The following is a 72,089-nucleotide window of genomic DNA, read 5'->3' as shown; positions in this document are numbered from 1 at the left end:
TCCCTTGGGAGTTGGCTAGGACTTGTGGAATCAAGTTGATTCATCCATTTGACTTTCCTCCATGATTAGAGGTTAACTAAGTGGTAGCAATGGATAATTGTGGTCACAATTGAGGAGGATAACTAGGATAAGACTTCTAATTCTCACAACCTTGCCAAGAGCTTTCTAGTTGTTAGTTTATTTTCATTGCCATTTACCTTTCATGTCTAATATCTCAAAAACCCCAAACATAGCTCCATAACCAATAACAAGGCACTTTATTGTAATTCCTAGGGAGAACGACCCGAGGTTCAATACTTCGGTTTATAGATTTTAGGGGTTTGTACTAGTGACAAACAAAATTTTTGTATGAAAGAACTATTGTTGGTTTAGAAACTATATTGCAACGAGAATTTATTGTGAATTCAAAACCACACAAAAGTTCTTCTCATCAAAATGTGGTTTGGCATGGTTGCTAATACCTTTAGCCCTTGTGCATATATGCTTCTTGGACATTGATTTATTTTGACCAAGCAATTGCATTCATGTAGATAGTTGCATATAGTTTAGGTTGCATTTAGTTAGATTTCATTGAATAAATGTTGATATCCTGTGCTTTCTCTTGGTTTAAGCATGAGGACATGCTTGGTTTAAGTGTAGGGAGGTTGATAAACCCCATATTTAGGGTTTATCTTGTGTTGAATTTAGAGGGTTTTGTCAACCTTTCTCCCATTTACCCAATGAAATAGCATGATTTTGTAAATTCTCCTTTAATTGTGCTTAAGAGTGAAAACATGCTTTTTAGGTCCTTAATTGTTTAATCTTGATTTACCTTTGATTCCATTAGATGCCTTGATATGTTTGTTAAGTGATTTCCGATTTAGGAGGCAAAGATTAGTTTAAGGGAATGAAGGAAAAGCATGTAAAAATAGAGAACTCATGAAGAAATGAAGGAATCGCAAAAGCTATCAAGCCGACCTCTTCGCACTTAATCGATCATAACTTGAGCTACAGAGGTCCAAATGATGCAGTTCCAGTTGTGTTGGAAAGATAACATTCGGGGCTTTGAAACGATATAAGATTTGATATGATTGCTACACGTATGGTGACGCTTACACGCACTGTACGTGCACACGTCGTTGCTGCCATATGATCCACTTAAAGCAATACATGGCCAGCGAATTCTAAATCCTTGTGGGCCCAATCCAACTCATTTCTGATGCTATTTGACCCAAAGATTGAAGAGAGATAAGACATCTAGTCATTAGTTTAGTTTTATTGGAGTTTTCACATGCTTTTAGTTAGTTTCTAGAGAGAGAAGCTCTCTCTTCTCTCTAGAATTAGGAGTAGGTTAGATCTAGCTTAGGGATTCTTAGATCTAGTTTAATTTCATGCTTTGATTTACTTTTCCTTTACAATTTCTATTTCCTCTTCTTCTCCTCTCTCTAATTTTATATTTCATTCTTGTGATTCTCTACTTTTATATTCATGCACTTTTATTTCTTCTATTTTCATTTCAATGCAATTTATGTTTTCATGTTCCTTTATTGTTCATTTGATTTGTTGTTGTTTAATTTCTTGCAATTGAGTAGTGTAGATTTACTTTCCTTGCACTCTTTACTATGCTTTTCTTTTGTGCCTTTCAAGTGTTTGATAAAATGCTTGGTTGGATTTTAGAGTAGAATTTTATGTTCTTGGCTTGGGAAGGTAACTTAGGAACTCTTGAGTTACTAATGTCCAAGTGATTGACGATTGGAAGCCATTAATGCTAGATCTCACTAATTGATTTGGTGGAGAACTAGGACTTATAGTCTTAGATTGACATAGCTCACTTGACTTTCTTTATTAGTTAGAGGATGACTTAGTGGGGTTGGTCCTTGCCGATTCTCATGTTGTGGTTAGTGATAAGGATAGAGATCCTTGACCACCAAACCTTGCCAAGACCTCTTTAGTTGTTAGTTTATTTTCATTGCCATTTACATTTCATGTCTCTTATCCCAAAAACCCCAAAATACAACCCATAACCAATAACAAGACACTTTGTTGCAATTCCTAGGGAGAACGACCCGAGGTTCAATATTTCGGTTTATAGATTTTAGGGGTTTGTTACTTGTGACAAACAATCTTTTGTATGAAAGGACTATTGTTGGTTTAGAAACTATACTTGCAACGAGATTTCATTATTTGTGAATTCTAAACCACACAAAAGTCCAATCATCAACAGCATCATCTACTTTCTTCCTCTTCTTCTATAAGACTTCGTCAAATCCATCTGAATGCCACCTGAAATAAACAAAATTGCACACAACTCAAAGTAACATTCATAGTGGCTAAAAAGTATTTAAATCTTGATTAAACTTAATAATTCAAATGCAAATTCACTAGGAAAAGATAGAAAAGATGCTTACGCATCACTTTGTTCCTCCTAGAGTTAAACTTTTTACATGGTTCGTCTTAGTTGGCAGGGTCAATACGAAAGAGAGGCTGAGTAGACTCAGGATTATTAATCATAATGATAATATCTATGTTTTATATAAAAAGGATATAGAATTTGTGCATCATTTGTTCTTTGGCTGTGAGTTTACGTGGCAGGTGTGGTGCGCTTGGTTGACGTGTGCTGATAGAGCTTAGACCATGCCTGGGTCTGTTAAAGAGTTTTTTCAGAGTTGGATTGGAGTGCCAGGTTGTACGTCTGAGCAAAAGAAGTGGATGATAGGATTCTTTGTGGTTATTTGGAATATCTGGTTGGAACGGAAGAGCAGAGTATTCCAGAGTTCAGAGACAGGTGTTGAAGATATTAAGACTAGGTCGTTTTTGAGTTACTGGGACTGGTGTGGGGTTGATCCATTTGGTTGTTGATGGCGATGCCAAAGATGACAACTAATTATACCTATTTTTATTTGTGTGTAGTGTCTTGTGTTTTATTGTGCTCTTTTCCTATATGCTCCACTTCAGTGTGTTGAGCTCCTTTTAAAAAAAAAACTCCCTTGCTATCATATCTTGGTTCACCACACTAACTACAAACCTATCATTACCTACATACTACACTTTTAGTTAGAGTGACAAACAGATTAGCCTTCTTCGTTCGTCAATACCTATCATAAATAAAAGTTAGATTGAGCCCAAGTGGCGGAACTTGAAACAAAATTTTGAGGGGCAAAAATTTAATAATAATATTTATATTAAAATAAAATTTATAAATATAATTATTCTTTAAGTTTGTTACTAATAAGATAATAAATAAATAATTCTACTGATAAAAAAATATAAAATAGTTTATAATGGTACTCTTCGAGTCTTTAATGACTTAAAATCTTTCATACTTAAATCAGAACTAAACTTTTCAGCAATTTATAATATTTATTAAATTTTTTTATCAATTTATATAATACAATAATATCAATACTTATTGAATATTCTAATATTTTTTATCATATAAAAAATTAAATTAAATAAACAGTAAAATATAAAATAATATTAAATTAAATTAAATAAAAATATCTAATTTTTTATATTTGAACTCAAAAGTAGAGGGAGTGTTAGTTGTTATAGAGAGTTACGAAATACGAATAGAGAAGCTATTTTTTTTATTTGATTTGATTGTTAGATGATCTTTGTAAGAACTGGCTTAAATGCTTTAATAAAAATAATAATTTTAAGTGCCTGAGATAGATTCAAAATTTAGAAGTTTTAATTTGAAAATATAAAGGTGAAATTTGAATTCAATAGATTTTTCTGAGTTGAAAAATGTATCTTTTTCGAAAAGTTTTGTAAAAATGCGTACTGGCGCTTAAGCCAGTAGTACCGGGTCTAGTCTGTCTAGTACCGTATATTTTGAAAAATAAGATTATGAAAATTGATTTATTGTTTTGAAAGGATAAAAATAATTTGAAAATCGACAACTGAGCACTAATCTTGAAGGTTTTGGCCCAAAGTGGGCCAAACGGACCAAAAACACTTAGCGGGTTGGACCAGGCCCAAGTAGGCCCAATTACAACATATATATGCCCTAACTAATGAGCTTTGAGCTCATTTTCCATCATAGAGAGAGAGAGAGAGAGAGAGAGAGAGAGAGAGAGAGAGAGAGAGAGAGAGAGAGAGAGACGCTGATGAGAAGAGAAAAGAGAAGGGTTGGGGTTTCACTATTCACCCCAAACTTGTTTTGATCATAACTTGAGCTACGGAACTCCGATTGATGAGCCGTTTGTGGCCACGCGAAGCTCTTGTCGAGCTCTTCATTTATATCTAAGAAAATTTGGTAAGATCTCTCAACTCATGCCCCAGTTTCCTGCCCTAACTTTCTGTGTTTTTGGGGTTTGGTTTTTGAGTAGATTTTGTGGTTTACTTGTTTAGGTAATCTCTAGTAGCGGGTAATTATTGGATCTTGCCCCAATCACTATTGGATAAGTTAAGGAACCTCTATATCCTTGTGCTTTAGTGTAGTGTGAGCTTTATTTGTTGATGCATGGTTATGTTGTATGTATGAAGCTTGTTTTTGGAGTTGGTTGTGGCTTTTGGTTTGGCTTTGGTGGTTTGGAGCTTGATGGAAGCTTGTTGGAGCTAAGCTTTCGGTGTTTGCGCATATTGGAAATCGACCAAGGTATGGTTTCGGTTTCCTTTATGTAATATGTAATGTTTCTGGACACTTAGGCTAGTTGACCCTAAGATAGGATTGAATGTTATTGGCATATGAATAATTATATGTGAATTGACATTAATTGTTGGTTGTATTAGATTATTGTGGTTGAAGATGATTGTTGGGAATTATTGGTGTTGATGAGTATTTATGGTCATTAGTTATTTTGATGAATAATGAGGATGGTGAGAATTTAAGGTAATGAGTTAATGTAAAATGTTTTTGGTGGTTTGGAATAAAGGATATTGATGATTATGATGTGTGATGATGTATGTTGATGATGATTTTGGATTTTAAGTCTTGTGGTTGATGTTGTGTTAAGGTTGGTGGATTATTGATGAGTTGTGTTGGTATGTGTTGAGATTTAAATATGGATATTGATGATGACTTTGATTATTGGTTATTGGTGTTGATGAGTTCTCTGATGGATTTGGTTAATGTTAGATATTGTTTGGTAATGATTACTGGAATTGATGAGGTTTTGTTTTGGTTGTTGAGGTTGTTGTTGGTTGATGATGATTATGAGTGTGGATTTATGATTGAATTGGGAATTATGGATTGGTAGTGATATATGGTGTAATGGTTGAGCAATTTAGGTGTGAAATTGAGGAGAATGATATGAAATAGTAAGATGTTGGGTGTGGTAGTGTTTTATGATGATTGAGCAGGTTTAATTTGGTTTTGAGTTGAGAGTTGGTTAAAATTGAGGTTTTTGGTAAAAATGGATTTTTGGTGAACTTTGACAGATCATAACTTGAGCCTCAGTTTTCAAAATTTGTTGGAAATTACTTTAAATTAAATTTCATGGAAAAATCTTTAAATTGATATAAAGTTTGCAAAATTTGGATTTTTGTAGAGGAAGTTACGATCATTCAAAGTTTGGTTCAAAAATCCAAATTCTGTGCATGCTACAGAATTTGTGATTTCTGGTTTGTGTGCGCACGCACAGGGGAAGGCTTACTGATGGGAGCGCTAGCATGCCCTATGTGCACACATAACCAAAAAAGTTCTGCAAGCTGTGTGCGCGCACAACCCTGTGCACACGCACACGTTGGAAGGTGCACTCTGTTGAGGGCGTTCGCACGCCTTGTGCGGATGAACAGAGTTGAAAATTTTACTACCTGTGCGTACGCACACCTCTATGCATAAGCATACATTGAAAACTTTCCTGGGCATGCGCATGCACACCCATGTGCATACGCACATGCTCTGTTTTTCAACTAAAATCTTGTTTTTAACTGTTTCACCTTCCCAACAAGCTTGTAAACTTCTGTGACACCTATTTAAGACTTTTTGGCTTGTTTTCGAGTGTTAACCATATAGAAGGTCTTGGGTGGAATTATTTGGGTATTACTTTGAAAAGTTAGAGAATGGAGGTTTAGGTTTCTTGTGTATTGAGGATGAGTTTGGTTGAGAGAGAAGGAAGAGTGTGAACTTAGTGATTACTAACAACGAATTGAAAAGCTGATGAACTAACGAGTTCGGAATGGAATTAAGAACTAATGATGGTTATTATGAGCCTGATGGATGTTGGATGTGGAAAGTGTGCCAGGCACTATATCCTTGGAATGTTGAGTAATGATAATTGCAAGTGGATTGAGATGAGAAATGGTGATGACCGGTGATGATTTGAGGTTGATGGACTTGTTGCATGTTGAGAGTGTGCCATGCACTATATCCTTGGGTTAAGTGTGGTGGTAACTCAAAGAGGAATGATGACCTTGATGAATGTTAAGAGTGTGCCAGGTACTATATCCTTGGGTTAAGTATGATAGTGTGCCAGGTACTATATCCTTGGAATGATTGATAATGAAAGAGATGTTGTTGTTGTTTTCCTTCTCTGCCGCAAGAGTGTGTCAGGCACTATATCCTTGGGTTAAGCATGCGAGCGTGCCCAGCACTATATCCGTGGGTGAATAGAGTGTGATCGACACTATATCCGTGGGCGTGGCAGAAAAGGCTACATCTGGAAGGGTGTGTCGGATTGGCATTTATAGACCGACAAGTGATATCACGAGCCAATAGGACAGGCATTCATCATATGCATCTGCTTGTTTGCTTTGATTACTTGAGTTTTCCTAATTGTATAATATGCCTACTTGCTTCTTGAATTACTTGTTATATATGATTATTATCTGTGTATTACTTGCTTGCATTATTTGTGATTGTCTTGTACTGAGGAGGTTAGGTAGGTGGTGGCGATGGGATCGCATGGAGGTTAGGTTGGCGAAGGCTGTGGGATACAGTGGTGTGATTAGTATTAGTTAGAATTCCCCTAAGTTTAGATAACCCGGTTTATGGTTTATGTTCTTTATTTATTTAATTTATTCTAAGCTTGAATATACGTATGCGATGTGAAGTTCTAAGATTGCCTTCGGCGTCCCAGAGCCTTACATCTTACATTATTGGGCACTGTTACCATACTGAGAACCTCCGGTTCTCATTTCATACTTCGTTATTATTTTTCAGATGCAGGTCGTAATTCACCTCGGTGAAATTGCGGACATGGTGGCAGAGCGGAGTATGGTTTCTTCCTGGCTTATTTCTGTTTTATTTTGTTGTAGTACTTTCTCTCACCCTTTTTGTTTTAGACTTTATAGCCTTAGAGGCTTACTTGAGAGATAAGTTGTATAAGTTTTTTTAATTCCAAAAACTCTGTATTTTCTGTTTATAACTAGTCGGCTTAAACTCCGCAAGTTGCGGCTAGTTCCCTATGATTATTATACTCTTATATCTATGTATGCTCTATTCTCTTGTATCTATACCTTGTATCTTGTGCGTTAGCTTCGTGTGAATGTTTCGCGCTTTTGTAATTCTGTTTTTGAGCTTAATTCTTCATCAGGCTTCTAGAATATATTATTTTCTTCTATATACATATGTATAAGCCTTAGAATTGTCGTAACCTTTGATTAACCTTTGCTTTACGGCTAGAGGTAAGGCTTAGGGTAATTGATGACATGCCATCATGTCATGTTTTTCTATACTTTTTCATACAAGAAATTTATAATTAGTGCTTAAATATTGCATTCTCTTGTGCTTAAATGTTATATTTCCTTGATCTTTTGATTTTATAAATTTTGTAGGAAATAAGTGGAAAAAGAAGCAAAAGAGCACAAAATAAGCCAAAAGGAAGAAAAGAGGAATTTTGAGCACGCTTTAAAGATTGAGCACACTTTGGAGTCCTAGGCCACGCTTTTAAAAGCGTGGCCCATGACCATGGAGCCGTGGCATTTAATGATGCCTCATGCATGCACTATTATTAATTAAAGCATGCATCCATGAAAGTTTCATTATTATTACCCATTTGGCAAATCAAGTTACGTTAATGCTCATGCATGCATTTAATTATTAATGATGAATGAATGAAATGCATGCATTATTAATTAAAGACAATGGCCGAATGAATGAAATGGATGTATTATTAATTAAAAGCCAATGGAAGAATGCATGAAGTACATTATTAAAGCAAATTGCTTTAACGTAATGCATTGGCATTAATTAATGAATGCATGCATGATTATTAAAGGCCAATGAAAAGCATGATTAGTAATGACCAATTGGAAAAACCATACCCTGGAGAAGCCCAAGTTGGCGCTAACGTTTGCCTCATACTTGGAGGCAAACGTTGGCACAATTTCTATACCCAGGGGAGGCCAACGTTTGCGCCAACGTTTGCCTCAAACTTGGAGGCAAACGTTGGCACAACTTCTATACCCAGGGGAGGCCAACGTTTGCGCCAATGTTTGCCTCAAACTTGGAGGCAAACGTTGGCACAATTTCTAATACCCAGGGGAGGCCAACGTTTGTGCCAAAGTTTGCCTCAAACTTGAGTGCAAACGCTGGCACCAAAATGTTCTTGGAAGGAAAACGTTTGAGTTCACGTTTGACCTCAAACGTGAGTGACAGATAATTACCGTTCTGCATAATTTTAACACTCCAACGTTTGGGTTAAAGTTTGCCTCAAACTTTGACTCAAACTTAAAGGCTCCAAAGTCCATTATGCAACCGTGTTTCTTCTCAAGACCAAGAACAATCAACAGAGGCCATCTTCAACCCAAATCCAAAGCAAGCAAAGCCCATTATCATCACTCAAAGGCACAAGAGATAGATAAAATAGGAATTTTATTTAATTGTAATTTGTCTTTAATTTCACTTTTATTTATCATTTTCATTTTGTAAAAAGCCTATATAAGGCATCATTTTATTTTAGAAAAGGGAGGCGGGCTCTAATAGAGAGCATTGAAGGCTGGCTTCACTAAGGAGCATTAGGATTTGAGAGCTCTCTCTTAGTTTTCATTTCTGTTTTGAATCTTAGGTTGAGAATTGAAAAAATTCTGTTTCAATCTCACCTTGAGAATTCTCTCTGTTTTCTTCTTCTTCAAACTTTCAAGTGAATTGTGATTTGAATCAAAGTTCTTTTCATTGCTTTTATCTTTAATTTTCCTGCATCTTGTTTGCTATTGGATCAAGGAAGGAATTGAGATATAGACTTGTTTTCTAGTCTCATTGATTTCCTGAGAACTTCAACCTTAAATTTTGATTTTAAAATTGAGTTGAATTTACTTTCTGTTTGCTTCTTCAAGCAATTTTGCTTTCTGTTTAAGATCTGTTGCAAGTTACTTCTCTGTTTGAGTGCTACTTATATTCTCTTGCTTAATTTCTGAATTTCCAGCACCCAATTCCTTTTACTTTTCATGCAATTTAATTCGTATGTAATTGTTCCAAGTTCTGCTTGCTGCTTTCTTTAAATTTCCAGCACCCACCCCATTTACATTTGATGCAATTTATATTTCTTGTCATTTAAGATTTTTCCAATTTACATTCCTTTCCCTTTACGTTTATTGTCATTTACTTTCTGCAATTTATATTTCACTGCAATTTACTTTCTGTTGATCAACGTCACACAATTCACTCAATGTTAGCTTGACTAAACTAATCACCCACTAAAGTTGCTTGATCCATCAATTTCTGTGGGATCGACCTCACTCTAAGTGAGTTTTACTACTTGATGCGACCTGGTACACTTGCCGGTGAGTTGTGTTGGATCGTTTTCCATCCATCAAGTTTTTGGCGCCGTTGCCGGGGATTGATTTAGATCAACAATGATTAAGTGGGTCAGAAGTCTAGATCAAGCATTTTCTTTATTTTTGTTTTCTGTTTCAAAGTGACACCAAGGTGTTTGAGTTATTGCCTTACTAAAAAATTCTTCTCTGAGACATGAATTTCAATTTTCTTTGGTGTTGTGTTTTACAAAATTCAAATGGAGTTCAACTCATATTATGATCAAACAAATTTTATGGGATATTACCCACCATCACCAATCTCTAATGGTGGTTAGGAATATCACCAGGAAATACAAATTCTGAGCACCCCAATTCATAGAGATTTGCTTCAGAGATACAAGATGAACAAGAGAATCATATGGGATACTTCCCACCACCACAAAATGATCTAAGTCATTATTCTAATGGTGGATGGAAGTATCACCAAGGAATGAAAGAGCATCCACCTCCACTTTCCAGTTTCTCAATTGAAAGTTCTTCATCACTTAATTATGCCTCAACACAAAGTTTCCTCCAAAATCCATACAAGTCATCCCATCAATCACACAACTCATTCCATACCCCTCAACACAACTTCACCACAACACATCCATGTCACCAAAATTACTCTCAACCTTCATCTCTTAAATCAGCAGATGAGAATTACCTTCAATGGTCCAACGAACCCTTAGAAAGCCAATGCCAAGCCATTGAGATACACAGAAAACTCGTGGAAAGATACACACAATCCCAATCCTGGAAAGAAATCATCCTCAAGAAGATGAATGGGCCCTTAGAGCAAATAAGGAGGAAATTAGAACCATCAAACAGTGAGGATGAAGACAAATTTGTGGGTGAGGAAGTGGAAAAATAAGAACAAAAGGCCCCTGTGTCAAGTGAAATTGCAATGAAGGATAAGGAACATGAGCCAAGGATTTTACATTCACAAAAGCTACTTGAGGTGACAATGAAACATAAAGATTTCCTCCCAAAGGAATTAGTGGAAAATCATGAAGAAGAAATGGAGGATGATACTCAAGAGAAGTCACACTCAATTGAAGTGGAGAAGTGCACAGATGAAGAGCTCACGGAACCACCATTGCAAGGGACTCTTGATGAAGATAAAACTCTAGTAATCACACAGCAACCAAGTCTTGAATTCAAAGAAGTTAAGGCAATTAACAAAAGCACCGAGAAGAGGATTGTGACCAAGCTACAAAGGACAATATTCATGAAGAAGAGAAGGTCAACTACAAACAATCCTCCCCCTGATCCAGCAAGCAAGCTCAATCAAGTCATTAACAAAAGAAAGCTTGCTAAGGAGAGACCAAGACAGGGGGCAATAGCTGAATCTTCTCCTCCTTTGAGGTCATTCCTTTTAACAAACTGGAAGAAGAGGAAGAAAGTGAAGAACAACATGCCAACAGTAGGTATAATTTCTCTTCTCTGCTTTGTTTTCTTTCTTTAAATTCAATAAATTAGCATATGGTTACATTCTAAGTTTGGTGTTGCCATGCAACACTTTGTTTTCAATCCCCCTGGATGATTGCATCAATTTTAAAGTGTCACACTAAGATTCTAAGTTTGGTGTGCCACTTAATTTTATATGCAAGTCATCCAGCAGCACCACTTGTTTGCATAATCACAATGCCTCTGCAGTTTTATTTTTCTCTTTTGATTTAACACTTTTTCATTATACTTGCTTTAGTTATTTTTCTGTTTTTAAATGCTTTCCTCTAGTTTGCTTATTAACTGTCTTTGTTAGTACATCACCAAGAGATCCTTATTTATGACAGATTCTTGGCTTGGTGATTGTACTTAACAAATAACAGTTTCATTTGCTTAGTTTTAATTCAAATAAATTGACATATGATTGCATTCTAAGTTTGGTGTTGCTATGCAACAAAATTTGGTTCCAATCATTACTAGATACTTGCATCAATTCCAAGTGAAAGTGTCACACTACGTTTGGTGTTTCTATTTCTCTGTGTCTTGATGGTTACTCTTAATTTCTCTTACTTAAAACACATGTGCCACTAATGTTTTATTGTGTAAGACCATCATGATCCATCTTAGCCCATAGCCATTGTTCTAAATTGTTGCTTGAGGATGAGCAAGCATTCTGAGTTTGACAAGGAAAAGAGGAAGAATAGAGGAAAAAGGACAACAATAGAGAAGATGAACTACAAGGTTGTAAAGTTCCTTTTCCTCTCATTTGTTTCCAGTACTCTAAATTGCATGACTGTCTTTATCTCTCTGTTTGCATGTGTGTATGAATAAGCATAGTTTGATTACTGATTTCTAACATGCTGCTGTGACATTATAACTACCAACTTGAGTTTTGTGAATTCAAAGCAGTAAAGTATCATGATCATAAACAAACAAGACATTAAAGAAGAACTTAGCATGTGCATATAAGTTTTGGAAAGCTAGTATGATTAATTGTTGCTCAATTACATTGGATTTTATTTAATTGAAGTCTTCATCTAGTACATTTTGTGAAATTTTTTGAAATCATGAAAACCTTGAAGGAAGCAAATACAAATTAAGGCAAGAAAAGAAAAAGGGAAAGAATGAGAAAGCTGAAGGCTCTGAGTACCAATGACAATTCAATTGTTAAGTACTTGTGGTGTTTATGTATCAAGCCAAATGCTTGAAAACAAAACACTTAGAGTCAAGGTTAGGCTCAAGTGCAAAAGCACTCCCTCAAAGCTCAAGGTTCTGAGCATCAATGATTAGAGAGTTAAGAAAAGAAACAAATGAGCTTAATGAAGTCCTCTAATTCAAATGCTTGTGGTGCTTATGTATCAAGTGGTAATACTTGAAAACAAAGCATTTAGGGTCGTAGCTTTGTTATTAACTCATGGGGCAAAGCACCCAAAAGGAGAAGCTAATAAGACAATCAAAAGCCTGTTTCAAGGAAGAAATATAAGAAAAAGATTTCATAAATTGAGCTAGATGGAAGCATCAATCATTTATATTTCTTTTGTGATTGTGGCATGCAAAGAAAACTAGCCTACCATGAACATTGAGTTGCTATTCTTCTTACCTTGGATTGTCAATCTTTATTGCATAATTCTTTTCTTGCTTGGGGACAAGCAAGGTTTAAGTTTGGTGTTGTGATGACATGCCATCATGTCATGTTTTTCTATGCTTTTTCATACAAGAAATTTATAATTAGTGCTTAAATATTGCATTCTCTTGTGCTTAAATATTATATTTCCTTGATCTTTTGATTTTATAAATTTTGTAGGAAATAAGTGGAAAAAGAAGCAAAAGAGCACAAAATAAGCCAAAAGAAAGAAAAGAGGAATTTTGAGCACGCTTTAAAGATTGAGCACACTTTGGAGCCTTAGGCCACGCTTTTAAAAGCGTGGCCTATGACCATGGAGCCGTGGCATTTAATGATGCCTCATGCATGCACTATTAATAATTAAAGCATGCATGCATGAAAGTTTCATTATTATTGCCCATTTGGCAAATCAAGTTACGTTAATGCTCATGCATGCATTATTAATTAAAGACAATGGCCGAATGAATGAAATGGATGTATTATTAATTAAAAGCCAATGGAAGAATGCATGAAGTACATTATTAAAGCAAATTGCTTTAACGTAATGCATTGGCATTAATTAATGAATGCATGCATGATTATTAAAGGCCAATGAAAAGCATGATTAGTAATGACCAATTGGCAAAACCATACCCTGGAGAAGCCCAAGTTTGCGCCAACGTTTGCCTCAAACTTGGAAGAAAACGTTGGCACAATTTCTATACCCAGGGGAGGCAAACGTTTGCGCCAACATTTGCCTCAAACTTGGAGGCAAACGTTGGCACAACTTCTATACCCAGGGGAGGCCTACGTTTGCCTCAAACTTGGAGGCAAACGTTGGCACAATTTCTAATACCCAGGGGAGGCCAACGTTTGCGCCAAAGTTTTCCTCAAACTTGAGCGCAAACATTGGCACCAAAATGTTCTTGGAGGGAGAACGCTTGAGTTCACGTTTGATCTCAAACGTGAACTCAAACGTGAGTGATAGATAATTACCGTTCTGCATAATTTTAACACTCAAACATTTGGGTTAAAGTTCGCCTCAAACTTTGACTCAAACTTAAAGGCTCCAAAGTCCATTATGCAAACGGGTTTCTTCTCAAGACCAAGAACAATCAACAGAGGCCATCTTCAACCCAAATCCAAAGCAAGCAAAGTCCATTATCATCACTCAAAGGCACAAGAGATAGATAAAATAGAAATTTCATTTAATTGTAATTTGTCTTTAATTTCACTTTTATTTTTCATTTTCATTTTGTAAAAAGCCTATATAAGGCATCATTTTATTTTAGAAAAGGGAGGCGGGCTCTAATAGAGAGCATTGAAGGCTGGCTTCACTAAGGAGCATTAGAATTTGAGAGCTCTCTCTTAGTTTTCATTTCTGTTTTGAATCTTGGGTTGAGAATTGAAGAAATTCTGTTTCAATCTCACCTTGAGAATTCCTCAGTTTTCTTCTTCTGCAAACTTTCAAGTGAATTGTGATTTGAATCAAAGTTCATTTCATTGCTTTTATCTTTAATTTTCCTGCATCTTGTTTGCTATTGGATCAAGGAAGGAATTGAGATCTAGACTTGTTTTCTAGTCTCATTGATTTCCTGAGATCTTCAACCTTAAATTTTGATTTTGAAATTGAGTTGAATTTACTTTCTGTTTGCTTCTCCAAGCAATTCTTCTTTCTGTTTAAGATCTGTTGCAAGTTACTTCTCTGTTTGAGTGTTACTTATATTCTCTTGCTTAATTTCTGAATTTCCAGCACCCAATTCCTTTTACTTTTCATGCAATTTAATTCGTATGCAATTGTTCCAAGTTCTGCTTGCTGCTTTCTTTAAATTTCCAGCACCCACCCCATTTACATTTGATGCAATTTACATTTCTTGTCATTTAAGATTTTGCCAATTTACATTCCTTGCCCTTTACGTTTATTGTCATTTACTTTCTGCCATTTATATTTCACTGCAATTTACTTTCTGTTGATCAACGTCACACAATTCACTCAATGTTAGCTTGACTAAACTAATCACCCACTAAAGTTGCTTGATCCATCAATTTCTGTGGGATCGACCTCACTCTAAGTGAATTTTACTACTTGATGTGACCCGGTACACTTGCCAGTGAGTTTTGTGTTGGATCGTTTTCCTCAAATAATAACCAAAATACATACAGAAAACCACAAAACACGTACCCCAACCCTAACCATCATCCATCCAATAAGCAAACCACCAACCAAAACACTTACCATCAACCCTCAACACCCCACAACCAACCAATCTCACAAGACTCTCAAAGGATCACCAATTTGGAGCTCTTAATGGAGAAAATGATGAAGCACCAAGAGATGACAACAAAAAACCAAGAAGCTTCAATCAAAAACCAAGAGGCTTCAATCAGAAATCTTGAGAGGAATATGGAACAAATGGCTAAATGAATCATAGAGATGGGTGAGAAGCAATCAAATGCATCCCCTATTGCCACTCAAGACCACCCAAGGGACAAAGAAAAAGCTACAAAGTGGGAGGAGTGCAAAGCAATCATAGTGGGAAGTGAGAAGGAAGCCATCAATCAGGAAGAATACAACAGACAAGTTCCACAAGAAGAGACAGAAGAGAGAAGTGAAGAGGAGAGAAGGACCAAGAATGCAAAAATCTCAAAGAGAGATAAGGACATCATTGAAACACAATTACAAGAGACGAAGGAAGGGGTGAAGCCATATATCTCCAAACTTCTATATCCTCAGAGGTTCAAAAAAGAAAACGAGGATAAGCAATACTCAAAGTTCCTGGACATATTCAAGACACTCAGCATCAATATTCCTTTCTTAGAAGCACTTGAACAGATGCCATTATATGCCAAATTTATGAAAGAAGTGCTAACAAAGAAAAGACCCTTGAAGGAAGGACAGATTGTTGAAATGACAATGGAGTGTAGTGCTATTCTCCAAAGAAGTCTACCAGAAAAGAAGGATGATCCTGGAAGGTTTTATATACCTTGTACCATAGGAAACATAACTATTGAGAAATCATTCTGTGACCTTGGTGCAAGCATAAACTTGATGCCTCTATCTCTTATGAGGAAGCTTCAAATTTTTGAGATGAAACCCACTCGAATAGCTCTTCAAATGGCTGACAAGTCCATTCAGCAAGCACTTGGAGTTGTAGAGAATGTGCTGGTAAAAGTGGGGAAATTCCTTCTCCCAGCTGATTTTGTCATCCTGGATATGGAGGAAGACCCTAACGCGCCCATCATCCTGGGGAGGCCTTTCCTGGCTACGGGCAGAGCATTGATAGATGTTGAAAAAGGGGAATTATTATTGAGAGTGCATGATGAGCACCTAGCATTCCATGTTTTTAAAACCCTGCATGAGCCCATTCAGAAAGAAGATTTTATGAAGGATAAGGCCAGAGATCAAAGCCTGAAGGAGGCAGTCAATGAGTTAATTCCAAGACTTCTAAATCTATGCTTTAAAGAAGTAGAAATGGTGCAACAGACCAAAGAAATCAAGGAGGAACTAGATCCAAAACCCCCAGATGAGAAACTCAACATCCCAGATAAAGAGCCACTAAGGCATGAATTATCTCCTGAGAAAGAAGAGAAGAAGAAGAGGCTAAAAGGGTGGAGAAACGAGAAAATCCCACTGAAGGCTTCTCACCAAGGGATAAAGTGGTGTTGAACACCCAACCAATGAAGGTGTCTCCACAATTATCTGAGTACTATACTGTGAACCGAATCCTCTCACTTGAACACCTAGAAATCATCAAAGAGGAGATCGGAAGAAAGTTCACAGTAAGAGGAGAAAAGTTAAGGCACTATGCTTTTCATCCTCCATGATCAAAGAACAAGATGTCAAGCTTGACAATAAAGAAGCGCTTGTTGGGAGGCAACTCAACTTGAGGTAATTTTCTCTTCATAGCTAATTTAATAAAAAGGTTGAGTGATTTATTTGTATTGCAAGAAGCTAAGTTTGGTGTTGCACACCAAAACAATTTAAGGGAGAATGAAGAATTCTAAGTTTGGTGTTCCTCCAAAATCTCAATTAAAAGCACATTCTCACTTTCTGCATAAAAAGTTGCTAGCTCCAAGCAATCAGAGAAGTTACTTAACCAGTGTCCATTTTCTAGTCTTTAGTTTTATTGTCTTTAACAAAGATAGGAGGATTTCACATATAGTTATTTTGATGCATGAGAAAGGTGGCAAGGAACTAAGTTCGGTGTTCACACACCAAAGTAAGTTCAAAAGCCTACAAGAAAATCCTGCACACTAACCAGTTACCTAAGGGCTTGAGAGACAAGCAACTTCCATGAACTTTGCAGGAATTCAATCATTCTCTTGGAATGGCTACATACCATCAGCTGAGAGTAAGAAGAAGGAGCCACCAAGAGGTTGTATTGTCACTTAATTCCATTAGCATTAAACTGTTTTAATTTGGAAGTTTGAATGTAACCATCGTAACAGTAACTGTTAGTTCAGTCATTTTGCATCTTGAGTGTTCTAGTAGAAATAAGTATGCTAGCTTAAGTGTGTGCTTGTGTGTTCACTTTCACTTGACTAAATGCATGCTTTGTCTCCTGTTTTCTTTAATTCAATAAAAGAGAAATGTTTGAACTAAGAAGTAAATATCCAATGTTGCAAAAGTAAGAATGAAAGTCAGTGGTGGTATTTTTTGAGTTAATGTATGGTTCATAAAATAAATGCTGCATAATGATATGTTCTTTGAAGTGTGAACTAGTTGGCTGTTATAAAGGCTTGTACCATTTAAGATCCCTTAAGAATGAAATAAACTAGAAGGAAAAAGAAATAGAAAAAGCCAAGAGTGGCAAAGAAAATAAACAATAAAGGCTAGGCACCAATAGCTTGGACCCTAGGACACATGCCTGTGGTGTTTTTGTACTAGGATATGCTTGGACAAGTAAGTTCTGAGGAGTATTTCAAAACTTGGCCACTTAGATCAACTGATTTGGGATGGCCAACTGAAAGTCCACAATAAAGAGCAACTTAGCTACAAAACACTTAGTTATCCAAAGAGATGCTTGGCATCAATGATCCTAGGAAGAAAAGGGTGAGCCATGTGTTTGTGGTGAAGAAATGTTGAGCAAAAATAAAGCCAAAGGCTGCTGCAACATTTGCCACCAAGCCTTCAAAGAACAATAAGCTCTCTGAGCAAAACAAAAAAGGAAAAGTTAGCAAGGGAACAAGCCAAAGTAAAGCCTTATAGCAGCAAGCCTAGCAAACCTTAGAGGAAACATCTCTTATGTAACAGCAAGCAATAAATGAACCACCATTGTATGCATACAAACTCCATGAACTCAGTTCAACTATATGCTCAATAAGGATATGCACACTTCTCTCTTTCATGTCATTTTCTCTTATGTTTGATGCTTGCTTGGGGACAAGCAAGATTTAAGTTTGGTGTTGTGATGCCAAGGCATCTTAGCCTAGTTTTACTAGTCTTTTTCTTTGTTTTTAATAGTTTTTATACACTTTCTTGAGTAACAAGTAAGCCATTTGGGTAGAAATTCATATGTATTTGAATTCAATCAACCATGAGTAAATTGATGCACTTTCATGAAGTTTTGGGCTATAATTGCTTATATGTCAAGGATGATAATAAATCTCATGATTTGAGCATAGCTTTGATGCATTTGTTGATTGATGACAGGTGACTAAAAGTGCTGGAGGAAGGTTGAAGAAAGGGGATGGCAGAAGACAGCAAAACCAACCTGGGAAGAGTTCAAAATTATACCCTGGAGAAGCCCAAGTTTGCGCCCAAGTTTGCTGCAAACTTGGAGGCAAATGTTGGTGAAACGTATGCATCCAATAATGAATTAGTACATCAATTTAAATAGAAAAGTAATAATCTCAATCCACAGAAATAAACAGAGCTCCTAACCTTAACCAAAGAGGTTTAGTGGCTCATGACTTACAGAGAAAACAAGGGTTCTGAAAAGTGTAAAAGTGCGGAAGTGAGAAGATTCCCTTAAAGGGTGAATCTTTTCCCTTTTATATCTAATCTAATTTGATTTGTAAATAAATTAAAAATAATAAATCCTAGAACTAAAATATATTGTTTGTAAATAAAGATTACAAAAATAAAAGATAAGATAACTAATAAAAGCTAAATCCACTTGAAGATACTCTCTTGATGGGCTTTTATTTCAAACTGCCTGGCACTAAACGCCAGTTGGGTGTTTAGCCCCCAAAGTGGACAGCAACGTTCCTGGTTAGTGAGCCTTGCTGGTGCTAAACGCCCAACTGGCATTTTGCGCCCATAGTGTCAACCTCAAATCTTCTCCTTTTAGCTCAAAACTCTGCTAGCTTGCTCCGAATTTCACCTGAAATCAATAAAAATACTAAAATACTCAAAGTAGCATCCAAAGAGGATTTTACACTAAAATAATATAAAACTTAATAAATTCTAAGTAAAAATGACTGAAAAGTAAAGGAAAAATAGGTACAAGATGTTCATGCATCATCAAGCTATATCAAGACTTTATCAAAAGAAAAGAGTATAAATAAAGAGGCTAATTTGACTATACAAAAGAAAAGGGTTTAGGCTAATTGAAAGCTAATATGAAATTTAATGATGATATCTTTGCACATCTTGACGTCATCATTGACCTTAGCAACTCATGTAAATCTAAAACATGTGATTTTGGTGGCCTAAGTGAAGCTCCTCATCTGGATGAAGCAAATTTTTTTAGAATAACATTAATTAAAATTTTATCTTTTTTTTCTTAGTTTGTTTCAAAATTTTTTTCTTTGGTTGTAATTTTCATTTTTCTTGAAACTTTTGAATTTTTTTCTTTAATAGTAATTTTTTATTTTCTTAACGAAGATAGATATTTTCTACATTTCACTCAAATTCAACAATGAAAAAGTATGTCTCGTTGACAGTGCTTCAATGCATACAATACTTAGACAAAAAAATATTTTGTCTCACTTGTTATAAAGAAAATAAATCTAAGTATGATTCTTGGTAGTGCAAAAATGATTGAAGGCTCTAGAAGAGCTACTATATTATTACTTAAAGGAACTAAGTTTTTCATAAATAATGCATTACTATTAAGTATGTCTCATATAAATTTGCTATGTTTTAAAGATATCTACCAAAAATAGATACCATGTAGAAATCACAAGAGAAGAAATTAATGAATATCTCTATATTGTAATTATATATCAGGTGAAAAATGTAGGTTAGAGAAACTATCTGCTCTTTCTTTTTGAGTTGTATATACCAATTAGCAATGTGGAATTACATGCCATAATAAACCAGAAGTTTACAAATACAAATATATTTATAATTTGGCATGACCCATTAGGACATTCAGATTCTATCATGATGAGAAGAATCATCGCGAATTCATCTGATCATCTTCTAAAGAAACATAAAATTATTTAATTTAATGAACTCTCATGTACTACTTGTTTTGAAGGAAAATTAATTATAAGACCATCACAAGAAAAAATTCGAATCGAATCACCATATTTTCTGGAATGTATTTAGGGTGATATATGTGGGACCATTTATCCACCATGTGAACGATTTAAATATTTCATGATTTTAATAGATGCATCTTCACGATGATCCCATGTTTATTTACTATCAACTCGTAACATAGTATTTGTGAGATTGATAGTTCAAATAATTAAATTAAAAACTCATTTTTTAGATTATGTTAGAAAGACAATACGTCTTGATAATGCCGACGAATTTTGGACCCAATTATTTAATGATTAATGTGTATTAACTGGAATTACGATAGAAAAACTTTTTGCTCATCATGTATACACTCAAAATGGCCTAGCAGAATCATTGATCAAATGCTTCCAATTAATAGCTATATCATTACTTATGAAAACAAAATTGCATATTTTAGCATGGGACATGCTATTTTGCATGCTGCAGCATTTATATGCATCAGACCGACAAGTTATGTTAAATCCTTTCCATTATAACTGGATTAAGGTTGAGAGTCAAGCATTTCTCATCTTAGGATATTTGGATGTGTCGTTTATGTCCCAATTGCTCCACCACAATGCACAAAGATGGGATCCCAAAGAAGATTGAGATATATGTTGGTTATAAATCTCCATCAATTATAAAATATCTTGAATCCATGACAGGTGATTTATTTAAGGAAAGATTTTTTTTATTGTCACTTTTATGAAACATTTTTTTCAAAATTAGGGAGAAAAAAATAATCAACGGAAATAAGAAATTACTTTTAATACATTATTATCGTTATCCCATTTAGATCCTTGCACTAGATAATGTGAGCTAGTAGTACAAAAGTTAATTTATATGCAAAATATTGCAAATCAATTACAAGACGCATTTTCTGACCTAAAGAAAGTAATAAAATCTCACATTTCAGTTGCAAATGCACCAATAAGAATAAATATCTCAAAAGAACAAGTTGTTAGTACAAATGAAAGTAATCCACCCCTAAAGTGTGAAAGGCCAATCGGTTTTAAGAATAAGCACTCTCGAAAAAAGAGAGAAATAATTAATCATGATGGTCACAATATGGAGGCAAGTACTCAAAAGAGATCTGAAGACATAAATATTGATAAAACTTCGAAAGAGGTTCAGGTACCTGAAAATAAAAACATCTTGATAAGTTTTGTCACTACCGAAAAAAGATCAAACTGAAAAAATACTATTGTCGATAATATTTTTGCTTATAATATTGCTGTTGAACTAGTAAATCAAAATGAGGATCACAAACTAAAATCTATCAAAGAATATAGACAGAGAAATGGTTGGCTAAAATAAAAAAAATACAATTCAAGCTAAATTAACTTTTCTTAGAAAAACGCAAAATTTTTTGTCCTATAGTCAAACATCTGAATGTATAAAACCAGTGGGATGCAAGTGAATTTTTGTGCGCAAGCAAAATACAAAAATGAAGTAGAAAGATACAAAGCACGGCTAATAGCACAAGGGTTCTCACAAAAATCTGGTTTTGACTATATGAAAACATATTCTTCTGAGGTGGATTCAATTACATTAAGATATCTTACTAGGTTGGTTGTGCATGAAAAGTATGACATGTGTCTAATGGATGTTGTTACAGCTTATTTATACAGCTTAATTGATAAAAAAACTTATATGAAAATCTCTGAGGGATTCAAAGTGACTGAGGCATACAATAATTCTTCAGAGATTTGTTTAGTAAGACTTCAAAAATTCTTGTATAGATTAAAATAATCTGAACTTATGTTATATAAATATCTCAGTGAATACTTATTGAAAAATGGATACAAAAATAATCGTGTATTTCCATGTGTATTCATAAAAAGGTTTGAATCTAAAATTGTTATTATTGCAGTATATATTGATGATATAAACATAATTGGATCACTCGAAGAGATTTCAAAAACTGTGGATTATTAAAAAGAGAATTTGAAATGAAAGATCTTCGTAAGACAAAATTTTATCTTGGTTTACAAATTGAACATTTGAAAGATGGTATATTCATCCATGAGTCAACTTATACTGAGAAGTTTTTAAAAAGATTTTACATGGACAAGGGACATTTATTGAGTACACCAATGGTAGTGAGATCACTAGATGTGGATAAAAATCCATTTCGATCTTGTGAAAGTCATGAGGAGCTCCTTGATCCTTAAGTACCTTGTCTTAGTGCTATTGGTATACTAATGTATTTCTCTAATGATATAAGACCATATATAGCATTTTTAGTGAATTTGTTATTGAGATTTAGCTTCTATCCAACTAGAAGACATTAAAATAGTATTAAACATATGTTAAGATATCTCTAAGGATCTATTGATAAGGATTTATTTTACTCTAATGAATTAACATTTTAATTAGTTGGATATGCAGATGCAGGTTTTCTTTCTAATTCTCATAAATGCAGGTCACAAACAGATTATCTATTCACAAGTGGAGGAACAACTCTATCTTAGCGCTCAAGAAAGAAAACTATAGCTGCAACATTCTCAAATTATGCAGAAATATTGACAATTTATGAAGCAACTCGAGAATGTGTTTAGCTTAGGTCAATCACCCAATATATTCAAGATATATGCGGCTTACCCATAAAAGAAATACCAATAGTCATATACAAAGATAACTCTCTTTGCATACGTCAACTAAAAGAGGGATATACATCAAAAGAGATAGAACAAAGCATATTTCACTAAAGCTTTTCTACTCTCATGATCTTAAACAAAATAGTGATATAAATATTCAACAAATTCGTTTCACTAATAATTTAGCAGATTTGTTCACCAAAATACTACCTATTTCAATATTTGAGAACACTACTAGAAAACTAGTTATTACAGACGGATATTTTTGACGAATTTTGTCCCACGGAAATACAGACGAAATTTCAAAGGGATTTTTTGTCAGAAAACAAAAAAAATGAATTAGCATAAATTACAGACGGAAAAGAGAATCCGTCGATAATTCTGTCGAAAAAATTAATTTTTTCCGTGGGAAATGGTTACAGACAAAAAATCCGTCTGTAATTAAATAGACAAAAATGCTGCGTTTTATTAAATTATTACAGACAGAAAATCCGTCTGTAATTTAAAATTTTCTGTTGGAAATAATAAACTAAACCTACCATTGCCCGAGCTACATTCATAGCACACAAATCAAACGAGATAAACCAGCATTCCTCACCCTTCTTCTCCGTCAACACTAATAAACCAGCTACCTCTTCTTCTCCTTTCCTCACCCACAGCGGCACCGCCGGCCACCCTAACCGCCGCAGCTACCTTCTCCTTCTTCTCCTCTTTTTTAAACACTAAACCAGTAGAACAAAGCAAGCTCAAGCTCCACCACTACCGCGCCTCTCTCTCTCTTCTTTTATCCCCCTCAGTTCTGGCTATAGCCATCATCTCTTCCAATGCTACAGCCATCATCTCTTCTAGTCAATGCCGCGGCTACCTTCGCGCAAGCCCTAGCTCTGTGGCGACCAAAATCGGTTACACCGTCAGCCGCGGTTCCACCTCTCTCTTTCCCCCTGTTCGAATCGTAGAGACCTGGGCATCCTTCTTTCCAGGTTTTGGTTGTCTCTGCTTCCAGGTTTTGGTTTCAAAATTCTTTTAATTTCTGCTGAGTTCAATTAATTTTGTTTAGTTAGTTTGATTTTAGTAATTATTTTAGTTAGATTTGTTTTCTGATTAGTGGATTTTTAGGTTGTTAAAATAGGATTAGATTAGGTTTTGATTCTGAATAGCTGAGAAATATTTAGATTGTTAATCTGGATTGCTGAACATTGTTAATATGAGCTTGATGAATGTTGTCTAGAACAGAAATTTAATTTAGTTAATGGCTTCTTCTCTGGTAATGCTTCTTCTCAGTAGTTTTGTATTTGGAGTATTAGCAGAATTGTTTTTCTGCTTATTTATTCAACCTATTTTGTTTAATTTATAGATAGATAGATATTATGAGTTCTCTGTTGTTCATGAGATATGTTAAGTTGAGCATTAAAAAAAATAAAATGGAATAATAGGTAAAATTCCTTTGCGTTATGATTTTAGTTTGTAGATTTGTTCCATAATTGATACTTTTGCTTGAACAACATTTTGTATTGTAGAAAATTCTCTATTGTTCATGCTATTTTTGCATCTGTTATATCTTTTTACCTCCTCATGAGATCAGATATTAAGTTACTCAACTTCGCTTCATCGGATGCTGCATTAGGTAAGAATATCTGTATTTTGATCTCGCCTTCATCATCTACTGGTTGTATTACCATTGTTGTAAAATCTGGAATTATGATTGATGATGCTGAGAACTGATGTTGAGGTATTGAAGAAGATCATTGAATTCTTGAAGTTGTAATTTCTATATCCATATGATGTAATTTTCGTTAATCTATAATTTCTATTGATCCTTCTTGGTGCTGTGGTGGTTGTGATTGAGATCTGGAATTTGATTCTTCTTCTTCTAATTCTTCTCTGCTAAGTTGTTCAATTTCTATTTTGTGCTTAATTTCTTCTTCTTCCTCTTTTCTTTCTTGAATTTTATAAAAAGTAGGAGGAGGTGAGCATTTACAAGCTTTGTTGTGTATGTGAAATCTGAGAATTTTCACATGACATTGATATGGATTTTTATGCTTCTGATTGGTTTCCATAATTGTGATTTGTTTTTTCATTCATGATTTTCATGATGTATGTCATTGATGCTATATGATTGTCAAATGATTCTGTAGCAAATAGCTTATGGCTTGTGAATTCGTGTATTCTATTTGACCTTGTTCGCTAGCTTCCTGTTCATTTTCGCTGAATATGTCCTTTTCAATTTTGTGTGATGGATGATTAAATATATTAACATAATTGTCACTTTGATTTTATTAGCACTAAATTCGATTGGCTTCGCAATGAAAGCTTCCTGTGATATCTAGTGATTGTGATTATGCCAATACTTGACTTTTTACTATGCTCTTCTTAAAAGGGAAACTAGGGTTCTTTCTTTCTGTTCTTTCATCAATTGCATGAATCTGGTCATTTATAGTAATGTTTTCTTGCTAATAAAAATAGTAATTTTTGCTAATTTTGGAATTTGATATTGCTGACCTTTGTTATTAGAAGGATTACCACTACTTGTCCTTTTCAGGAAAAAAATGAGTAGTCATGCGAATATTATTTGGAAATTTTGATGAAGTTGGGGCAAAATCCAAAAAAAGGCCCAAAACAGTTGAATTAAACCCACACATCATTCCTTCTTTAGAAAGTGAAACCTAAAAGGCAAAAATTGATAGTCACATCCTTAAATTTGACTTTACCTTAATCTTCAGCATTTGTCACCTTCATCTATCTCTCTTACTTTTTATGTTTGTTTTTTCCTCACGTATTCTATGCTTAGGGGCAGAATTCATAGTGTTCTAGATAGATATCAAGCATTCTTTCTCTCATCAGCTAACATAATGATAAGTTGTTGGTTTGTTTCTTGCAAGACAAGCAATTGTAGCTTCTTTACAAAATCATCTGGTATAATTTTTGTACTTATATGTTTAAATTCTTAGAAAAGTTGGTGAACTGCAACAATTATTGTTGTAATTTAAAGTTTGTTTCAACTTTTTTACTGTTACTTTTAACGCTATTCACTCACATTAGAAAAACCACTTGTAATATAAATTTTTGCGTTAATATGGAGTGATATTTATAGCAAAGCTATATCTTTCCATTTCTTTAATACATTAATAGTTGTGATGTACTTTTACCTTTTAAGAATATCATCCTTCTTAATTTGTCTATGACTCTATGCACATTATACATGTATAGGGCAATGTTGCAATGTTCTTATTATTATTATTATTATTATTCTTTTTTACATGCAGAACTTTTATATGATCGGAAGAGACAAAAGCATAACCTCATGAAGGGTCTTAAAGATTGACAGATTGGATCCAACGGAACTAAACATCACTGAAGATTTGACAATGTACTCAGAAATAGAGTGTTGTGACCTTCTAAGGCACATACACGAAGGAAACAAGTCAACAGGGGGACTGAAGTTTGTTACAACTTGTTATGGAATCATTGGTAATTGAATCTTCTATCATCTTCTTCATATGAACAAAATTGTTATAATGGTCTTGTTTTCCAAAATACTGGATGTAATAATTAAGGGTTCTGTCATCTTATTATATTTTTTTATCTAGGATTTGTCAAGTTTCTTAAGCCAAACTACATGCTTCTCATAACAAAGCGAAGGAAAATTGGCACAATATGTGGGCACACTATATATGGTATCGCAAAGAGCGAAATGGTTCCAATCCTATATCCTACTGTGTGATCCAAAATGGCATATTCTAAGGATGAAAACAGGTCTTTAGTCAATTTTGCATGTAATTGTAATACGTCTATAGCACATATAAAGAGACATCTGAGTGTAGCATTGAGAATTATACCCTGTGGTTTGTACATAGTTGAGAGTTACGTTATAAATTGTGGGTTTTCATTTGTGTTCATTATGTTGTGTAGTGAAAACATTTTGTTAGAACATCATATTTTAGCTTTGTTGAATTCTACAGTTTGGTTTCCTTTTTCTGTTCCTTAATTTTTGTTTTTGTTTTATTTTTTTATTGTACCATATATGTTGATTGTCTCTCTTTAGTGTGTATGCACAATGTGGGCTTCCTCAGGTCAACCCTATCATCTTTTTGTGGTACTCCCTAATTGTCTCTTTTGAAATAGAAATGATAATACTTCTTCAAGATTTCTAAGTCGTGTAGTATGTTTAGTGTATACCTCCATCATCCATTTCATGTTATACATTTATTGTTAGTTCATTTCCTGCAAATGTACAGGGGCAATCTTCATTGCTGTTATGATGTAAATGTAACTTTTTGAGTGAGACAAGGTATTGCCAGGGTTTCACTCAGGAGATGGCTTTCATTTTCTTTTGTATCTTTTTTCAATATTGTTGGTTATAGTTAATTGCTTAACAATTTTATTTTATAACTATTTGTTTTCATTTTTATTTAGTCATATAATAATCCATCTTATTAATGGGCTTTACTTTTCTTCTTTTGTGACTTAGATACAAGAAGCTTCTGTGCAGTGTGGATCTTACGAAGGACTTCTTTTTCATCTACTCATTCAATGTCATGTTTAGTCTTCAAAGGAACTTAACCAATCATAATACAACAGAACAATCACTTTACGAAACACTGTTTGTTTGGAATGAGTTTTTGACTCGTGGAGTCAGTAATAATCTCCAGAATGCTTCCTGGATAGTTTCCTTAGTTTATGGCTTTTTTAAACAGGTACATAACACACTCCCCTTTTGGCTAATGGATATCTTTAGTTTTTATCTTCTATATATTAATTTCGTTGTACTTTATCAGCAATATTAATTTCATTTGAAATGTCTAGTTTTTACCATATGTAACTTTGTATATGCTATTGCTGGCATTTTATGTGATAGAGTTAATGCTGCAATCATTAAACCATGGATTAGTAGTATTCACACAAAATGATAATTTAACGTAGGCAGTATTTTTTATCGCTGTATTGGTGTCATCAAGCCTCTCCTATAAGTGCTAGAAAGAAATGCTAGAAATATCTATTCCTCATAAAAGGTTATGCATTTTCTTGTTGACAGTTCATTTATGGCATGCTATGTGATGAGCGGATAATTTATACGCTTTTTGGCATTGTTTTTAGGTAGTTTTTAATATGTTTTAGTCACTTTTTATTATATTTTTATTAGTTTTTAAATAAAAATCATATTTATGGACTTTACTATGGGTTTGTGTGTTTTTCTGTGATTTCAGGTAATTTCTGGCTGAAATTGAGGGACCTGAGCAAAAATCTGATTCAAAGGCTGAAAAAGGACTGCAGATGCTGTTGGCTTCTGACCTCCCTACACTCGAAATGGATTTTCTGGAGCTACAGAAGCCCAATTGGTGGCTCTCAATTGCTTTGGAAAGTAGACATCCAGGGCTTTCCAGCAATATATAACAATCCATATTTTGCTCAAAGATAAACGACGTAAACGCCAGTTCCATGTTCCATTCTGGCGTTAAACGCCAGAAACAGGTTACAAGTTGGATTTAAACGCCCAAACCAAGTTACAACCTGGCGTTCAACTCCAGAAACAGCCTAGGCACGTGTAAAGCTCAAGTCTCAGCCCCAGCACACACCAAGTGGGCCATGAAAGTGGATTTCTGCACTATCTATCGTAGTTTACTCCTTTTCTGTAAACCTAGGTTACTAAGTTAGTATTTAAACAACTTTTAGAGATTTATTTTGTACCTCATGATATTTTCACGTTTTACATTGTATCTCTACGGCATGAGTCTCTAAACTCCATGATTGGGGGTGAGGAGCTCTGTTGTGTCTCAATGAATCAATGTAATTACTTCTGTTTTCTATTCAAACACGCTTGTCTCTGTTCTAAGATATTCACTCGCACTTAACCATGATGAATGTGATGATCCGTGACACTCATCACCATCCTCAACCCATGAACGCGTGCTTGACAACCACTTCCATTCTACCTTAGATTGAGTGTGTATCTCTTTGATTCCTGGTTCACGTATTTGATTGCATCTTCTGACAACAGAGCATTCGAATCCATGAGATCAGAGTCTTCGTGGTATAGGCTAGAATTATTGGCGGCCATTCCTGAGATCCGAAAAGTATAAACCTTGTCTGTGGTATTCCGAGTAGGATCTGGGATGGGATGACTGTGACGAGCTTCAAACTCATGAGTGTTGGGCGTAGTGACAGACGCAAAAGGATCAATGGATCCTATTCCAACATGAGTGAGAACCGACAGATGAGTAGTCGTGCGGTGACAGTGCATTTGGACCATTTTCACTGAGAGGACGGATGGTAGCCATTGACAACGGTGATCCACCAACATACAACTTACCATGGAAGGAGTCTTGCGTGCGTGAAGAAGAAGACAGTAGGAAAGCGGAGATTCAGAAGATAGAGCATCTCCAAAACCTCAATCTGTTCTCCATTACTGCACAACAAGTAACCTTTATTTCATGTTATTTAGTTTTCATAAACAAAAGTAATTTTTATCATTAATCTCCTGACTAAGATTTACAAGATAACTATAGATTGCTTCAAGCCAACAATTTCCGTGGGATCGACCCTTACTCACGTTAGGTATTACTTGGATGACCCAGTGCACTTGCTGGTTAGTTATGCGGAGTTGTGAAAAGTGTGAATCACAATTTCGTGCACCAATTTCGTGAATCACAATTTATCATTTTGTTTTAGAGTCTTTTATTTTCTCTTCAAAAATCTTTCAAAAAATTTTTTATTTTTCTTTATTAATTTTTAATTTTTCTTTGAGTCTTCTGTTTAAGTTTAGATTCATATTTTAAGTTTGGTGTCAATTGCATGTTTTTATTTTCCTTTAAATTTTCGAATTTGTGTTCATTGTTCTTTCTTGATCTTCAAGTTGTTCTTGCTATTTTTCTTGTTTGATCTGTAGTTTTTCCTGTTCTGTGTCTTTTCTTGTTTTTCTTGTGCGTTTTCAAATTATCAGTATTCAAAAAATTTTATATACATTAAATACCTTTTTTTTAAAAACACGTTAAATTTATAGCTCAGTTGGCTAGAGCGTTGTGCTTATGTTCTTGGTAATTGGGTATCTTCCTTTTAAAACTTTTTCAAAAATAATTTTTCTTTGATTAAATCTTGTGTCAAATTTTTAAGTTTGGTATTCTCTTGTTATTTTTCTTTAATTTTTGAAAATTTATTCTTAGTTTTCTAAAAGTTTTAAGTTTGGTGTTCTTTTTATGTTCTTGAGTCTTTGAATTTTATTCTTGTTGTTCTTGTGAGTCTTCAAGGTGTTCTTGAGTCTCCTTTGTATTTTGATCTTAAAATTTTTAAGTTTGGTGTTCCTTGGTGTTTCCCGTCCAAAATTTTCGAAAAACAAGGAGCATTAGATCTAAAAATTTTGAGTCTGGTGTCTTTTTATTGTTTTTCTCTTTCCTCATTAAATTCAAAAATATCTTTTCTCTTTATTTTAAAATTGAATTTTCGAAAATTACTTTTAAAAATTCAGATTTTTATTTTAAAAATCAAATCTTTTCAAAATTCAAAATCTTTTTCAAAAATTATATCCAAAGTTTTTCAAATCTTCTTAATTAAGCAATTATTTTCATTTTCAAATTTATTCTTTCTCTTGGTTTTTGAATTTTACATTTTAATTCCTAAATATTTTATTTTATTTTATCTTATTATTTTAATTATCTTAATAATTTGGTTTGTCATACTTAAATAAAATAAAAACAAAAATATATTTTCTCTGTAATTCATATCAATTCCAATTTTATCCATCATGGATCTAAGTGGAAATAAACAGTCCAGAAGGACTCTGGGGTCATATGCGAATCCCACTACTGCTGCATATGGGAGTAGTATCTGTATACCTCCCATCAAAGTAGGCAGTTTTGAGCTAAATCCTCAGCTCATTGTCATGGTGCAGCAAAACTGTCAGTATTCCGGTCTTCCACAGGAAGAACCTACTGAGTTTCTGGCACAATTCTTGCAAATTTCTGACACAGTACGTGACAACGAGGTAGATCAGGATATATACAAGCTGTTACTATTTCCGTTTGCTGTAAAAGGTCAAGCTAAAAGGTGGTTAAATAACCAACCCACAACAAGCATAAGAACATGGAAATAGTTATCAGACAAATTCCTGAATCAATATTTCCCTCCAAAAAGGATGACACAACTAAGGCTGGACATCCAAGGCTTTCAACAAGAGGATGATGAATCCCTTTATAATGCCTGGGAGAGGTACAGAGGGATGATAAGGAAATGCCCCTCTGAAATGTTTTTAGAGTGGGTGCAATTAGACATCTTCTACTACGGGCTTACAGAAAGAGCTCAGATATCTCTAGACCACTCAGCTGGTGGATCTATACATATGAGAAAAACTACTGAAGAGGCTCAAGAGCTTATTGATATAGTTGCTAGAAATCAGCATCTGTACATAAGTAGTGGGTCCTCCATAAAAGAAGAAGCCAAAGCAATGTCTACTGAACTTGGTCCTCCAGAACAAGTTGCTGAACTCAATCAACAATTGTGTTTTCTAACAAAACAGCTAGCAGAATTCAAGGAGATGCTACAAGACACTAAAAATTCTAATAAAAATATGGAGACACAATTGAATCAGACAAAACAGCAGTTATCAAAGCAGATAATAGAAGAGTGCCAAGCAGTTCAATTAAAAAGTGGGAAAACATTAAATACCTCACTTCAGAGTAGCAAAAAGCCAAGGAAAGAACAACTGATAGAGGATGAGCAAAATATTATCCAAAATCCCTCTGAGGACAGTAAGAGCCCAGAGAGGAGTAACTGTAGCGTTCAAACGCCAGAAAAGGATGCAAAGCTGGCGTTAAATGCCCAACCCACGCGCAGTTCTAGCGTTCAAACGCCAGAAACAGGCAAGGAGCTGGCGTCAAACGCCCAATGGAGGCTCAGTTCTGGCGTTCAAACGCCAGTGAGGGATCAGACACACACAAGTGCTGATGGCAACCCCTCTAAAAAGGCTTTTCCAACCACCCCTGTAGGAAATAAACCTACAGCAACTAAGGTTGAGGAATACAAAGCCAAGATGCCTTATCCTAAAAAACTCCACCAAGAGGAGCAGGATAAGCAATTTGCCCGCTTTGCAGACTATCTCAGGACTCTTGAAATAAAGATTCCGTTTGCAGAGGCACTTGAGCAAATACCCTCTTATGCCAAGTTCATGAAAGAGATCTTGAGTCATAAGAAGGATTGGAGAGAAACTGAAAGAGTTCTCCTCACTGAATAATGCAGTGCAGTCATTCTAAAAAGCTTCCCAAAAAAGCTTAAAGATCCCGGGAGCTTTATGATACCATGCATATCAGAGGGTAATTGCACCAAGACAGCTTTATGTGATCTTGGGGCAAGCATCAACCTAATACCTGCATCCACTATTAGAAAACTTGGTTTAACTGAAGAAGTCAAACCAACCCGGATATGTCTCCAACTTGCTGATGGCTCCATTAAATACCCATCAGGCGTGATTGAAGACATGATTGTCAGAGTTGGGCCATTCGCTTTTCCCACTGACTTTGTGGTGCTGGAATGGAGGAGCACAAGAGTGCTACTCTCATTCTAGGAAGACCTTTCCTAGCAACTGGACGAACTCTCATTGATGTCCAAAAGGGGGAAGTAACCTTGAGAGTCAATGAGGATGAGTTTAAGTTAAATGCTGTCAAAGCCATGCAGCATCCAGACACACCAAAAGAGTGCATGAAAGTTGATCTTGTTGACTCTTTGGTAGAGGAGATCAACATGGCTGAGAGTCTCGAATCAGAGCTAGAAAACATCTTTAAAGATGTCCAGCCTGATCTGGAGGATTTAGAGGACATAAAAGAGCCCTTGAAAATTCCTCAGGAAGAGGAAAAACCTCCTAAACCCGAGCTCAAACCACTACCACCATCCCTGAAGTATGTATTTCTGGGAGAAGGTGACACTTTTCCGGTGATCATAAGCGCTGCTTTAAATCCAGAGGAAGAGGAAGCACTACTTCAAGTGCTAAGGACACACAAGACAGCTCTTGGGTGGTCCATAAGTGATCTTAAGGGCATTAGCCCAGCCAGATGCATGCACAAGATCCTATTGGAGGATGATGCTAAGCCAGTGGTTCAACCACAGAGGCGGCTAAATCCAGCCATGAAGGAAGTGGTGCAGAAAGAGGTCACTAAGTTACTGGAGGCTGGGATTATTTATTCTATTTCTGATAGCCCTTGGGTGAGCCCTGTCCAAGTTGTCCCCAAGAAGGGAGGCATGACAGTGGTTCATAATGAAAAAATGAATTGGTTCCTACAAGAATAGTTACAGGGTGGCTGATGAGCAGATAATTTATACGCTTTTTGGCATTGTTTTTAGTATGTTTTTAGTAGGATCTAGTTACTTTTAGGGATATTTTTATTAGTTTTTATGTTAAATTCACATTTCTGGACTTTACTATGAGTTTGTATGTTTTTCTATGATTTCAGGTATTTTTTGGCTGAAATTGAGGGACTTGAGTAAAAATCAGATTCAGAGGTTGAAGAAGGACTGCTGATGCTGTTGGATTTTGACCTCTCTGCACTCAAAGTGGATTTTCTGGAGCTACAGAAATCAAAATGGCGCGCTTCTAATTGCGTTGGAAAGTAGATATCCAGGGCTTTCCATCAATATATAATAGTCCATACTTTGGCCGAGTTTAGATGACGCAAAAGGGCGTTGAACGCCAGTTCTACGCTGCAGTCTGGAGTTAAACGCCAGAAACACGTCACGAACCAGAGTTGAACGCCAAAAACACGTTACAACTTGGCGTTCAACTCCAAAAGAAGCCTTTGCACGTGTAAACTTCAAGCTCACCCTAAGCACACACCAAGTGGGCCCCGGAAGTGGATTTATGCATCAATTACTTACTTCTGTAAACCCTAGTAACTAGTTTAGTATAAATAGGACTTTTTACTATTGTATTTGACATATAGGGACATCTAGTTCTTAGATCATGGGGGCTGGCCATTCGGCCATGCCTGAACCTTTCACTTATGTATTTTTCAACGGTAGAGTTTCTGCACTCCATATATTAAGGTGTGGAGCTCTGCTGTTCCTCATGATTTAATGCAAAGTACTACTGTTTTATATTCAATTCAACTTATTCCACTTCTAAGATATCCATTCGCACCTAAGAACATGATGAATGTGATGATTATGTGACGCTCATCATCATTCTCACTTATGAAGGCGTGCCTAACAAACACTTCCATTCTACATGCAAATAAGCTAGAATGAGTATCTCCTAGATATCTAATACAGAGGACCGAGTCCAAGATATTAGAATCTTCGTGGTATAAGTTAGAACCCATGGATGGCCATTCCTGAGATTCGGAAAGTCTAAACCTTGTCTGTGGTATTCCGAGTAGGATCTGGGAAGGGATGGCTGTGACGAACTTCAAACTCGCGAGTGCTGGGCGTAGTGACAGACGCAAAAGGAGGGTGAACCCTATTCCAGTATGATCGAGAACCTCCAGATGATTAGCCGTGCCGTGACAGAGCATTTGGACCTTTTTCACAGAGAGGATGGGATGTAGCCATTGACAATGGTGATGCCCTATATAAAGCTTGCCATGGAAAGGAGTAGGAAGGATTGGATGAAGACAGCAGGAAAGCAGAGGTTCAGAGGAACGAAAGCATCTCTATACACTTATCTGAAATTCTCACCAATGAATTACATAAGTATTTCTATCTTTATTTTCTGTTTATTTATTATTATTATTCGAAAACTCGATAACCATTTGATATCCGCCTGACTGAGATTTACAAGGTGACCATAGCTTGCTTCAAGCCGACAATCTCCGTGGGATCGACCCTTACTCACGTAAGGTTTTATTACTTGGACGACTCAGTGCACTTGCTGGTTAGTTGTATCGAAGTTGTGACAAATCATGAATTAAGATTAGAGCACCAAGTTTTTGGCGCCGTTGCCGGGGAATGGAATGATCACAATTTTGCACACCAAGTTTTTGGCGCCGTTGCTGGCGATTGTTTGAGTTTGGACAACTGACGGTTCATCTTGTTGCTCAGATTTGGTACTTTTCTTTTTGTTTTATTTTCAAAAATATTTCTTCAAAAATCTTTCAAAAAAATTTTTCCTTTTGTTTTCGAAAATTATTCAAAATTTTTAAGAATGAATTCTAGAGTTTCATGGTAACATGTAGAAGCCTGGCTGGCTGTAGAGCCACGTCTAAATTCATTTGGACTAAGGCTCCCAAGTCATCATTACAAGAGCAAGCTAGTTGTTGCAAATCAAATTTGTTATTGTATGACTGATTTGTATCTTCTAAAGCTTGGCTAGCTATTAAGCCATGTCTAACCCTCAGATTGGAGCTTTAGACTAAGAGTGCAAGATTCCTGAAATTCATATTAAAAATTTTGGAATCTTTATTTTTCTTTTTCACATTAATTTTCGAAAAAATAAAAAAAATTAATAAAATCATAAAATCAAAAATATTTTGTGTTTCCTGTTTGAGTCTTGAGTCAATTTTTAAGTTTGGTGTCAATTGAATTTGTTCTAAAAATTCTTTATGCATTTTTTTCGAAAATTCATGCATTCATAGTGTTCTTCATGATCTTCAAGTTGTTCTTGGCCAGTCTTCTTATTTGATCTTCATATTTTCTTGTTGTGTCTTTTCTTGTTTTTCATATGCATTCTTGCATTCATAGTGTCTATACATGAAAAATTTCTAAGTTTGGTGTCTTGCATGTTTTCTTTTCTTGAAAATTTTTCAAAAAAAAAAAAAAAGTTCTTGATGTTCATCTTCACATTCATGGCGTTCTTGCATGCATCACATGTTTAGATCCAAAATTTTCATGCATTGCATCATTTTCATGTTTTTTCCTTCTTCATAAAAAATTCAAAATTCAAAAAATATCTTTCCCTTTTTCACTCATAAATTTAGAAAATTTGGATTGACTTTCTCAAAAATTTTTAAAATCTAGTTGTTTTTATGAGTCAAATCAAATTTTCAATTTAAAAATCTTATCTTTTTCAAAATCTTTATCAAAAATCAAATCTTTTTCATTTCTCTTATTTATTTTCAAAAATTTTAAAAATATTTTTCAAAAATCTTTTTCTTAATTTTATTTCATAATTTTCGAAAATATCATCAAAAATTAATGTTTTGATTCAAAAATTTCAAGTTTGTTACTTGCTTGTTAAGAAAGATTCAAACTTTAAGTTCTAGAATCATATTTTGTGATTACTTGTGAGTCAATTCATTAATTTTGATTTTTAAAATCAAATCTTTTTCAAAACTAATTTCAATCATATCTTTCTATCATATCTTTTTAAATCATATCTTTTTCAAAAAAAATTTGATTCTAAAATATCTTTTCTAACTTCTTATCTTCTTATATTTTCAAAATTGATTTTCAAATCTTTTTCAACTAACTAATTGACTTTTTGTTTGTTTCTTATCTTTTTCAAAACCACCTGACTACTCTTCCCTCTCTAATTTTCGAAAATACCTCCCTCTTTTTCAAAAAAAATTCTTTTTAACTAATTAATTATTTCAATCTTTAATTTTAATTTTAATTTTATCTTAATTTTCGAAAATCATTAACTCTTTTTCAAAAATTATTTTCAAAAAACTATTTTCGAAATTTAACTTTAAATTTTAATTTTTAATTTTCGAAAATCCTCTTCCTCTCATCTCCTTCTATTTATTTAATTACTTATTAACACTTCTCTTCATCACATATCTCTGCTCTCCTCACCCTTGTGTTTGGATTCTCCTCCCTTCTCTTTCCTTACATTACATTCTTTTCTTCTTCTACTCACACAAAGGAATCTCTATACTGTGACATAGATGATTCCATATTTTCTTTGTTATTCCCTTCTTTGTCATATGAGCAGGAGCAAGGATAAGAACATTCTTGTTGAAGCAGATCCTGAACCTGAAAGGACTCTAAAAAGGAAACTAAGAGAAGCTAAAATACAACAATCCAGAGACAACCTTACAGGAATTTTCGAACAAGAAGAGGATATGGCAGCCGAAAATAATAATAATGCAAGGAGGATGCTTGGTGACTTTACTACACCTAATTCCAATTTACATGGAAGAAGCATCTCCATTCCTGCTATTGGAGCAAACAATTTTGAGCTGAAACCTCAATTAGTTTCTTTGATGCAACAAAACTGCAAGTTTCATGGACTTCCATCTGAAAATCCTTTTCAGTTCTTAACTGAATTCTTGTAGATCTGTGATACTATTAAGACTAATGGAGTAGATCCTGAAGTCGACAGGCTCATGCTTTTCCCTTTTGCTATAAGAGACAGAGCTAGAATATGGTTGGACTCTCAACCTAAGGATAGCCTGAACTCTTGGGATAAGCTGGTCAAGGCTTTCTTAGCCAAGTTCTTTCCTCCTCAAAAGCTGAGTAAGCTTAGAGTGGATGTTCAAACCTTCAGACAGAAAGAAGGTGAATCCCTCTATGAAGCTTGGGAGAGATACAAGGAACTGACCAAAAAGTGTCCTTCTGACATGCTTTTAGAATGGACCATCGTGGATATATTCTATGATGGTCTGTCTGAATTAGCTAAGATGTCCTTGGATACTTCTGCAGGTGGATCCATTCACCTAAAGAAAACACCTGCAGAAGCTCAATAACTCATTGACATGGTTGCTAATAACCAGTTCATGTACACTTCTGAAAGGAATCCTGTGAGTAATGGGACGCCTCAGAAGAAGGAAGTTCTTGAAATTGATACTCTGAATGCCATATTGGCTCAGAATAAAATATTGACTCAGCAAGTCAATATGATTTCTCATAGTCTGAATGGAATGCAAGCTGCATCCAACAGTACTCAAGAGGCATCTTCTGAAGAAGAAGCTTATGATCCTGAGAATCCTGCAATAGCAGAGGTGAATTACATGGGTGAACCATATGGAAACACTTATAATCCCTCATGGAGAAATCACCCAAATCTCTCATGGAAGGATCAACAAAAGCCTCAACAAGGCTTTAATAATGGTGGAAGAAACAGGTTTAGCAATAGCAAGCCTTTTCCATCATCCACTCAGCAACAGACAGAGAACTCTGAACAAAATACCTCTAATTTAGCAAACTTAGTTTCTGATCTATCTAAGGCCACTCTGAGTTTCATGAATGAAACAAGGTCCTCCATTAGAAATTTGGAGGCACAAGTGGGCCAGTGACAAACCCCAATTTGACGGTTTATCTTGTATTGAATTTAGGGGATTTTATCACCTTTTACCCACATTTATTCAAGAAATAGCATGGTTTTGTATATTCTCCTTTAATTGTGCTTAAGAGTGAAAACATGCTTTTTAGGACTCAAAATAGCTAAATTTAATTCACCTTGATTCTATTAGATGCCTTGATATGTTTGTTAAGTGATTTAAGGTTTAGGAGGCAAATGATTGGATCAAGGGAATGAAGAAAGAAAGCATGAAAAGTTGGAGAACTCATGAAGAAATGGAAGAACCGGAAAGCTGTCAAGCCGACCTCTTCACACTTAATCAACCATAACTTGAGCTACAGAGGTCCAAATGATGCGGTTCTAGTTGAGTTGGAAAGCTAACATCCGGGGCTTCGAAACGATATAAGATTTGCCATAGTTGCTACACGTATGGTGGCGCGCACGCGCAAAGTACGCGCACGCGCCGTTGCTGCCACCTGGTTCACTTAAAACAAAACGTGGCCAGCGATTTTAGAAGCCTTGTGGGCCCAATCCAACTCATTTCTGATGCTATTTAAGCCAAGGATTGAAAGGGAATCAACATACTTTTACATACTTTTCATACTTTAGATGTTAGTTACCAATTAGTTTAGTTTTAGCTTAGTTTAGTAGTGAGAGTTAGTTTCTAGAGAGAGAAGCTCTCACTTCTCTCTAGAATTAGGATTAGGTTTAGTTCTTAGATCTAGATTTTAATTCATCTTCTTCTACTTCTATCTTCTCAATTCCTTGTTGTTACATTCATTCTTCTTCCATCCTTTTGTTGTAATTTCCTTTATGTTGTTCTTGCATTTTGTTGTAGATCTACTTTTGTTCCTTCCTTTCTCTTTCAATTCAATTCAAGGTAAATCATAATAATTGTGTTCATTTGATTTGTTGTTGTTTAATTCCTTACAAATTGAGTAGTGTAGATTTACTCTTCTTGCAATTTTACCATGCTTTCCTTTCATGCCTTCCAAGTGTTTGATGAAATGCTTGGTTGGATTTTAGAGTAGAGTTTTATGTTCTTGGCTTGGAAAGGTAACTTAGGAACTCTTGAGTTACTAATGTCCAAGTAATTGATGATTGGGATTCATTGACTCTAGTTCTCACTAATTGAATTAGTGGAGAGTTAGGACTTATGGACTAGGATTGATATAGCTCATTTGACTTTCCTTTACTACTAGTTAGAGGATGATTTAATGAGATTAATCCTTGCCAATTCTCGTATTGTGGTTAGTGATTAGGATAGAGATCTTTGACCACCAACCCTTGCCAAGACCTTTTTAGCCATTAGTTTACTTTCTTACCATTTATCTTTCATGCTTCATATCAAAACCCCAAATATAACTCACAACCGATAACAAGACACTCCATTACAATTCCTAGGGAGAACGACCCGAGGTCCAATACTTCGGTTTATAAATTTTAGGGGTTTGTACTAGTGACAAACAACTTTTTGTATGAAAGGATTAGTGATTGGTTTAGAAACTATACTTACAACGAGAATTCATTTGTGAAATTCTATACCATCAAAAATCCATTCATCAAAATGGCGCCATTGCCGGGGAATTGCAATGGTGTTATGTTATTGGTTATTGTACATATGTGAATAGTGTGAATATCTTGCTTTTTGCTTTATTTGCTAGTTGTAGAATTTTGTTTCTTTTGTTTTCTATTAGCTTTTGTTTTTATTTTATCTTTTCACCATGAATTCTCATTTTGGCTATGAGTGTGATTACAACTATGTTGTAGGTGATGGGAGCTACAATGAAGATGTGTGTCAAGGATGGGATAACCAAAGGTGGGAGGAGCCATATGCTTATGATCAATCCTCTTGGCAACAACCTCCACCAATGCACTATGAAGAAGAGCCATTCTATGATGCATATCAATCCAATGGCTATGGTGAATCTCCTTGTGACTTTCAAGAACCACCACCATATGCCTATGAGTCATATCCTCAACATGAACCTCAACCACACTCACAAGCCTATTTTCAACAAACACCTCCATATGACCATGATCCTTACCTACCATACCAACCTCCTTTTGAACCATATGAGCCATACATGGAACCACAATTCCAAGATTACTACTCCCAAGAACCACTCCAATACACACCACCACCTCACCAAGAAGAACCACCTTCCTATAATGAACCCTTTCTCCAAGACAATGAACCTTCTTATCCACTCCAACCTCTAATGGATGGAACCCTTGGTGTTCTTCTTCAAGGACATGAGGAGATGACAAGGGATGTGCAACAATTCATGACCACCTTGGATGCGGTGGTAAACCGGTTAGCATCCCAACTTTTGGACACTCAAGGAACTCCCATGGCTCAAGAAGAGCATAGCATGAAGGAGAGATTGGAAACTCCGGTGGAAAGGGAGGAAGGCTACTTTGTGTTAGAACAATTGGAGGAACCTATGACCATTGAAGGAGAGGAAGAAGTGGTTGAAGACTTAGGAGATGCGGAACTTCCATAGGAAGCTAAAATCAAAGAAAATCCCTCCAAGAAGAGTAAATTTGATGTTGAGGAGGAATGTGCACAACCTCCAAGGCATATTCTATATGAAGACTTGGAGAGAATGAAGCAAGAATTGAGTTCCCTTGGTGATGAAGATCATGCATCCAACTATCTTGGTGGTGAATCCTTTGAATTTGAAGAACCTTCTCCCAATGAGATAGAAAGCAATGTGGAGGTAGATTTCTCTCAACCTCCCATTTATGATTTGAGTGATGAGGAAGAGTTAGATGAAATTGATGAACAAAGGATTGGAGGTGAAGAAGCTTATGAAGAGGTGGAGATTAATAAGGAAGAACACAAGGGAGTAAAGCTTGCTAGCACGTTGGAGATACCTCTCCCCAAGCCAACACCATCCATTCTTTCATTCAAGTGGGTAAATTCCTTATACTCAAGCTTTATTATTCCCCTTGAATATGGTTTGCTTGAGACGGATGGTCAACTTAGACATATTTGTGGCTTTAAAAGCAAAAAGGAAATGGCTAGTGGTTGGAAACATTATTCTAGGCTCATTATGGTTGCATGTTCAAAGCTTAATTGCACGGTTTGGTATAGAGCTAGATTGTTTGGGTCTAGGAGAATGTTTGGTCACTTTATTGAGAATTCTAAGGTCATGCCACCCAAATGGAATAATGATAATCAACTTGAAGATGGGTGTGGAAATAAGATATGGGATCCGGGAATATATGAGGATCAATTTTGGGAGCCCATGGTTTGTGAAGAACTCCATCAAGGCTTGAAGATATTAAAATTGAAGAATGGAGCTTATTGGAGATTCAAGCATTGGTGGATGTTCAAGGATAGCTTCAAGCACAAGCCACCTTGAGAGGAGCTCCCCATAAGTCCAACTTAAGGACAATAAACAAAAGTGCTAGGTGGGAGACAACCCACCATGGTAAAATCCTTTCATTTTCTCTTTTGTATATATTGGTAGAATTAGTTTAATCTCATATTTTGTTTAGTTAGTTAAGTATGTTTGGTAGTTTAAATATGTTAAATAAGGTTTTATGGTGTTTTGGTAGCTGTTTGGAGGTTTGGAATGCTTGGATTGGTGCAAAAACATAGAAAAATTTTTGAAAAACAGAGCACCATCCACGCGTACGCGTACATGGCGCGTACGCGCACTTCCAGCATTTTCGACCATTCACGCGCGCGCGCCATGCGTGCGTACGCGCGGATTGAGAAGTTCCAACCTCCATACATTTTCCAGAGAGTTGTGCCTGCGCCGCGCCAACGTTGTGCCTCTGGCACAAACCTACTTGCGCACACGCGCACATGACGCGTACGCGCCACTCTCGAAATAAGCCATCCGCGCGCGCGCGGCATGCGCGCGTACGCGCGGCATGCGCGCGTACGCGCGGATTTCCTTTCTTCACCACATTTCTTTTCTTCTCCTCTTTCTATTTCTTTCCTTCTCCTTTCTCCTACCCCTCATCCAACACTTCCAAACACCATGGATAACCATTTATTTTAGTTAGTTAATTAGTTAGTTAGTTAGTTGATTAGTTAGTTTTAGTTTAGTTTTCATTTTATTTTCTCTCTTTTCATCATAAGTGTTGGAGTATTGACTTTGTTTACTATACATTGCTATATCCCTTATTGCCTAAATGCTATTTTAGCATGACTTTTTTTAGATAATCTTTGTTGGATTCTATGATTGAGGTTATATTTTGTTACTTGGTTTTGAGTTCTTCATGCTTACCTTTTGAAAAAATACCAAGTGATGAGAATTGTCTTCGAGCTTATAACTCTTTTGAATTGCATGTTGTAGCTAGCCACCATGTGATTTGAACCGTATTCTTTGATTAGGCAATCTCTTGATGGATAATGTTGAGCATTTACCTTAATGCATTGTATTTCATGATTATATCCATCCATATGTTTGACTTGAATGCTTTCATGCTTCTCTAATGCTTGTCTTACCTTACAAGCTTACTTAAAGCATCTCAAGCACACTAGGATAAGTGAAGTGCATGCTTCTTTTGTGACATAGCTTTTATGCTAATGTGTATTCTAAACCGCGCAATTTAGAATTCACACACCTAATATTTCTTAATGTCACACTAATTCACTCACCTCATTCTAGTGATTTACCTCATTCCAACAATGTATGCTTCCTTGCTTTTATATCTTCTCATCTTATGGTGTTATATTTTTGTTTTTCATAACGAATGCACCACAAGCAACCATGGAGGCGGAAGAAAGAACACATAGCAATCCGGAGAGTCGCCGTACCCCCTTGCTCAACTTTGAGTGCACCGAGGACGGTGCAAACTTTTAAGTGTGGGGAGGTCGTCCGACCGGTCGGCGATTTTGGGTGACAAATTTCTAATCCCAACACTTTTGCATTTCATTTTAGGTTTTTTGGATTTTTGTTGCATTTTCTTATTTTTGCATATATATACACAATAAGCTTAGTCAAAATAATGAAATTTTCCAAGGATTTATATCTATAGGGCACCAATTGATTTGAGTGGAAAACTTTTCATAGAACTTGCTTGAATTATATATTTTGTGGAACATGATTTATGAGCTAAGAACACAAGCTTGTGAGATTTGAGCCTAATGGTGTGGTTACATCTTATAACCACTTATTTTTCCTTCTTGTGTGCATTATTCTCTTCCTATGATTGTGATCTTTGATTTGTTTGATTCTTTATGTCCATTATTTGGTGTATTCATGCATTTATATGATTGAGGCCATCATTTCATTAGCTCACTCACCCAAATGGCCTTACCTTCTATCTTCCTTTGTTAGCCAAATTTGAGCCTACGCTTAACCCACTTATTCTTATTTTAGCACATTACAAGCCTTAAAGCGAAAAACAATAATTGTCCCTTAATTTGGATCTTTGATTAGCTTAGGCTAGTGTGTGTGAGTATCATTCAAGTGTGGGAACCTTGGGACATTGGGTGAATAAAAGGGTATTTTGTATTGTTATTGAAAATATTGGGAATTGGGTACATACTCATGTATTGATCAAATGTAAAACCTTATGCATTGAGGTTCTTGTATATAAAAAGAAAAAAAATAAGAAAAACAAATAAAAGTGAAAAAGAAAAACAATATGGAAAAAAAGAAAAAAAAATATAGAAAAAGAAAGAAAAAAAGAATAAAAATAATAAAAAGGGGACAAAATGCCCCAAAGTGAAGCTCAATAAGATCAATGCATAAGTGCTGTGAAATGAAAAGAAAATGCATGAGTATGTGAAAAAGTGAGAAAATGGGTAGTTAGGTTAGAACTTAATTGTATAGGATGTCATAGGTTAGGTGGGAAGTTTAAGCTTATCAAAGATTCAAATTTCAAGCTCACTTGACCAAATATGCATCCTACCTTGACCCTAGCCCCATTACAACCAATGAAAAGACCTCATGATACTTGTATGCATGCATGAAATAAATGTTGATTGTTAGAAGAAAAACAAATCTTGGAAAGCATGAAATAGAGGAGAATTGAGTGAATCAACCCTAAACACTTGAGCGAATAGAGTGTAAACACTACCGGTGAGGGTTTGATGCTCAATTACATGTTTTCACCTATGATCATCATTCTTCATGCAAGTTTGTAAAAATACTTAATAACTCAATTCAATTGTGGATTAGACTTGCTAGTCCTTAGCCCTTGTGCATATATGTTTCTTGGGGATTGATTTATTTTGACCAAGCACTTGCATTCATTTAGATAGTTGCATATAGGTAGATTGCATTTAGTTAGTTTCCATTGAATAAATGCCATACCCTTACTTCATTCTTGGTTTAAGCATGAGGACATGCTTGGTTTAAGTGTGGGGAGGTTGACAAACCCCAATTTGACGGTTTATCTTGTATTGAATTTAGGGGATTTTATCACCTTTTACCCACATTTATTCAAGATATAGCATGGTTTTGTATATTCTCCTTTAATTGTGCTTAAGAGTGAAAACATGCTTTTTAGGACTCAAAATAGCTAAATTTAATTCACCTTGATTCTATTAGATGCCTTGATATGTTTGTTAAGTGATTTAAGGTTTAGGAGGCAAATGATTGGATCAAGGGAATGAAGAAAGAAAGCATGAAAAGTTGGAGAACTCATGAAGAAATGGAAGAACCGGAAAGCTGTCAAGCCGACCTCTTCGCACTTAATCAACCATAACTTGAGCTACAGAGGTCCAAATGATGCGGTTCTAGTTGAGTTGGAAAGCTAACATCCGGGGCTTCGAAACGATATAAGATTTGCCATAGTTGCTACACGTATGGTGGCGCGCACGCGCAAAGTACGCACACGCGCCGTTGCTGCCACCTGGTTCACTTAAAACAAAACGTGGCCAGCGATTTTAGAAGCCTTGTGGGCCCAATCCAACTCATTTCTGATGCTATTTAAGCCAAGGATTGAAAGGGAATCAACATACTTTTACATACTTTTCATACTTTAGATGTTAGTTACCAATTAGTTTAGTTTTAGCTTAGTTTAGTAGTGAGAGTTAGTTTCTAGAGAGAGAAGCTCTCACTTCTCTCTAGAATTAGGATTAGGTTTAGTTCTTAGATCTAGATTTTAATTCATCTTCTTCTACTTCTATCTTCTCAATTCCTTGTTGTTACATTCATTCTTCTTCCATCCTTTTGTTGTAATTTCCTTTATGTTGTTCTTGCATTTTGTTGTAGATCTACTTTTGTTCCTTCCTTTCTCTTTCAATTCAATTCAAGGTAAATCATAATAATTGTGTTCATTTGATTTGTTGTTGTTTAATTCCTTACAAATTGAGTAGTGTAGATTTACTCTTCTTGCAATTTTACTATGCTTTCCTTTCATGCCTTCCAAGTGTTTGATGAAATGCTTGGTTGGATTTTAGAGTAGAGTTTTATGTTCTTGGCTTGGAAAGGTAACTTAGGAACTCTTGAGTTACTAATGTCCAAGTAATTGATGATTGGGATTCATTGACTCTAGTTCTCACTAATTGAATTAGTGGAGAGTTAGGACTTATGGACTAGGATTGATATAGCTCATTTGACTTTCCTTTACTACTAGTTAGAGGATGATTTAATGAGATTAATCCTTGCCAATTCTCGTATTGTGGTTAGTGATTAGGATAGAGATCTTTGACCACCAACCCTTGCCAAGACCTTTTTAGCCATTAGTTTACTTTCTTACCATTTATCTTTCATGCTTCATATCAAAACCCCAAATATAACTCACAACCGATAACAAGACACTCCATTACAATTCCTAGGGAGAACGACCCGAGGTCCAATACTTCGGTTTATAAATTTTAGGGGTTTGTACTAGTGACAAACAACTTTTTGTATGAAAGGATTAGTGATTGGTTTAGAAACTATACTTACAACGAGAATTCATTTGTGAAATTCTATACCATCAAAAATCCATTCATCAGCCAGCTGAGTAAGAAGATCACTGAAATCCCTCCTAATGCTCTCCCAAGCAATACAGAAGAAAATCCAAAAGGAGAGTGCAAGGCCATTGATATAACCATCATGGCCGAATCCAAGAAGGAAGGGGAGGACGTGAATCCCAAGGAGGAAGACCTCCTGGGACGTCCAGTGATCAACAAGGAGTTTCCCTTTGAGGAACCAAAGGACTCTGAGGCTCATCTAGAGACCATAGAGATTCCATTAAACCTCCTTACGCCCTTCATGAGCTCTGATGAGTATTCTTCTTCTGAAGAGAATGAGGATGTTACTGAAGAGCAAGTTGCCAAGTTCCTTGGTGCAATCATGAAGTTGAATGCCAGCTTAATTGGTAAAGAGACTTGGGGAGATGAACCTCCCCTGTTCACCAATGAACTAAATGCATTGGATCAACTGAGATTGCCTCAGAAGAAACAGGATCCTGGAAAGTTCCTAATACCTTGTACCATAGGCACCATGACCTTTGAGAAGACTCTATGTGACTTTGGGTCAGGAATAAACCTCATGCCACTCTCTGTAATGGAGAAACTGGGAATCTTTGAGGTGCAAGCTGCTAGAATCTCATTAGAGATGGCAGACAATTCAAGAAAAGAGGCTTATGGACAGGTAGAGGACGTGTTAGTAAAGGTTGAAGGCCTTTACATCCCTGCTGATTTCATAATCCTAGATACTGGGAAGGATGAGGATGAATCCATCATCCTTGGAAGACCCTTCCTAGCCACAGCAAGAGCTGTGATTAATGTTGACAGAGGTGAACTAGTCCTTCAATTGAATGAGGACTCCCTTGTGTTTAAAACTCAAGGACATCCTTCTGTAAACATAGAAAAGAGGCACAGTAAGCTTCTCTCAGTACAGAGTCAACTAAAGCCCCCACAGTCAAACTCTAAGTTTGGTGTTGGGAGGCCTCAGCCAAACTCTAAGTTTGGTGTTGAACTCCCATATCCAAACTCTAAGTTTGGTGTTGGGAGTCTATAAAATTGACCTGATCACCTGTGTGGCTCCATGAGAGCCCACTGTCAAGCTATTGACATTAAAGAAGCGCTTGTTGGGAGGCAACCCAATTTTTATTTATCTAATTTTTTTTTATTTTATTGTTCTTTCATTATTTATTAGGTTCATGATCATGTGGAGTCACAAAATAAATAGAAAAATCAAAAACAGAATCAAAAACAGCAGAAGAAAAATCACACCCTGGAGGAAGGGCTTACTGGCGTTTAAACGCCAGTAAGGAGCATCTGGCTGGCGTTCAACACCAGAACAGAGCATGGATCTGGCGTTGAACGCCCAAAACAAGTAGCATCCTGGCGTTCAGACGCCAGGAATGCACACTGAGGAAAGCTGGCGTTGAACGCCAGTTCATGCTGCATCTGGGCGCTGAACGCCCAGAACAAGCATCAATTCGGCGTTTAAACGCCAGAATTGCATGCAAAGGCATTTTACATGCCTAATTGGTGCAGGGATGTAAATCCTTGACACCTCAGGATCTGTGGATCCCCCAAAATCATCTCAGTATCTGTGGACCCCACAGGATTCCTACCTACCTCCACTCATACTCTTCCCTCTTCTCAATGTTCATCTTCTCTTCCCAATAAACACCTTTCCCCAAAACCCTTCACCACTCACATCCATCCACTCTTCCCCATAAACCTACCTCATAAACCCTACCTACCTTCAAAATTCAAAATCACTTTCCCACCCAAACCCACCCTAAATGGCCGAACCTAACCCCTCTCCCTTCACTATATAAACCACTCCATTCTTCTTCATTTTTCACATAACAAAACCCTCTCATCCTCTTCTTGGCCGAGACACAACCCTCTCTCCCTCTCTTCTATTTTTTCTTCTTCTTCTTCTTTTCTTTCTTCTCTTGCTCAAGGTGAGCAATATTCTAAGTTTGGTGTCGTAAAAGCATAAAGCTTTTTATTTTTCCATTACCATTGATGGCACCTAAGACCGGAGAAACCTCTAGAAAAGGGAAAGGGAAGACAAAAGCTTCCACCTCCGAGTCATGGGAGATGGAAAGATTCATCTTCAAAGCCCATCAAGACTACTTCTATGATGTTGTGGCCAAGAAGAAGGTGATCCCCGAGGTCCCTTTCAAACTCAAGAAAAATGAGTATCTGGAGATCCAACATGAGATCCATAGAAGAGGTTGGGAAGTTCTAACAAACCCCATCCAACAAGTCGGAATTCTAATGGTTCAAGAGTTCTATGTTAATGCATAGATCACTAGGAACCATGATCAAAGTAAGAATCCGAACCCAAAGAATTATCTCACTATGGTTCGGGGGAATTACTTAGATTTTAGTCCGGAAAATGTGAGGTTGGCGTTTAACTTGCCAATGATGGAAGAGAACGCACGCCCCTACACAAGGAGGGTCAACTTTGATCAAAGGTTGGACCAAGTCCTCATGGACATATGTGTGGAAGGAGCTCAATGGAAGATTGACTCAAAAGGCAAACCGGTTCAACTAAGAAGATTGGACCTTAAGCCTGTAGCTAGAGGATGGTTGGAGTTTATTCAACGCTCAATCATTCCTACTAGCAACCGGTCTGAAGTTACTATAGACTGGGCCATCATGATCCATAGCATCATGATTGGAGAAGAGGTGGAGGTTCATGAGATTATACCTCAAGAACTCTACAAAGTGGCTGACAAGTCCTCCACTATGGCAAGGTTAGCTTTTCCCCACCTCATTTGCCATCTATGCAATTCAGCTGGGATTGACATAGAGGGAGATATCCTCATTGATGAGGACAAGCCCATCACTAAGAAAAGGATGGAGCAAACAAGAGAGCCTATTCATGGATCTCAAGAGACGCATGAAGAAGCTCATCACCAAGAAATCCCTGAGATGCCTCAAGGGATGCACTTTCCTCCACAGAATTTTTGGGAGCAAATCAACACCTCCCTAGGAGAATTAAGTTCCAACATGGGACAATTAAGGGTGGAACATCAAGAGCACTCCATCATCCTTCACGAAATTAGAGAAGATCAAAAAGCTATGAGGGAGGAGCAACAGAGACAAGGAAAAGACATAGAAGAGCTCAAAGACATCATTGGTTCCTCAAGAAGGAAACGCCACCATCACTAAGGTGGACTCATTCCTTGTTCTCAAATTTTCTGTTTTTCATTTTCTTTATGTTAAATGCTTATCTATGTTAGTGTCTTATTACATGATCATTAGTATTTAGTAGCTTTGTCTTAAAGTTATGAATATCCTATGAATCCATCACCTCTCTTAAAGGAAAAATATTTTTAATTCAAAAGAACAAGAAGTACATGAGTTTCGAATTTATCCTTGAACTTAGTTTAATTATATTGATGTGGAGACAATACTTTTTGTTTTCTGAATGAATGCTTGAACAGTGCATATGTCTTTTGAAGTTGTTGTTTATGAATGTTAAATATGTTGGCTCTTGAAAGAATGATGACAAGGAGACATGTTATTTGATAATATAAAAAATCATAAAAATGATTCTTGAAGCAAGAAAAAGTAGTGAATACAAAAGCTTGCAGAAAAAAAAAGAAAAAAAAATAGAAAAAGAAAAAGCAAGCAGAAAAAGCCAAAAGCTCTTAAAACCAAAAGACAAGAGCAAAAAGCCAATAACCCTTAAAACCAAAAGGCAAGGGTAAATAAAAAGGATCCCAAGGCTTTGAGCATTAGTGGATAGGAGGGCCTAAAGGAATAAAATCCTGGCCTAAGCGGCTAAACCAAGCTGTCCCTAACCATGTGCTTGTGGCGTGAAGGTGTCAAGTGAAAACTTGAGACTGAGCGGTTAAAGTCAAGGTCCAAAGCAAAAGAAGAGTGTGCTTAAGAACCTTGGACACCTCTAATTGGGGACTTTAGCAAAGCTGAGTCACAATCTGAAAAGGTTCACCCAATTATGTGTCTGTGGCATTTATGTATCCGGTGGTAATACTAGAAAACAAAGTGCTTAGGGCCACGGCCAAGACTCATAAACTAGCTGTGTTCAAGAATCAACATACTGAACTAGGAGAATCACTAACACTATCTGAACTCTGAGTTCCTATAGATGCCAATCATTCTGAACGTCAATGGATAAAGTGAGATGCCAAAACTATTCAAGAGGCAAAAAGCTACAAGTCCCGCTCATCTGATTGGAGCTATGTTTCATTGATAGTTTGGAATTTATAGTATATTCTCTTCTTTTTATCCTATTTGATTTTCAGTTGCTTGGGGACAAGCAACAATTTAAGTTTGGTGTTGTGATGAGCGGATAATTTATACGCTTTTTGGCATTATTTTTAGTAGGATCTAGTTACTTTTAGGGATGTTTTTATTAGTTTTTATGTTAAATTCACATTTCTGGACTTTACTATGAGTTTGTGTATTTTTCTGTGATTTTAGGTATTTTCTGGCTGAAATTGAGGGACTTGAGCAAAAATCAGATTCAGAGGTTGAAAAAGGACTGCTGATGCTGTTGGATTCTGACCTCCCTGCACTCAAAGTGGATTTTCTGGAGCTACAGAAATCAAAATGGCGCGCTTCCAATTGTGTTGGAAAGTAGACATCCAGGGATTTCGAGCAATATATAATAGTCCATACTTTGGCCGAGTTTAGACGACGCAAAAGGGCGTTGAACGCCAGTTCTACGCTGCAGTCTGGAGTTAAACGCCAGAAACACGTCACGAACCAGAGTTGAACGCCAAAAACACGTTACAACTTGGCGTTCAACTCCAAAAGAAGCCTCTGCACGTGTAAACTTCAAGCTCAGCCCAAGCACACACCATGTGGGCCCCGAAAGTGGATTTATGCATCAATTACTTACTTCTGTAAACCCTAGTAACTAGTTTAGTATAAATAGGACTTTTTACTATTGTATTTGACATCTGGGGACGTCTAGTTCTTAGATCATGGGGGCTGGCCATTCGGCCATGCCTAAACCTTTCACTTATGTTTTTTTCAACGGTAGAGTTTCTGCACTCCATAGATTAAGGTATGGAGCTCTGCTGTTCCTCATGATTTAATGCAAAGTACTACTGTTTTATATTCAATTCAACTTATTCCGCTTCTAAGATATACATTTGCACCCAAGAACATGATGAATGTGATGATTATGTGACACTCATCATCATTCTCACTTATGAACGCGTGCCTGACAAACACTTCCGTTCTACATGCAAATAAGCTATAATGAGTTTCTCTTAGATATCTAATACAGAGGACCGAGTCTGAGATATTAGAATCTTCGTGGTATAAGTTAGAACCCATGGATGGCCATTCCTACGATCTGGAAAGTCTAAACCTTGTCTGTGGTATTTCGAGTAGGATCTGGGAAGGGATGGCTGTGACGAACTTCAAACTCGCGAGTGCTGGGCATAGTGACAGACGCAAAAGGAGGGTGAACCCTATTCCAGTATGATCGAGAACCTCCAGATGATTAGCCGTGCCGTGACAGAGCATTTGGACCTTTTTCACAGAGAGGATGGGATGTAGCCATTGACAATGGTGATGCCCTATATAAAGCTTTCCATGGAAAGGAGTAGGAAGGATTGGATGAAGACAACAGGAAAGCAGAGGTTCAGAGGAACGAAAGCATCTCTATACACTTATCTGAAATTCTCACCAATGAATTACATAAGTATTTCTATCTTTATTTTCTGTTTATTTATTATTATTATTATTCGAAAACTCCATAACCATTTGATATCCGCCTGACTGAGATTTACGAGGTGACCATAGCTTGCTTCAAGCCGACAATCTCCGTGGGATCGACCCTTACTCACGTAAGGTTTTATTACTTGGACGACCCAGTGCACTTGCTGGTTAGTTGTATCTAAGTTATGACAAATCATGAATTAAGATTAGAGCACCATGTTTTTGGAGCCGTTACCAGGGATCACAATTTCGTGCACCAGTGGCGTATGTGTATTGATTACAGAAGGCTCAATACAGCCACCAGGAAGGATCATTTTCCTTTACCATTCATAGACCATATGCTAGAAAGACTAGCAGGTCATGAATACTACTGTTTTTTGGATGGCTATTCAGGTTACAACCAAATTGCAGTAGATCCTCAGGTCCAAGAGAAAATAGCATTCACATGTCCTTCAGGAGTGTTTGCCTACAGAAGGATGCCTTTTGGTCTGTGCAATGCACCTGCAACCTTTCAGAGGTGCATGCTCTCTATCTTCTCTGATATGGTAGAGAAATTCTTGGAAGTCTTCATGGATGACTTTTCAGTATTTGGAGACTCATTCAGCTCCTGCCTTGACCATTTAGCACTTGTTTTGAAAAGATGCCAAGAGACCAACCTGGTTTTAAAATGGGAAAAATGTCACTTTATGGTGACTGAAGGAATTGTCCTTGGGCATAAAATTTCAAACAAGGGAATAGAAGTGGATCAAGCTAAAGTGGAAGTGATTGAAAAACTACCACCACCTGGCAATGTTAAGGCAATTAGAAGCTTTCTGGGGCATGCAGGATTCTATAGGAGGTTTATAAAGGATTTTTCGAAAATTGCAAAACCTCTGAGTAACCTGCTAGCTGCTGACACGCCATTTGTGTTTGACACAGAGTGTCTGCAGGCGTTTGAAACTCTGAAAGCTAAGCTGGTCACAACACCAGTTATTTCTGCACCAGACTGGACATTACCATTCGAACTAATGTGTGATGCCAGTGACCATGCCATTGGTGCAGTATTGGGGCAGAAGCATGACAAGCTTTTGCATGTCATTTATTATGCTAGCCGTGTTTTAAATGATGCCCAAAAGAATTACACAACCACAGAAAAATAATTACTTGCAGTGGTTTATGCCATTGACAAGTTTAGTTCATACTTAGTAGGATCAAAAGTGATTGTGTACACTGACCATGCTGCTCTTAAATATCTACTCACAAAGCAGGATTCAAAACCCAGGCTCATAAGATGGGTGTTGCTTCTGCAAGAGTTTGATATAGAAATAAGAGACAGAAAAGGGACAGAGAACCAAGTGACTGATCATCTGTCCCGGATAGAACCAGTAGAAGGGGCGTTTCCCCCCTCTATTGAGATCTCTGAAACCTTTCCAGATGAGCAATTATTCGCCATTCAGGAAACACCTTGGTTTGCAGACATTGCAAACTATAAAAGCTGCAAGATTTATACCCAAGGAGTACAGCAAGTAGCAAAAGAAAAAATTAATTAGTGATGCAAAGTACTACTTGTGGGATGAACCCTATCTCTTTAAGAGATGTGCAGACGGAATAATCCGTAGGTGTGTGCCTGGAGGAGAAGCACAGAAGATCTTATGGCATTGTCATGGATCACAATATGGAGGCCATTTCGGAGGTGAGCGAACAGCTACCAAGGTCCTCCAATGTGGCTTCTACTGGCCTACCCTCTATAGAGATTCCCGAGAGTTTGTACGTAACTGTGACAGTTGCTAGAGAGCTGGTAATCTGCCTCATGGTTATGCCATGCCTCAACAAGGAATCTTGAAGATTGAGTTGTTTGATGTATGGGGTATTGACTTCATGGGGCCTTTCCCACCATCATACTCAAACACTTATATTCTGGTGGCAGTCGACTATGTATCCAAATGGGTAGAGGCCGTTGCCACACCCACTAATGATACTAAGACAGTGCTGAAGTTCCTCCAGAAACATATCTTCAGCAGGTTTGGTGTCCCTAGAGCACTAATCAGTGATGGGGAACTCACTTCTGCAACAAACAGCTTTACTCTGCTATGGTCCGGTATGGAATTAGCCACAAGGTGGAAACTCCATATCATCCACAGACAAACGGGCAAGCTGAAGTCTCTAATAGAGAACTAAAAAGAATCCTGGAATGGACTGTAAGTACCCGTAGAAAGGACTGGGCGAGAAGCTTGGATGATGCTCTGTGGGCTTACAGAACAGCATTCAAGACTCCTATAGGGACCTCTCCATACCAGCTTGTGTATGGTAAGGCCTGTCATCTACCCGTGGAACTGGAGCATAAGGCCTACTGGGCAACCAGATTCCTAAACTTTGATGCCAAATTAGCTGGAGAAAAAAGATTGCTCCAACTGAATGAGCTAGAGGAATTCAGACTCACTGCTTTCGAAAATGCCAAGCTTTACAAAGAGAAAGCAAAAAGGTGGCATGACAGAAAGCTATCATCTAGAGTCTTTGAACCAGGACAGAAGGTTCTGCTATTTTACTCTAGGTTCAGGCTATTCCCCAGGAAATTGAAATCCCAGTAGAGGGGACCATATGTGATTACAAGTGTGTCACCATATGGCTATGTGGAGCTTCAAGACATTGATTCTAATAAGAAGTTCATTGTTAATGGACAGAGAATCAAGCATTATCTTGAAGGCAATGTTGAGCAAGAGTGCTCAAGGCTGAGGCTAGATTAAAAGCTCAGCAAGGTCCAGCTAAAGACAATAAAGAAGCGCTTGCTGGGAGGTAACCCAGCCATTAGCAAAACTTTTTTTTTCTTTTCTTCTATTTATTTTTAATTATACAAGTTTAATATAAATAATCTTCAAGGTAAAGAATCCATTGCATAAGTTCACAAGGTTACAGAAGGATTCAGAGTACAAAACAGGGAAAAGGAGCTCACTGGCAAGAAAACGCCAGTAAGAGGTACAACTCTATTGGGCGTTAAACGCCATACTTGCAGCATCCTGGGCGTTCAAAAAAATGCCCAGTGACGAAAGATTTCTGGTGTTTAACGCCAGCCATAAGCAACAGCTGGGCGTTAAACGCCCAAAAGAGGCTACAAATGGGCGTTAAACGCCCAAAACATGCAGCAGTTGGGCGTTTAACGCCAGGATTGTGGAGGGGAGGAAGTTTTTGTTCCAACTTGATTTTTTTCAAATTTTCATAGTTCCATCCATACTTTCTTGCATAAACATGTTTTCATACTTTCATTTTTCAAACTCTTTTCCAAAAATATTGAACATATCTTAATCCTAAAATTAAATCTTTCTCAATTCTTCTTCAACCTCTTTTCAAATCTTTTTCAAAACAAATCTATCTTTTTCAAATCTTTTTAACTCATGAATATCTTTTTCAAATCTTCACAATAACCTTAAAAAAAAAACAAATCTATTTTTTTTCAAATATCTTTCATATCTTTTCAATTTTAAATTACATCTTTTTCCTATCATACTTATCTTTTACAAATCACATGTTCTATCATATCTTTTTCAAAAAAATTTTCGAAAACCCACCCCCCTTCCCTTTAAATCCTCGTTCGGCCTCCCTCCTCTCCTCCAAAATTCGAACATGGGTCTCCCTATATCCCTCTTCTTTCCTTTCTTTTCCTTGAGGATAAGCAACCCTCTAAGTTTGGTGTGTTTATTCGTGATCACTAAGCCAATACCCACCAAGATCATGGTTCCTAAGGGAAAACAAACCACCTCAAGAGGCAAGAAAGAGAATATTCCAAAACCACTTTGGAATCAAGGGAAGTTCTTAACCAAAGAACATTCAGACCATTACTACAAAATAATGGGTCTAAGGTCAGTGATCCCGGAAGTTAAATTTGATTTGAAAGAAGACAAATATCCGGAGATCCAAGAGCAAATTCGAAACAGGAGCTGGGAAATCCTAGCTAATCCTGAGACAAAGGTGGGAAGAAACATGGTTCAGGAATTCTACTCTAATCTGTGGCAGACAGACAGGCAGAGAATAGCTGGAACCGCATTTTATGACTATCAAACTCTGGTCAGAGGGAAGATTGTTCACCTTCACCCTGACAAAATAAGAGAGATCTTCAACCTGCCTCAACTGCAAGATGACCCAGACTCCTTTAATAGGAGAATGATGAGACCAAATCAGAGCTTGGACAAAATTCTAGAGGACATATGCCTCCCTAGAGCCAAATGGACAACCAACACAAAGGGTGTCCCAAACCAACTCAAGAGAAGAGATCTCAAACCAGTCGCCAGAGACTGGCTGGACTTCATTGGGCGCTCTATACTGCCCACTAGCAACCGCTCTGAAGTCACCATTAGAAGAGCAGTGATGATTCATTGCATTATGCTGGAAAAAGAAGTTGAAGTTCATCAGTTGATTTCTTGTGAGCTTTACAAAATTGTAAACAAGAACTCCAAAGATGCCAAATTGGCCTATCCAAGCTTAATCTCTCTGTTATGTAAGGATGCTGGGGTAAAAATAGGAGTAGATGAGTATATCTCAGTTGAGCAACCAATCACCAAAAAGTCAATGGAAGGACAAGTGCAGGACGACCCCATCAAGAGGAGAGGACAGGAGTTTCTCCCGGAAATTCCTCAATTTGAATACTGGGGGCGCCTAGTAGCATCTATCACCAAGTTACAAGAAGCTATGGATCAACTGAAGGAAGAACAGCAAAATCAAAACAACATGCTCTACAAACTGCTTAGGGAACAAGAAGAGCAAGGGCGTGAACTGAAGGAACTAAAGCGCCAGAAGCTATCTCTTGAAGGACCAAGCACCCCACAGACTAAAGAGGCATCTACCTCCCAAAATAAAGGTTGTTGAGTCCTAACTCTATGATAACCTTTTATCTATTTTAAAAGTACATGAGTATTAGAATTAGAGTCATTTGTCTTTATGTCTTTAATTTCCTTTCTTTTATTATTAATTGTTTGCTTTTTATGCCTATTTTAGATTATTTCTATTAAATAATAAATAAAGATTAGAGTCTATGCCTTAGAGTTATGAATGTCCTATGAATCCATCACCTTTTTTAAATGAAAAATGTTTTCTAAAAAAGAAAAAGAAGTACATGAATTTCAAATTTTAAAATAGTTTAATTATTTTGATGTGGTGGCAATACTTTTTGTTTTCTGAATGAATGCTTGAACAGTGCATATTTTTGAATTTGTTGTTTATGAATGTTAAAATTGTTGGCTCTTGAAAGAATAATGGAAAAGGAGAAATGTTATTGATAATCTGAAAAATAAAAAAAAATGATTCTTGAAGCAAGAAAAAGCAATGAATAGAAAGCTTGAAAAAAAAAAAGAAAGAAAAAGAAAAAAAGCAAGAAGAAAAAGCCAATAGCCCTTTAAACCAAAAGGCAAGGTTAAAATAAAAAGGATCCAAGGCTTTGAGCATCAGTGGATAGGAGGGCCCACAGGAATAAAATCCTGGCTTAAGCGGCTACACCAAGCTATCCCTAACCATGTGCTTGTGGCGTGAAGGTGTCAAGCGAGAAGCTTGAGACTGAGCGGTTAAAGTCATGGTCCAAAGCAAAAAGAGTGTGCTTAAGAGCTCTAGACACCTCTAACTGGGGACTTTAGCAAAGCTGAGTCACAATCTGAAAAGTTTCACCCAGTTATGTGTCTGTGGCATTTATGTATCTAGTGGTAATACTGGAAAACAAAATGCTTAGGGTCACGGCCAAGACTCATAAAGTAACTGTGTTCAAGAATCAACATACTGAACTAGGAGAATCAATAACACTATCTGAATTCTGAGTTCCTATAGATGCCAATCATTCTGAACTTCAAAGGATAAAGTGAGATGCCAAAACTGTTCAGAAGCAAAAAGCTAATAGCCCCGCTCATCTAATTAAGACTGATCTTCATAGATGTTTTTGGAATTCATTGTATATTCTCTTCTTTTTATCCTACTTTGTTTTTAGTTGCTTGGGGACAAGCAACAATTTAAGTTTGGTGTTGTGATGAGCGGATAATTTATACGCTTTTTGGCATTATTTTTAGGTAGTTTTTAATATATTTTAGTCACTTTTTATTATATTTTTATTAGTTTTTAAATAAAAATCACATTTCTGGACTTTACTATGAGTTTGTGTGTTTTTCTGGGATTTCAGGTAATTTCTGGCTGAAATTGAGGGACCTGAGCAAAAGTCTGATTCAGAGGCTGAAAAAGGACTGCAGATGCTGTTGGATTCTGACCTCCCTACACTCGAAATGGATTTTCTAGAGCTACAGAAGCCCAATTGGTGGCTCTCAATTGTTTTGGAAAGTAGACATCCAGGGCTTTCCAGTAATATATAATAGTCCATACTTTGCTCAAAGATAAACGACGTAAACTGGCGTTATCCATTATGGCGTTAAACGCCAGAAACAGGTTACAAGTTGGAGTTAAATGCCCAAACCAAGTTACAACCTAGCGTTCAACTCTAGAAACAGCCTAGGCACGTGTAAAGCTCAAGTCTCAGTCCCAACACACACCAAGTGGGCCCTGGAAGTGGATTTCTGCACTATCTATCGTAGTTTACTCATTTTCTATAAACCTAGGTTACTAAGTTAGTATTTAAACAACTTTTAGAGATTTATTTTGTATCTCATGACATTTTCACGTTTTACATTGTATCTCAACGGCATGAGTCTCTAAACTCCATGATTGGGGGTGAGGAGCTCTGCTGTGTCTCGATGAATTAATGCAATTACTTCTGTTTTCTATTCAAACACACTTGTCTCTATTCTAAGATATTCACTCACACTTAACCATGATGAATGTGATGATCCGTGACACTCATCACCATCCTCAACCCATGAACGCGTGCCTGACAACCACTTCCGTTCTACCTTAGATTGAGTGTGTATCTCTTTGATTCCTGGTTCACGTATTTGATTGCATCTCCTGACAACAGAGCATTCGAATTCGTGAGATCAGAGTCTTCGTGGTATAGGCTAGAATTATTGGCGGCCATTCCTGAGATCTGAAAATTCTAAACCTTATCTGTGATATTCCGAGTAGGATCTGGGATGGGATGACTGTGACGAGCTTCAAACTCACGAGTTTTGGGCGTAGTGACAGACGCAAAAGGATCAATGGATCCTATTCCAACATGAGTGAGAACCGACAGATGAGTAGCCGTGCGGTGACAGTGCATTTGGACCATTTTCACTGAGAGGACGGATGGTAGCCATTGACACCGGTGATCCACCAACATACAGCTTGCCATGGAATGGAAGGAGTCTTGCGTGCGTGAAGAAGAAGACAGTAGGAAAGCGGAGATTCAGAAGACAGAGCATCTCCAAAACCTCAATCTGTTCTCCATTACTGCACAACAAGTAACCTTTATTTCATGTTATTTAGTTTTCATAAACAAAAGTAATTTTTATCATTAATCTCCTGACTAAGATTTACAAGATAACCATAGATTGCTTCAAGCCGACATTCTTCGTGGGATCGACCCTTACTCACGTAAGGTATTACTTGGATGACCCAGTGCACTTGCTAGTTAGTTGTGCGGAGTTGTGAAAAGTGTGAATCACAATTTCGTGCACCACTATGTAGATCAAACTTTCTATTTCTAGCAGGGATTTTCACTTGACTATCATTGTTAGGCACTCGTGGCACTATGCCGGGACAAGGTTTGTACTTTTCCAATCCTTTATATGAGTTTGTCACATGATAAAGCTACATTCTGTTTCAATTCTTTACACTTGCAGTCATTGAAGATATACATCTGCTTCTGTTTACATTTTAATTTTTCTAATTGAGGTTTTTTTTACTGGTTTCTACCAAGTACTTCAATCCATGAAATGCATGTAAACGGGTGATTTATCACCCAGAAACTTGGCATTTTCCTGCAAATTTTGGCATTTTTATCTTACTTATTTCTTCACATTTTCCTTGCTTGTTGTATCTTGTGATGCAGATATCTGAAACGAGGAGTGAATGAAAAGGGAAGAGTAGCTAATGATGTTGAGACAGAGCAGATAGTCTTTGCAGATGCTCGTGATGGAAGCCCGATGAAAATAAGTTCCGTGGTGCAGATCCGAGATTCAATCCCTCTATTCTGGTCTCAAGAAGCCTTTCCATTGAACAAAAAACCTGACATTATATGTATGATATGGAAGCAACTATTCTTTGCTTGTTATGGCTTGCTTGTTGTGTAATTTTTTCTGGGAGCTTTTTTGCTTCTTTTTTCTTTTTCTAGTATCAAAGAAGGACAACACCTTTGAAGCCACAAGGCTTCATTTTGAAAATCTTGTTAAGAGATATGGAAATCCAATTATCATATTGAACTTGATTAAGGTAGGCAGTTTCCCATTTCTAATGAACAATTAGGAATATTGAATTTCTCGGTTGTGTCTAACCTCTAAACTAGAATGTTTTCTGATTTTCATTTTTTTGTTCAAGACACATGAGAAGAAACCACGAGAAACTATTCTTTGAGCTGAGTTTGCTAATGCTGTTAGGTCTATAAACAAAAATATGAAAGGGGAAAATCATCTGAGGTTCCTCCATTGGGTTTTTCATCGACACTCAAGACGGTAACTTGCTCTTCCCTCCAACCGTTTCAGTTTTTTATTCTTGGGTATTATTTTGACTTTATTGGATCAATTACTTCAGCAGCAAAGCTACTAATGTGTTGACCCAACTAGGGAAAGGGGCTGCATATGCGTTGAAGCTGACTGGTGTCTTCTACTGTTCCCTGACACCAAACTTGACACCAGAGGGACTGTTCCAATATTCCTTCACACGGTATGTTCTATAACAGCACTTTGGATGCTGTTTGCTGATGTATTTTCCCATTGAATTACTTTTTATATATTTTGATAATTTATTAGATGATCTTTTTATTAAGCAATAACCAGGAATTTTTCTGCTTGTCTCTACAGCAATTAATAATTGCTTTTTGTTTGAAGCACTAGTTAATAATTTTATTGGTGATTTTATTTAATATAATGCATGAATAAGAATTCCATTGGTAACTCTTTGACAAAATAAGCTAGCATGGACAAGGATGTTGATAGGGGAGCAGAAGTTAATAATTGTTACTATAGTGGTGATGAGAACAAAGAGTACAGTGTCAGACCCGAGATGCTTCAAGCTGGGGTCTTAAGAACAAATTGCATAGACTGCTTGGATCGTACTAATGTTGCTCAATATGCTTATGGACTAACTGCACTTGGACGCCAGCTGTAAGTTTTAGAATTCAGTGAATCCCCATATATTGATCTTGATAACTCTTTGGAGAAGGAATTAATGGCAGTCTATGAGTCCATGGGTGACACATTAGCTTTTCAATATGGGGGCTCTGTAGCGCATAATAAGGTAACCTTTGCAACCTTTGGGCTTCATGAATTATGAGTCCAGTATGGGATCAATTGGAACGGGCAATTGGAAAGGCCAAGAAGGAAAAGCTGAAACAGAAGAGATGGAATGAGGCTTATGTTAGCTATTATGAGAAGGTTAGAGCGTCAAGTAGTTCTAGTGCAGTTCCACTACCACCGCCACCGCCGCCACCCTCAATCTCTTCAGATGGGGACTATGATGATGATGAAGATGAAGATGACACTGAAGACTATAGCTGATAGTTTTAGTATGGTTGAACAATATACTAGGAGTTATAGTTGATGATCAATACACTTTGTTTACGTTTTGAATTATATTGACTTGCTTGTTTATAGTACTTTTCTTTTAGTTTGATAATACGATGAATTTGTTTATTTTTTTTTTGAAATATTATAAATATTCGAATACAAATTAGATAAAAATTTGTATTAAATTTATATTTATTTTGTATAAAAATAAGTTTATTTTGTAATTAGAAAAATCTAAAAAATATTCTATTTTACCTTATTGACGGATTTACAGACGGATTTTCTGTCTGTATTCAGAGTGTGAGATGATTTTCCAAGGTTCAAATTACAGACGGAAAATCCATCAGAAAATTCGTCTGTAATTACCGACGAAAAATCCGTCGGAAAGTTCAACGTTTCAGGGAAATGGATGGAGAATTTACAGAGGAAAAATTCGTCAGTAACTGGTAAAAATCCGTCGGTAATTTTTTGACGGAAAAAAATCCGTCGGTAAATAATTTCCGACAAGGCTTTTATAGAGGGACAAAATCCATCGGTAATTTCGTCGGTAACCAAAAATCCGTCTGTAATAAAGACTAAATATGTCTAAATCTGTCTGTATTAATCCATTTTCTAGTTGTGGAAGCTAGTATACAACATTGGAATGTGCCGACTAAGAGATGTCAAGTGATGTAATTATCAGGAAGAGTAATACGGGTTGTGCTCTTTTTTTAACTTCGATTTTTGTCCCACCCTGGATTTTTTTTGTAAGATTTTTAACGAGACAAATACCTATCATAATCATTTTTATGTACTCTTTTTCCTTAATTAAATTCTTTTTAGGATTTTTAATTAGTAATATTTTAATGAGGTATTAGTCTACTACTACTACTGGGTCATCTAAGGAGGAGTGTTCTAAATGTAATTGTTATGGATGCCTTAGTTTATAACTGTATTTTAATATTTGAATAGATAGAGTCAATTATAAATATAACCTAGTTAAGTCAATTAGAAATTAGATCTTTGACTTTAAATAGCTTCCTTTTTAATGTTTTTTAAAAACCACAATTATTAATAAGGTCATCTATTATTCTTCTTATTCTCTTTCGTCTTTCTTCTTTTCTCAAATCCTAACTATTATTTTCATAATAAGTCTCATTTAATTTTTATTTTAAATTTACAAAAATTTAAATAACACAAATTGTTAGTCACTCTCGTTTTCATTTTTTAAATTTAAAAATATTTAAATTAACCAAAACATTATTAATGAGTTTCATTTAAAAAAAATTAAAATTTTAGAATATGAAATTTTTAATAACGATTTTTATTTTTTATATTATAAATATTTTTTATCCAAAACGTTAGTAATAATTTATTTTATACTCTAACGGATTTTATATTTACCGAGAAAGTCTAGGGGACTAGCACTTTTATTAAAATCTGGCCAGCATTTAACCAACAAAAGAAAAGTGAGTAATTCCACACCATTGGATGAAATCTCACACCATTAAAAATATCAATGATGACTAATTCCCCTAACACTCTTCTTTACTATATTTGTCAAAGAACTCTTATATTTTGTAAAAATACACATCTGACCCTAAAAATTTGCCAGCGATATACAAAACAATAAAAAGTAAAAAAAAAATAAAAAAAATATAAACACATCACTTATATTATGAATTTTTTTTGTCTTCGTGGACAAAAAACAGATTATTTATAACTGAGATTTTTTTTCCATCAAATGAAAGCATATGAAAAACTTACAACAAAAAATAAAAATATAATACTTAAAAAAAACAGAGAAAGGTTATAATACTATCAATTTGATAGGTCTCTACCAAAATCTACGAGTTAAACGAGACAGGATCGATGGATTGATCACTTTGGACATGCATAATTTTTCATCTCAACTCGCCGTATTTATCATATCCACTTGTATAGTTTAGCAGTTATCTTTCTCAAAAGTAATCTCTATCTCATAGCAAATGAAATCGATAGAAAAGAATTTGTCAAAAAGTTAATTCTTGTATATTTGAAAAAACTATGTGTTAGTCGAAAATAATTAATTTCGAAGAAGGGAGTTATTCAAGAATTAGTGGGCATGTATTCTCAGAAGGTAGTTTACATCAGGAAGGCATTTTGACAATGAGTCGAAGTTTGATTATCATAGTTGGTCGATGAGTTGATCGATGAAGTAAATCGAAGACTTCAAGATTCGAAGATTACTTTTTGGACGTTACGTTACAAAGTAGAGCATGTTTTCATCAACATGGGAGTTACATTTTAATTTGATTGGCTGGAGATGGCTCTAAATAGGAGAAGGCTCGAAGACACAAGGGTTGGAACTTTGTTTCAAAAATTAAATTTCAGCGAATTTCTGATTTTGCTTCGAGTCAATTTTCTGTAAGGTTCCTTCCACTTGTTTTTTACTTTTCATTCACATTTTATGCAAACTTTACTTTTTCGTGCAAATTTATTATATCAGCATTTTTTTATTTCGAATTCAAAGTCCTTTGATCCGATCGAAGGCATTTTATTGTTTTGTTCAAATTCAATGCAACTCATTTCAAATTCAGTTAATTTATTTTCAAAGTCTTTATTTATTATTTTCAGATTTCCTTAAATTTTTGTCCAATCGAAAGGTTTTTGATACGCTTTGAAAAATTGGTACTCGCAAAGAGGAGTAAGTTTCTGTAACACCCTAATATTCAAATCCTTATGCTCGAGTCATAAGTCAATGATAATAAGGTGGTACGACCCTCAAGGTGGATTTTTAATACATAGATATAGGTAAAATTGAAAGGAGTATAAATCAAGAAGCCTGAAGAGAGTAAAAATAAAATCTCGAAGTCGTAACACTCACGTATCACCAATAAAATGAAGATAAAGCGTGAGCTGAAACAATATAAAGATAAAGCCGTAGGAAAGAATAAGATAAAACAAAATATAGATATATATAATATCAATAAATAGTCTCTAGTCTGACCCGCGAAGTTTAGGCTGACTAGATTACAGAATAAAAGCAGTTTGACAACATTAAGTCCTATCTCTCCCAAAATATACATAAGGCCTCTATAGGCAAGTTCCAAAAGAGATTAAGACAAAATATAAGTTTTTCAAAATAAAAGGGGAGAGATTCTAAACAAAATGTAAATCAGAGAATACGAAGGTCTTCGCCATCTCTCAAATGAACCAGAGCTCACTGCTGAGCCCCTGGACTTTCATCTGAAAAACAAGAGATATATACAGAATGAGAACCCCCGACCCATGGGTTCCCAGTACAGTAAAAGTGTCAAATAAATATAATGCACTATAATAAAAATTCACTAAGCATCCTAAACTTCCTTCCATCAAATATTCATCTTATGTTCTCACTAGCCCATAAATAGGCAACTGTCATAAGGGAATACTAGATCTAATTCAGCTTTCTCATCCTCCCCAACCTTCTAACTCTTCAATATAATGGACCAGAATCATAAACAGAACCATCACCAGCTATCTTGTCTCAGCAATTCTATATCAATACCTCATATCTTCACCTGGAGCAAGTGAAATCACTTCACTGCGTCTACCCAGGGAGCTCAAATCATCTTATTTAATATTCATCATTATTAATCAATCATCTCATCATTTCACTTCAACAAGGACAACCCTCAGCGTCAACGACACCAGCATGAAGGACCTCTCAGTTGTACAAACACAAGCAATGCAGACAAATAATACACAAGTGGATTCAAGTAAGGCAATTAGTAAATAATCACATAGTATGGCATATTCAATTAGGAAAACCAGAATACAAATAAGCAAACCCAAACAAATCAATCATATGCGAATGATGTATGCCTGCCCTATGGCTGATGATATCATCTGTCGATTATACAGCCAACTCGACGTGTCCGGTAGCTAACTCGAACATAGTCCTCTCTACTGTCTACTCGCTATATAGCATAGCCTTGTAGGGGTGTTCCCTGTACACCTCGCAAAGTTAATAATCTGTATATCTCACAGGGTTAGTGCCCTGTGCACCTCGTAGACAGAGGGAAAAATCTCGTAGGGTTGAGTGCCTTACACACCTCGCAGAGTTAAGTGCTCTGTACACCTAGCAAGCTTTAGACCTGTATCTCTTCTTAGACTCATTATTCATCTCGCAGGGTGAGTGCCCTGTACACCTCGTAGGCTTTAAACCTGTATCTCTTTATTTATAACCATAATAACTAGGAGAAGTTCTCAACCTTGACTCTTCTATTCATCCCGTGATATAGTGCCCGTCACACTTCTCAAACCTCATCTCATCAGAATCTCCACTTATGCCATTCTCATCATAATTTCAACCCACACTTAGTATGTTCATCAATAGTTCAAACCACACTTAGTTCCCTTTCACTTCAATTCATTAATGCACTCTTTATGTCTTGTTCTTAGCTCCTTTATACCTAATTTTACCGGCTCTATAATCTTATCAACGTTTATAAGGGTTTGGGAGGCTAGAAGAATAGTTGAAATACATAAAAATACACTTTTCAAAAATTTGTGGAGTTCGCGTACGCATGCAGGTAGCTCGCATACGTTAGCAATTAAAATTGGGGGTGTCGCGTACGCGAGATTTGGTCGCGTACGCGAGTGGTGAAGACAGAAATGTTTGCTTGTGTCGCGTACCACCATTCGCGTACGTAAGGCTTTGATTTAAGCACTCTCGCGTCGCGTGGCATCCTCGCGTACGCAAGTCTTGCAAAAAAGGTAAAAGCTTCTATGTGTTAAAAATCAGTTTTTGACCCCAATTTCAAAGCTTCATAACGTTTTCTACAAAATTCCTTCTTCAACCATTCTTGAACCGTTGGAAAGATCGTTAAATGAACTTTCATAAAAATCCAATTTTGAAGAATTTCCAACTCCGAAGACCGAGTTACAGACTGCCGAAGTTCGTCAAAAATTAGTTTTTACCTAAAAATAGAAATCACTAATTTTTCCAAGGTTCACAAGCCAAATTCACTTTCACTAATCAAATTGACCACAAACCCAACCACATTCACATATTTACACTCAAACAAATCCAAACCTACCTCATCTACACAATTTCACCCAAAACTATCAAATTCCACACCTCAATTCCTCACCTCTTCCTTACCCATTTCAAAACCCAATTATTCACATATTTCAAAACCCAATTATTCACATAATACACACATCAACTCAACTTCCTTACCTCTTCCGGCCTCCGGCCCAAAGTTTACAGCCTCAAGCCCAACATCCATTCAATTTAACATAAGAAATTCATCAACATATCATCATTATCCAATTCCTCAATTCCACAACATACCAAACATACCCATTCACACAAAACTCATTCTAAATCATTAATTTCCACATCATAATATCTATACACATCAATTCAAATCAAGACACACAATCCAAACCTAATCCTAGGGACATCTAGCCTAGAAATTCATATCACACCACATGGAAATGAAACTTAAATCGTATCTCTTAGAAGTCAAATTTAAGCTCTCACTTGGGAGTATCCACCAAGACTCAGCTCCAAGCTCCACCAATCACTTTCACAAGCAAGATTGAAGTTCCAAAAGTGTACCCAATACTCTAATACACACATTACATACATACATCAACCTAGGGCTCACAAAATGTCATAAATTACAAGGGTTAGAGGGTTCCTTACCTTAACCCATGAAATTGGTTGATGGAATTCACTAATGGCTCATACTAGAGTACCCCTAAACAACCAAAATAATAAATTACTCAACACCCATAACCAAATTCAAATTTAAAGGGGAAAGAGAAAACTAGGCAGAGGAGAGTAAACGACTCACCACAATACCTATATAGACTTGAAGAGCTCATCAAGGGCAATGCATGGCCGCAAACAGCTCATTAATCGAAGCTTCGGAGAGAAAGTTATGGTGGTTTGAAGTTTCAAGGAGGCTAGGGTTTTCTCTTCTTCCCTCTCCTCTCTATTTTTGGATCTCTCTCACAAATCGGGGAGTTATGGCTGCTGAATGGCCTTAATAAGGCTATATATATGTTAGGTTTTGGGCCCACTTGGGCTCAGTTCACTTGGTTTAGCCCGTTGACCCAATTTTGGGCCAAAACCTTTAAGATTGGTGTTTTAATTTGCATTTTAAATATTTTTACTTTCCCAAATCATAAGTTCTAATTTCTTAACCCTCTTCACTCATAATTAATATTCTCAACCGCAGTACCAGACATATCTCAGCCGATACTGCCGGTCAAATTTTTTATTTGCGTTTTTACGCTAAAAACTATGTTTTCCGTCTTAGAAAAATCCACTAAGACAAAATATCATATTTAAATCCTCAAATTCCGATTGATAAATTTTCTAATCTTATTCGCCCATATTTAATTTATTATTTAATTGATTACGGTTTGACCGAATTTTACATTTTCGCTCCCAGACCATTAGATATCGAACCACCATCGATTTGCTAAAAATCGACAAAACAAATTGGCATACCCGGTGGGACAATTTTAAAATTTAAGTGTGTCAAATGATTTTGGTGTGGTCACAGTGTATGCAATTAAGAAGTGGAAGGATTATACTTATAGTAGATGATATTTCGAATGTTAATGGTGATTCATCCACAAATGACAGTGCACTAGTAGTTGCACAAAATTCGGATGTTGGTTCATGTCTGGAAGGTGTGGTAGTAAGTGAAAGTGTGGCGGTTACCAATGTTCAGGCCGGGAATAATGGGCGTAATACTCGTCCACGTGGTAATCCAACACCAACTCAAACTCAAGCAATTGATGGTTGGCCTCCTTATGGCCTTCCTCCAGGTTATACGCTACCATTAAGTGGCTTTGGCCCTCTGATGGCTGATCACGAGACGAGGTTCGATTGTCTTGCAAGGCAGGTCAAACGGATTGCTCGAATTGTGGATTATGAGGAAGAAGAAAGGCAGAATGCAAGGGGGACTAACGAGGATTTTGATAATTTGTTTTAAAATGAAAATGATCTTAGCAGAAGAGAAAATCCTCAGTTAATTCCTCGTGGTCAAAATGCTTATGACGTATTGGCTCGATTACGTGCTAACCAAGTTGGTGAGCATTATCAGGTCACAAGAATTGTGGAAGATGTCCTCAATCGAGTCAGGTTAAATATAGAATTTGTGAATCAACCCCATTTTATGTCAGCCTTTCCTCATAATATTCAAATGGCTGAAGTGCCAAGACGGGTGAAAAACCCCATGATAGTTACAAAGTTTGCTGGAGAAGTTGGGAAGTCTACTGCTGAACATGTTGCTCGATATTTGGTCAAGATTGAAAATTTGGCTAATGATGAAAATTTTAAAATGAATTTTTTCCTTCATCAATAACAAAGAATACTTTTACTTGATTTTCAAATCTCAGACCAAATTCGATAACAACATGGGCTCAGTTAGAGAACACTTTTCATGCCCAATTCTATCGGGGGGAACTGAATGTGACAGTTACTAATTTAGTGGCTTTGAAACGTGAAGATAATGAGACTATCGATCATTACATGATTCGTTTCAAAAATGCTAGAAGTCGATGCCATAAACCCCGCTAAAATCAGTAAATAATTAGTCAATAAATTGAATTTTAGTTAGGAGGATTAAAAATGTAAAACTAATATCAAAATAGAATAGAGCTCTTCAAAATGAGAAATTTGATACCAATTTCGAAAAATTTGACCCAAAATTGGACCGGATGGACCGAACTGGTTGAACCGGGTCCAAAACCGTGCCCGTTGGTCCAACCGGACCCATAACTTAAAAGGGGCAGAAGCTCCTTCTCCCCCATTCAGCAACAACATCACCGAACAGATTTGGGGAGAGGAGAACTCACCCAAACCCTCATCAACCCTTTAATCCACCATAACTTCCCCGTTTGAGCTTTGATCGCCGCACCGTTTGCGGGCACGCGTCCAGCGCGTCGAGCTCTACATTTCTGTCGGATCAATTTCACTGGTAAGCCCCAATTTCATTTCAGAATCTCTACCTCCTTTTTTATTTTTAAATTGAGCTTTCTAATGAGTTTTGCCAAATTCGATGTTCTAGGTCCGATTTAGCTTGCGGAGCTCATTGGGTTTAAGTTGCTATGCGTGTGGGTACGGTAAGGATCACCTAAACCTTAGTCAATTTTTTTATTTTATTATATGAAACCTGAATTTGGAATATATATATATATATATATATATATATATATATCTGTGTGTGTGTGTGTGTGTGTGTGTGTGAATTAAGTATATATATGTGCATTGGAATTGAATTGTGGGCATTTGGAAGCTTGGTGGTGATTGGAGCTAAGATTTTGGTTGGTTTCTCAAGCTTGAGGGGCTGTGGTTGTGACTAGTGTGGCTGCCTTGGACTAAATATAGTGATCGGTTAAGGTATGGTTTAGGTTTCGCGCGTTTAATATATAAGGTTTTGTGAAAACTTAGGCTAGAGCATTATAGGATAAGTTGAAATGGTTAAATGCATTAAATGATTAGTTTTTTTTATGTTGATGGATAAGTGGATGTTGAGTTCGTGTTGAGGAATATGGTTAGTTTATGATGTTTCTTGAGATTTGGTTATTATTGAATGTGTACATATACATATTCTAGTATGATGATGATGAATGATGGGTTTATGATTATGGCAAAGTAATGATATGGTTGAGTTAGTGAATGGTGTTTATTTTGGATTGGTTGGTATTGTTATGATGAATAATGTTGTGATAATGATTGAAGAATTTTATGATGATGATAATATGTGGAATTGGAATAATATGTTAATTGTGAGTAAAATGTGTAAAGTTAGGAAAATGTGATATGATTGAGCTAAGGTTGCTAGAATGGTTGTGTGATAGTGAAGGGTAAGTTGTATTGATGATTATGGCATGTTGAGCTGAATGAGAATGGGTTTTGAAAAGGAAATGTGGTTTTGGTAAAATGAGGTTCGGGTGTAATTTAGTAAAAAGTGGTTTTTGATGAACTTTGGTAGTCCATAACTTGTTCCTCAAATTTTGGATGGAAATGCGGTTTGTTTCAAATAAAAGATGGTTTTACAAGATTTTGAACGATATAAATTGTGAAAACAGAATTTTGTAGAGAAAGTTATGGACAATGGAAGTTTGGTGTAAAAAGTGCGTTATGCAGGTGATAAACTTCAGGTTTTGTAGCTTTTCTGGGCAATCTGTTATTTTTTGGAAAAACGTACATCCACACGTACGCGTGGCCCACACGTACGCGTGGCATGGAAATTTTAAACTGCGCATGTGCGAGTAGCCTATTCGTGCGCGCGATGAGCCAACATACATGTCCATACGTACCATGACCCACGCGTACGCATGACACGATATTCTCACTTACGCGTACGCATGGTAAGAGAATCCGCGCGCATGCTACCTTTTCATATTACCACATGTACGTATGGCCCCTGTTTCCTACAAAACTGGATTTTTGTGTTTTAAACCAAATTTTTGACTTCTAAACCTCCATTTTCATCCTTTTAGACGTAATGTATAGTACTAAGTCTAGTAACTAGTTGAAGTTAGGAAAATAAGGTAACTTGAGAAAGAAGAAAAGGGAAAACATGAGGATTTACAAGAAAAAGAGATGGATATTAAATGAAGTTATAATGCCATGGCTTTGATGAATGATTACATAATGATTATGAATATTGAATGGCTTATGAAATGATGATATCGGAGATACGAGTTTCCCTGGGTACAGAACCGTGGCTTGCCACCACTTGTTCCAGGTTGAATCTCGATACTCTGTTGACCTTACGTCGTAAGGGTGACCGGACACGTATAAATTCCCGGGTATGGATATCCCCCATTGAGTAATATATGAATGAATGATTAAATGATGAATGAATGTGAAATCTATGCATAGACTCATGGGGATGTGCGACGAGGGACAGTCTAAGGTTTTCGGACTTGTTGGGTTGGCTGGATAACCGACAGATGAGCCTCATCAGCCATAGGACAGGCATGCATCATGTGCATTTATTTGTTTTGTCTGCTATGCATTATTTGGGATTGCACTGAATATATACCCTGCTAACTACTATATTTGCTATTTTTACTACCTATTTCCTATTTGTGCGTGAAACTATTTGTTTGTTTGTCTCTGCTGATTCATGGATGATGGAGGATCGGAGGAAGGGTGGAATGGTTTAGTGTTTATGTTAGGTTTAAAAGTGAGTAAGTTTAGGGTGCTTAGATCACCTACCCCTTTTTATGGCTTCTGCTTAGAAATTAAGTTTTATAATTGTATGATGGAGTTCTAGGATTGCCTTTGGAATTCCCAGGACCTTATTTATTATACGCATGGCACCTTTACCATGCTGAGAACCTCCGGTTCTCACCCCATACTTGTTGTTTTCAGATGCAGGTCGAGAGGCTCCTCGCTAGGCATCTGGATTTTCCTGAAGCGGAGTAGTCCCTGGGTTATTTTGGGTTTTCAGTTTATACATGTATGTATATATGTACTAGCTTGCTCTCTAAGAAAATTCATTATTTTGTTCCTCTTAGCGGTTACCGGAGAGTTAGGGACTTGTTTCTGTATTTTGGGTATTTGGGATACTTATATATATATGTAAATATTCTCCGGTCAGCCTTAGCTTCACAGGCTGATTCAGGAGCTAGTTTCATTGTATTCTTAGCGCTCTGGTTACTCTTTCGCTTATTCTTATCTCCAACCTTTAGGATTCTTATCACGCAAGTAATTCTATTTCTTGAGTGTTGCACTTTTTATTTTGTGATTTTGTTTTACCCATTTTTCAAGGCTCCTAGTATATTATCTCCTTCCACTACTATATGTAAATATTTTATGATTAGAGGTCTATAACACCACACTACCTTCATTTTATGACTTAAACGTAAAATTCTGTGTAGTAGGGTCTTACATTATGGTATCATAGCAATTCGTTCATATAGAGCCTGAGGACAGATTGATTATGCTTCTGTGCATTCTCTGTGTGTGTGTCTATGTGCTATTAGGATATCTAACTGATATATGTGGCATAAACG

The 72,089-nt window shown here is 36.3% G+C and overlaps 1 non-coding gene and 1 pseudogene across 1 annotated transcript; one reads left to right on the top strand and one right to left on the bottom strand.

Annotated features, from left to right (window-relative positions):
* The first annotated feature begins 26,019 nt into the window (after nucleotides 1-26,019).
* On the top strand, nucleotides 26,020-60,858 carry LOC107611137 (phosphoinositide phosphatase SAC2-like; annotated as a pseudogene).
* LOC148548441 (small nucleolar RNA R71) lies at nucleotides 37,135-37,242 on the bottom strand. The gene has a single exon (XR_015898732.1). It is a non-coding gene; the product is annotated as a small nucleolar RNA R71 (small nucleolar RNA).
* Nucleotides 60,859-72,089: the final 11,231 nt, after the last annotated feature.

This window comes from Arachis ipaensis, chromosome B8 (genome assembly GCF_059453495.1).
Source record: "Arachis ipaensis isolate K30076 ecotype BB chromosome B8, ASM5945349v1, whole genome shotgun sequence".
NCBI lineage: Eukaryota > Viridiplantae > Streptophyta > Magnoliopsida > Fabales > Fabaceae > Arachis > Arachis ipaensis.
Note: the sequence above shows the minus strand (reverse complement) of the source record. Positions and strands in the feature narration are given on the sequence as shown.